The sequence below is a fragment of the Stegodyphus dumicola genome, chromosome 3, assembly GCF_044657685.1.
Source record: "Stegodyphus dumicola isolate Sdum_Otavi_A_Nest chromosome 3, ASM4465768v1".
Taxonomy (NCBI): Eukaryota; Metazoa; Arthropoda; class Arachnida; order Araneae; family Eresidae; genus Stegodyphus; species Stegodyphus dumicola.
The window spans coordinates 275,812,175-275,876,039 of record NC_140770.1 but is presented as its reverse complement, the minus strand read 5'-3'; the positions used below and the strand labels follow the sequence as shown (position 1 = coordinate 275,876,039).

General features: G+C 34.2%; 2 protein-coding genes across 2 annotated transcripts; both read left to right on the top strand.

Annotated features, from left to right (window-relative positions):
* Positions 1-3,370: 3,370 nt before the first annotated feature.
* On the top strand, positions 3,371-16,503 carry LOC118202863 (uncharacterized). The gene is made up of 5 exons (XM_035375072.2): positions 3,371-3,522; positions 8,937-9,042; positions 12,898-13,028; positions 13,249-13,399; positions 16,150-16,503. The coding sequence occupies exons 1-5, from the start codon at positions 3,480-3,482 to the stop codon at positions 16,370-16,372; spliced, it is 654 nt and encodes a 217-aa protein (XP_035230963.1). The 5' UTR covers positions 3,371-3,479; the 3' UTR covers positions 16,373-16,503.
* Positions 16,504-36,563: 20,060 nt separating this feature from the next.
* On the top strand, positions 36,564-57,048 carry LOC118202864 (uncharacterized). Its single transcript, XM_035375073.2, has 5 exons — positions 36,564-36,662; positions 43,982-44,087; positions 50,678-50,808; positions 52,967-53,105; positions 56,720-57,048. Exons 1-5 carry the CDS (start codon positions 36,620-36,622, stop codon positions 56,940-56,942), a joined length of 642 nt encoding a protein of 213 aa, XP_035230964.2. The 5' UTR covers positions 36,564-36,619; the 3' UTR covers positions 56,943-57,048.
* Positions 57,049-63,865: the final 6,817 nt, after the last annotated feature.

Below are 63,865 nucleotides of genomic sequence, written 5' to 3'. Positions count from 1 at the left end.
CCTTTAAAAAGGGGAGTATATAAGGTATTTCTCCCACTTCCCTAGCGTAACTTCGTGGTGTAACGGTAGCATGGTGGGCTGGTATTCTAGAGGTCCGTGGTTCGATTCCCGGCGAAGGCGGTTGCATATTTTACATCTTTTCTGCTTCCGATTAACCTAATGACTCTACAGTGTCAGCATGCTTTCTTTTTCCGGTAGTATATGAGCAACAAATATATTTTTCTCTTCTTATAAGCAGTATCAATAAAAAATACTGAAGAACTGATTACTGATCTTTTACAATTAGACGGCAGGATTGCATCTGAGGAGAGTTTCTCAAATAATATTAATTTTTGCTTGCTAATCAATAACATTCTTTACAACAATATATCTTTGTTACATACCGTTATATGCAGTTTAATAACATTAAAGCTGCAAAATCAAATAGTTCTACACCAATTAAATTGAATATTATATCAAATAATTTTAAACACAATGTGATTGGCATTCAAAATGAAATCAAAACTAAATATTTTCACTTATTTCTAAGCAATACATCAAATTATATTTTCGTTATCTCATGTAAAAAATATTATCCAGAAATTCGAAAGTTGCAATTATTAATACGTCATGTTTAGTCAAAGGAATTGACAGACAGATGAAGTTATGCTTCTCAGACAAAATTTATTATAATTTGCATATTTAATTGTTTACGCTAAAAATATGTGACTTTTAAATTAATCTGGGAATACAGCAATTCAAATGCATTCTAAATTTTTTTTAATTTGATTTACAGGTTTTTCAGTCATATGAAACGAATACAAAATCTGAGGCTAGTTTTTATATGTAACTTCATAACATACAATGCGTATTATTCTAATTTCTTATTTTGGAATTCACAAATGCATGCAGAAACACCGCTCCCTGTACATATAATGTTTTCCAGAATAGTAAATACACTTATATTATTAAACAAATTAAAATCTAATATACATATTACTTCAGACTGCATATCAAAACAGAAACAATAATCTCCAGTTATTCATCATTGAATATTATAAAATTTTAAAGCTTATTTACAGGCGGTGCTCAATAAATATACAAAACATATCGATTCTTTTGCATTTGATATTCATATACACATATAGAAAGATATATAATGTAATATGCAGTAATTTAAGAAGTGCTCATTTCCATAACCAAACATTTGTTTCATAAATTTCAGAAATTACATTTAACGGTATAAGTACTTCTCCCGCTTTCCTAGCGTGCCTTCGTGGTATAGTGGTTCTGCACGCTGGGCCGGTATTCCAGAAGTCCGCAGTTCGATTCCCGGCGAAGGCTTTGCTAATTTTCAATCTCTCTTGCTTCCCAAAATCATAATATCTCCAAAACGGAAGTTAATATAAAGGAATAATAATTTGCCTAACATAACTAATATATTTGTAACACGCTATGAACGAACGTTCTAACTACAGGTAGTAGATTTTTAACCTTATTAATATATACTCAGTGAAACATCTTGAACAGCAGCCTCCAGATTACTAATACTAAATTAGAGTGTTAATAAGGATTGATTTTTTTTCCGATCATTAAGAACTTTAGTATAATTATTCAATGAAATGTTTGAAATTGATGATAAATAAAACCTTCGTAATTCCACGTGGCAAGAAGCGGAAGATACGCCTGCGGTTGGCAACAACGGCCTTGAACATCTTACGGGTGATAGTGCGATTTAGCTCAGTTCCGAGTGTCTCCCTCCCCTTTTTTCCCTACCACCAACCTCTGGAGCGGACTTTCGGCATGCCGCATAGAGTGCCCCCATTCCGCTCGGAAGCTCTACATTTATAAACATCCATGCCTTATCCAAGATTCGGACCCGAGCTCTTCGACATGGCAATAAGCGACGCTAACCACTATAACGGTCAGGAGGCTGCTGGGTCATCTCAATACGAAAAACAAAATACATAATCAGAGGCTTTCGTTATTGCCCATGCATTTGATAATTTATTACTGTAAAGTTTAAAAATTCTGAAAAGGAGGCAATGTGGTCTGCAGTACACAGTTCTTTTAAATTACTTTCACACCGTTCCTTTATTTCTCTTGTCCTGTCTTCTGGTGGTTTTCGCTTTTCTGGCAAAAGACAAGATAACTATTTAGAGTGACCATAAAAAAATAGTCGGATATGCATCTTTTGATACACTTGGCACTATTCTTTGAAGTGTTAATGCTGTACCATTAGGTCGTGTTGTCAGGACTACTGTTCCTTCTAACAGTCTTCGTAAACATCTGCAAATCCTAAATGGGAGCAGATAACTTACTGGAACTAGGCTCATGTGTGTGTAGAAGGTAGGACAAAGATGAGAAGGCTTAAATTACCCTTTATTTCTCACAGAGTACAGCCGATCCCACACTTCGGGATACAAAGACCAGCACTTATGGTCTCAAACGTATAAAATAAGAAATAAAAGTAAACTAAATAAGAACTAAACTTAGATACTTTACAAAGACTAGTACCGCGAAGACTGGCCTTTTTACAAAGACTATAAGCGCGAAGACTGGCCTTTTTAACTCTACATATGTAGTGAGCAGAATGCAAGAAAATACAATACGTCTTCCAGTATCAAAGATAGTTCTGGCCTTAAAGGCAGACAGGAACTGACTGAAAAGCACGGGCGGAGTAAGGCAGCGAGAAGTCTCTCTCTAACTCTCTCCTTTGCCTAAAAGCCATAACCATATAAATACTTAACAGTTTTCAAGCTCAATTTTCTTAATCAAATCTGTTCGCGTTTATTCAGGCCAGAAGTGGAAACTAAGAGAGGACAGCAAAGTTTTAAAATAAAATAAATGTTAGTAAAACTTAAAATCCTTACAGTGTTTCTTTACCGTCTCTTATGACAAAACGCTCATCAAAATGCAAAATGAACACATAGGTACAGGATTCTGGCACAGTCTTTCCTATTAATTTTACTAATCCGTGTTTTACACAGTGGTTCATCTTCAGGGACCTTAAAAGTTCTAATATACTCTGCATTTGGATAGTAAGTTGACTTGCATGCCAGAATGCTACATTTTTCTCGCCATCTCTAAAAATTCAAAGCTTTAAATAATGCACACCGGACAAAAATATTTTCTCTTTTAGTGCACTTTTAAATCGAAATTTTCTTTTTCAGAAGAAGAAGTTAAAAATACAACATATTTCATTAAATTACGTTTACAAATAGCTGGCCTGTACTATGAGATGGAAGAAAAACAAAGACAAAACCTTAGTCTCATCCAAACGATAATTATGGTACCAAGAGTTACTACAGAACGGATAGCTGAACGTGGGATATTATCTGAATATCCGGAAATCAAGGAGGCCTTGGAGGAAATAGATTACTTCTATCAGCAACTTAATTGCATATGCGTAAAAAACTAATCATCTTAATGTTACTCAAACATAAAGCTCTCAGGCTCTTTTCGGGTTATTTTACTCTCTCATCGACTTTGAAACCCAAATGTGGATTTTTATTGTATCGGCTTTCGTCATCGCTTCTGCAGGTAAGGCATACGTTATTTGCTAAACCTATATTATTATGTGGGAGGTTTTTGTGTCTGTTTTTATAAAAATGGTAACATAGAAAATCTAAAACAAAAATTGCATTGTGTAACTGAAGAGCCTGTGCAACTAAACTAAGGAAGAATTAGCGAAATGTCAATAAAAGTCTAGTGTTCTCTGAATTAGAACGAGCAATTAAAACATGAAAAGTTTAAAAAGTTTGTAGAGCCATTAGGTTAATTGGAAGCAGAAAAGATGAAAAATATGCAACCGCCTTCGCCGGGATTCAAACCACGGACCTCTGGAATACCAGCCCAGCGTGCTACCGTTACACCACGAAGGCACGCTAGGGAAGTGGGAGAAATACCTTATAAGTTTTAAAAGTCTCTAGATCACTTCAGTCGCATACTTTATTATAAAGCATGTATTATGCATTTCTTCTCTTGCTATCGAATAATTACTGAATAATGTTCAGTAGTTTTATAAATTACTGAACATTATTCTAGAGAATATCTGACATACAACAATACTTTTGGATCTATCTTCCAACTTGGATAAGGTATATCACTCATTTCGAAAATTGATTACTGCAATACTCTTCTACGGTAAGTTGTTTTATATGGAGCTAATGCCTGATTATAGTTTTTCAATTTAAAATATTTTTAAAACTTCCAGGATTTGAGAATTCGAATGTCCATTCCTCTTAAAAAGGCCTAACACAAATGAATTCGATTTCTTGGTTCTCTTAAAATTATTACTACTTGACTAGAATATACAGATCTTTTACATCACTAAAATTTGTAATAAGCAAGGAAAATATTATTAAATGCCCAAGAGTGAAAGTAGTGAAAAAAATTTAAATAGCCAAGATATATTCACATTACTGATATGGATAATAGTATATTTTGCGCATTCATTTGTTCGTCATTTACTGCTTTCATATAAGACAGTAACAGATAAAAAATTCAGTTTACAATAATAAAAATTTTCGTAAAGTTCATAAAGCTAAATACGTTTTTCTCCTCAAAAACGTTAAAGAAAATTATAATCTCCCATTAGTTATTATTTCTGAAAAAATTTAATTAAAAATTTGTATCTCCTGAATAATTCTTAATTTTGTGCTAAATTATAATTCATAAAGTTGAGAGAATTGTAATGGATATTGTGTCCACTGTGATTGTCGAACTGATAATGGATAGAATATTTGTTTAAAAAATAATATGTATATCTTTAACTGAAGTGCTTCTGTACCTAGAATAAAAAAGAAACAGCGAAACCTCTTGCAGATTTCCCACTGCATTCTCAAGCAAAAAGGGCAATTTTTAAATCTGCATGTTTAAATATCCCTAATTTCTATTTAAAGGTAATATTAAATAAATAGAATGCATACTTGATGTTCTACTTCTCATTTTGTAAACTTTTAATGAGTAAATCATATAACTCATTATCAGTCTATCTCACATCATACAAGTTACCTTCTAACTTCAGTTTGGTTCAATAACCCTTGTGAGGAAGTATTATGCAACAGCGTTATACAGTAAAATCCTTCCTATAAATTAGAAAACATCTAAAGTGTTATAGATAGGAAAACATTTTTTTTAATACAGAAGAGTAAAAGGTTTATTTTTTATCTCTAATGGGAAGGCAAAATATAACAAGAAGTTTAAACACAGAAAATAACAGAAGTGGCCTAAACTCATTGCTAAGATAGTCTCTGGCACGCCAATATCGGATAGTCTCGAAGTCATAACCAAGAAATGCCCAACAGCGATGAAGATAGGCTCATGTCGCCTGCTTTGAAATAACCTAATATCTCTACAAGCACTACATCGTGGATATTCTGGCAGGCATGCGAAATCTTCAGCCTTCTACTGTTTTGTATTCATGCTGTCCAACAATTTCGACCGATGGTTTCGTTTCATAGACTGTTTTATGTTTAGCTTTGATATGACACATTTGAGTTTGTTGGTTGCAATCGTGATGCACATTTTCGTGAACGGATATCTGCCTGTTCATTTCCATAGATGCCGCTGTGTCCGGAGATCTAATGTATTTTAATTTTCTTACTTTTTTGCAAAAGTCTTCGGATTAATTATAGACACTGAAGAATTTCTCTTGATAGAAACGTCTGCTGGAGAATTTCCGTTGACCTCTGCAGTTCCTGAAGAGCCAATAGTCTGAACTGCTGCTCTTGAATAGCAGGACAGACGTCTCGAACTTTTAAAGTAAGACCAATAATTGTTTCAGAGCAATTCTAAGAGCTCCCACTTCAACATCAAATGCACTTCGGTTTTCTCCAGTAGAGGCATAGAAGGAAAAAGGGTTAGAATAAACAACCGAACATGCATATATTAAATCATCACAAATGACCCGTCCGTAAAACCACGCACTCAGTTATGGTTCGGGTATTTAGAATTAACGGTTTCCAGGACAAGGCATTTCAAGACCTCTACAGATATTTCATTCTTGTTGACTGAATCAATCAAGTCAAGGTAAGTCACGATTTGGAACATAGGAAAAGAGTTTGCTGTCTGCATAGTCTCTTGTTTTCGATCGATTAGACCACATCCATCCCTAATTTCCGTAATTTTTGTAGGAAGCCCCACTGGAACCTGATTTTTCTCATTGCGTCCTGATAATTCATCCAGACAGGATCTCCTGTGCAGAGGAACTCTTTATATAAGATATCAGCTTTCTCTTCAATAATAGTTCTTACTGACAGATGTTTTGTTAGGATAGCTTTAGTAGGGGTAGATTTAAAGCCTCAAGTAATAAATCTCATTGCTTGATTTTCAAGAATTTCCAATTTCTTGAGAACTTGCTCATTTACAGTTACGCGTGGTTCACAACAAAGGTAACACGAATACGAATCAACGGTAATACGAATGTCCTATAAGTAATATTTAGAGTTGCTCCTGCGCTTCCCCACAAGAGCCAACCAAGCGTTTCAATGTATTCAACCTTCGATAACAGCATTCTATAAGTGAAACTACATGCAGTCTCCAAGTCAACTTGTTCTCAAAGATAATGCCTGAGTATTTAATTTTAGCAGTATTTACAATGCAAGCATTTTTAAACTTCATTTCACGGCAGAGTACTTGAAGGCTCAGTGAGAAGCATGTTTGATATAAATTTACCATCGTATTAATTTCAGTGCACCAATTTGAAAGCACTGTCAGCTTGATTCAACCGCTTTAAGTCAACTTGTTATCAAAGATAATGCCTCAGTATTTAACAGTATTTACAATCCAAACATTTTCAAACTTCATTTCAGGGAAGAGTACCTGAAGGGTCATTGAGAAGCACGTTTGATCCAAATTTACCATCATATTTTTTTAAGCGCATCAATTTGAAAGCACTGTCATAGCATGATTCAGTCGCTTCTCTGTCACGAGCTTTGCATAAAAATTTGGTACCTGAGCCCAGGTGACTCAGTCATCAGCAATATCAAGCAGTAGAAACCTACAGTGTTCTTTAGGGCAGCAACTACATTATTAATATCCATGTGAACTAGAGTGCTGCTGCTTACTGATTCCTGTGGAATTCCAGTTTGTAAGTCATAGTATTTAGAATAGCAGTTACCATATTTAACTTTACAGATTCTTTGTTCTGTAAAGGACCTTATCCATGTTATCATCTTTGAGTTAATTCCCATATCAAGATTCTTACAAAGCTTTTCTCACCGTACCGTATCACATGCCCGTATAAAATCCATATACACTACTGTTAGAATATTCCTTTCATCTAGGGCAACTTTAGTGATATGGCTAAACATGGTAACTGAATCACTAGTTGAGCGAATTTTGCAATATCCAGCCTGTTCTGGCGCCATTAGTCCATTTTCTTCAAGGTACCAGTTCAATCTCTTGACTATGACTCTTTCCATCATTTTGTCCAAAATATTTGTAAGAGAGATCGGGTCATACCTGAATGTTTGAATAATGATGAATAACTCTCTCAGTATAAAGTTTCATCTTTTCTTTAATATTGGTATAACAACAGCTCTTTTCCACTGTGACGTTGCTAATCGCGTCTCCCAAATACATTGAAGGCGAGTAAAATAATTTTTTTTGCGATTTCGCTTAAATACCTGAGGAAAATGGCGTTTATCGGCGAAATGTTTTATACCTGCGGCATCATTCATAGAAGTCTTTTTCGCCCACGAGATATCGGGAAAACTGCAGTAGAGTTTCCTTGAACCCTCTACAGCGTAATGAGGGTGGGATGTCTGAGCCAAAGAGAACTGAAGACTGATAGCAATATGAAGAAAACTAATTCTTAGCTTATATAAAAATATTTAAACCTTACGCATGTTACAAGTCATAATCGTTTTCAAAATTAACTTTGATTATCTTACTGATACAGTTGTCAAAGATTTTATACTCAATAACTATATAGAGTCATTAGGGTTTTTTTATGCTGAAAGACATGAAAAATATGCAATATCCTCGTCTGGACTCCTCGAGTACGCGCCGAATGTGCCACCTTTACACCACGAAGGCATGCTTGAAAGAAGGAGAAAATACCTTATATACTCCCACTTTTAAACGGCGACTGAGGATTAGGGGATCCAATCGCCAAATTCTGGTGGTGAAGAATCATCATCCACCACCTGTTTAGTTCCGGCACCACTCTAGAGTCATTAGGTAATTTTATGCTGGAGACGTGAAAAATGAGCAATGCCCTCGCCGGGGCATGAATCTGGACCTCTCGGATACGTGCCAAGTGTGCCATCTTTACACCAAGAAGGCATGCAGAAAAGAGGGAGAAAATACTCCCCCTTTTAAAGGGTGACTAGAGATTATCGCCAAACCAATTATCACCCAATCGCCAAATCTTGGTGGCGAAGAATCATCATCCATCACATTTTAGTTCGGCGCCATTGTATAATCATTAGACTGTTTCGAAGCAGGAAATGTGAAAACGAGCAATGCCCTCGCTGGAACTGAAACCTGGATCTCTTGAATACGCCTCTAATGTTCTAAACACCGAGAAGGCATGCTGGAAGGAGGAAAAAATTGAATTTTTTTTTTTTGAAAAATCATCTCAAGACCAAGAACCTAGCACTTGAACATCAACTCACATGAAAGAAGGAATTAATGTAATGCAGGTTTTGAGATAAATTGCATCGTATAATAAATTTATCCGTTATTTTATATGATTTCTGTAATAGTATATAATTTACAGAAATATGTAGACATCAGGTTTTTTTTAAATGTTTATGAACTTCGTCTGTAAATGGAAAGCTATTTTACTAGCTAAGAGTATTTGAGTTTTGAAGCCAAATATAAGAAAATTAGAATAGTTGCCCTGACTAGACCTGCAAGCTAGAATAGTTTATTGAAGACTAGAATAGTTTCAACCCACACATGATACAAATCACTTTTTTTTTGTTTCATTCTCTCCCATCCGGTAGCTCTAGAAGAGGACGATTATTGCAAGAAGAGTGCTTATAGAACATGTGAAGTTGATAAGACTTCTGGTTTACCAGGAAACGAGAAGGAGTTCGACGAAAGATGTCCGTAAGTATGCAAATTTATTTCTCAGCATTTTTTCCACTGCAGTGAAATCACATTTAAATTTCAATAACAGTGTTATTTTATTGTACTTCTGGACAGTTTTAATATATACTTTGCTTAATGCAGACGAAAAGGGTAACATAGCAATAGTATCTAAAATTTTCAACAGACCCAGTAACAGACATTTCTACTTACCAAAATATCTCGTTTTAATTACAATCCTCTTAAAATCTCAAAGATAATTTAAACTTAAGCATTATATAAAATACTTTTCTGAAAAATCATCTCAAGATCTAAGATCCTAACACTTGAACATCAACTCACATAAAAAAAGGAATTAATGTATGGCAGGTTTGGAGATAAATTGCATCATATAATAAATTTATCCGTTATTTTATATGATTTCTGTAATAGTATATACATTTACAGAAATCACATAAAATCACACACACACGCATAGAAATATATATATATATATAGTAAGAAATTTTAAATCAATTTTTTACAAAGACCAAAAATTGAAATTCATAAGTAATAAATTTCAAGTAATCCTATAAACGCATAAAAGAATATAATACATGTTAAAACCAAAACTCTCCAAACAAGCAATACCTCACTTCAAAAAATCAATGAAATTTAAAGAAAAAAGAACAAAATAGCAAGGGATTTCAATCAACTTCAATGCTAATTCGTCAGGAGGAAAAATGCAGAAATCAATTGAAATCTCTCTTCCACAAAAATCTTTACTTTTATGTATCCAGAATCAGCTGATGAACCATTTCAATGTATTTTAAATATAATAGTTCATCCGAAAATTCTGGCCCCTCCCCAAATCAAGAAAAGAACAAAGCAAATTCTAATTAAAATTTTGTACCTTAAATAAAGACAATTCTATTCAAAGGATTGAAAACGTGAGTGAAATGATATAACTTTAGTGAAAAATTCAAATCCAAATTTTACTTTTAAACAAAGAGCACATAATCCAAAGAATTGAAAACTTAAGTGAAATAATAAAACTTTAGTGCAATGATTGTATTTTGTCCATATATAGATATATGAAAGTAATTCAATAACTTTAGTTTGGCATAAGGATATAACAACGTTCTACAGGTAGCTTAACTCAATGGTCTTTAAAATTATCTATGTGTGATTTTAATATAAAATGTAAGGTTCTACCAGAACTGATTGATTATCAGGTAGAACATTCAGATATGTTAACAAGGATTTCTAGCTGCATGGACAAAATTGTTGCTTCATGTTACTGAAGAATATAGTACGCCACATTCTGTATTAATTTTCACACCATCTTATGTAATATACGTAAAATTGCAATATGATCTATTTATCAAAACTCTCCTTCAAGTTCTTATTATTACTGTAATCTAAACAAAGAAAGCTACGACACCCATTTCAAAGCAAGTAATTTCAAACCTGTTGATTTAGTAATGTACGAGGAATTTCAATCCTAAAACTAGAAAACTTTCTGGCTCTTTTTCCCGCTCTTATAATGTTTTAAAGTAATATTCTGAAGTTACGTTTGAAATAGATAAACCAAATCCTTTACTAAAAGGAATTCTGAAATTCTTCAAGGCTTAGATATTTTAATGCAGCAAACGAATTTAAATTAACCATTAGAAGAGTAAAATACCTGCTGATACTAAAATTTAATTAATTAATTAATTTTTATTTTTCAAATTATGTATTAAAATAACTTTAAAACGTTTAAAAATATCTGTAATCCGCATGAGACTTTTTAACCTGATCAAGCCTCCAAACGTGATTGTGATAATTTACTGACGATTTTGAATCTATCTCAGCGTTTTTTCCTTCTCGTCTTCCCCCTTTATTCTGCCTTTTCTTCTTCCCTTTCGAAAATTGTTGTTAACTTTTTCCAAAGCCCGGAGATGAGGATAGGAAAAATTCTAAACCAATATGAATTGGCTGAATGTTTCATAAGTCAAAATCCCCTAGTCGTAGTTTAGCACAGAGTAACATTAAATGTGTTTAGTTAGCTAAACTAAACACATTTAAAGTTTTTTTATATTATTATTGTAAGGTAACGTGAAATTTTTTTTACTAAATTTGTAAGACCTATATTGAATCTATTTGCCTTAATTTAAATTTAAATGTTTATATGTTTATGTTAATATTTCAATTATGTAATATTAAAGAATATTTCTGACCATAATTCAGAATTAATAACTTTGATATATTCATACAGTGCTTAAATCCAGTTACCTTGTCATTAGGAACGAAGGTTTTTACTTGCTGCTGTATTCAAGCGTCCCAGAGCCTTCAGCAAGATGTTAGGCTGACCTGCCATTTTTTATCAAAGTTTATTTTATTATTCTATTGTATTCTGTTGTTTTTTTCTCTCTTTAGTAATGTCTAAAGCTCATATTACATAGCTCTACATTAAGAAGTGTGAATAATTTCATAATGAGCAATATAACACAAATGTAGAATTTCACGGATACGAACTACAAATATAGAATTTTATGGATACGTAAAAGAAATATTTTAGGTTTTGCATTAAATACAACAGTCTGTAAACGACTTTCAAGAGACTTGTGAATATCACAGAAGGAAACGATGATTTTCAGAAGCTGAGAAACTTTATCATTATTTCTAGAAAAATTTAGGATAATTTTTATGGTATTTGGAGAGAACATTTGAACAATTTTTCAGCGTGTATATACTGAGAGAAATCAAACTTACAATCTTTTAAAATTGAAGCGTACATTTAGTTTAAATATTACATAGAACTGTGTTTTTGTTATACTACTAAATTACATTTTTATGCGTCATTTTGTATGTTTTAGATATAAGGGATTTGATAAACAAAATGACCAGAGCCTTTTTCTCTTTCAAGAAGGGGAAATATGCAAGATATAAAAAAGATATATTTATATTTTGTTACAGATAGTTGATGGTTGAATTTTAATCACGACAAAGCACTCGAGAAATCATTGCCAAGGAAGGAATATTTTCGTGGGGAACTTTTAGAAAAGAACTGGCTTTACTCACGTTATACCTGGGCAAAATCCTGAAAATGCTGGTGCATTCAGCCCGTTCTCGCATTTGCACCAGGGGTTCAGCTGATATTATTGAATTTTCTACTCAGTCTTATAGTAAAAGATAACAATTGCCCCCTCAGTGAAACTTCAATAGCCAGTTTGTCGTAAAATCTCTAAGACGTCGTGTCTCCTATTGTGCACAGCCCACCAGAGGCCAAGCGGTAAAGTCGCTGAATACTGGTAGTTCGGACCGAGATTCGAAACCCGCGAACGGGCTGGCTGTATGAGCGTTTTCATGCTTTTACCCATGAGTAACGTCTAACACGACCCGGTTTCCCTTAGAAATTCCTCTAGGAAAGCATCTCTCCCTTTAGGCAGAAAGCCTCGAGTCTTTTGCCATAATTAAATAAACTAAAAATCTTGAGATAATAAAACGATAAAAAGATAACTCTTGTAACCTTAATTGGCAGGGCACTTGCGTATAACGGCATAGGTCACTACTAAGGACAGAAGTGGTGGTAATGTTATTGTGGAGGCTCCTAATAGGCGGCCACGGCTACCTCCTATGAAGGGGCAGACAATTTTACATCCATGCCTTCTCCGGGATTCGAACCCGGGTCCTTCGGTACCGCAGTCTGTTTCCCCTAATCACTATATCGTCTGTGCGGCCTTTTGAACTTTGTTAATGATCCAGATAACCCTAATCCTAATCCTTAACTATCACACAAATAAAGGTATTATTAAATACAATAACTTTCAAATATGCTAATCGTTCTTCATAAACATTTCGCGAAATATTTATGAAGTCAAATTTAAATTATGAGTACTTTTTTGTTTTCAGTGCTCTGCTCGACCAGTTTCGTTGCAATCAGGAACATGCCTCAAAATGTCACCCAGAGAGCGTTCAATGGTATACTACCCGTTATGAGCTTCTACAAGATCTCTGCCGCAAAGATTCTCACCTTCATGAAGGTAACGTCTTTATTTACAATTATTTATTTTCCGACACTGAAATGAAGGCAGTTTTCATTTCTCGTCTTTAATTTACCGCTGTCTTATCATACAATTTAAAAGTTACGCGATTTGGCAATTCCATTCCTCTTAAAATGTGTTATGAGTTTTTGAAATTTTTATCGATTAATTTTTCTTCGTATTAGTGACTGTACATTGATCGCACTTCTTTATTAAACAGCTATTGTAAAGAATATAGGATGCATCAAAGAAAACGTGACGGAAGAATGTTCAGAAAAAATAATCGCAGTCGTTCTTGCTTACATAGATTTCTTAGATAAAACAGGCGATGAGGACTCTGCTGAAGAAGATTTTAGGAAATTCTCTTGCATGTAAGTATTTGCAAACCACACTTTTTTACATTTTTCATGTTACCGAATTTGGAGATGCTTTGTCCACAATATGGAAAATCCCTTCAGCTAAATTTATTTAAAATCACTTTGGAAAGGACTTATTACAAGTGTTTTCCGCTCCTGCCTATTTTTTTTTAAATCTATACTATTAAAATCTATACCCGTCTGTCTGTCTGTTTCTTTGTTTGTTTGTGGCGGGGATTTCAGCCGAGATATTAAATAAAATCCTTGAAAACATTAATTTTCGCACTCATTTTTCCGAGTGGCAACAGTCTCGAAAACTGAATACAAAAATCTGCTTATTTCGAAAACTATTACCATTGTTCGCTCTCAAATAGTACAATATGTTAATAAAAAATTTTAAGTGATACAAAATATGAAATAAAAATAGCATTGCCAAACATTAAATATATTATTTCTGATTCTAAAAACTCGCGGAAAGCCATTTCGACCATTATCATCTTCGAATGACATTAGTCAGTCGAGATATTAGTTAAAAACTCTGAAAGCGCTAATTTTCGGACTCAGATTTTCGGAGTTGCAACAGTCTTGCGCTTTGGAGATAAAAATGCTTTATTTTTTGCTACTCTTCGCTTTCAAATCGTAGACTATATTAATAAAAAATTTGTAAGTTTTACAAAATATGAAATAACATTGCCAAACATTAAACATATTATTATTATTATATAAGGTCATATTTTGACACTGAAAAACAGCAGGTGATTGCATGTGACGTCGCAGTATGTCGAAATGTGTTCATCTTAAATAGCTGCTGTTGACATCGTTTTGGTTTCAGGTTAGTATTACTGACGCGATGCATTATTGCCACGTTGATTCTTTTATTGATATTGAGAAAATGTTATTATACTACATCAAATCAAAATCATGACCTCACACGTATTAACCTGAAGTGTCAAAAGTTTTCGTTTCCTGATTCGGCAATAAAAAAGAAATATTTACGATTGGTGGGTTGCTTGGAAAGAATGAACTGATTTCATTCGTACTGAAATGTTTTCATAAATTTGCGTTTCAGGGATACATAGAACTTAGAAATTTTGCTTTGGCTGCAATCCGCTCATGGGCGGGCTTGCCCGTTAGCATACGTCCCATGTGCACATCTGTGTAGCAACCGAGGGAGTGGCTTCTAGGATGGACCAATGGGAATCCAGTAATATTTGTATCATGTCACATGACCTTTCGCGTGCTTTAAGATTCAAGAAAGATGGTTGAAAATATTTTGTCACGCAATCTTATTTACAAAACCATCGTCGATTTCTTCTGAAAGTGTTCATTGCGAAGTTAGATCAAATATAAGCAATTGTGAAGATTTCACTACCTGGTTGAAAACATTTGAAATAAATACAAACACATGTTGGATACTTCGCAAAAGTATCCATGAGAAATATTATAAGTGGTAAATAAAATAAGGAAAGAAATATGTCATAAACATCTGAGCCAGCCCAAATGCTATCTTTACATAACCGTATGCATGTGAGAAAATATTTACATCAATTATATATGTAAATAAAAGTCAGCACTTTTTATTGCAGTCTATATGAAAACGATGTTCTATAACAATAGCCAATGCAGAATTTTATTCAAAGTGAACTTTACTAATTTGCATTCGTATTCATTTAGTGAGATAAATTTCACATTTAATAACTGAGAGCTCACAAGAAATACTCATCAAACAGAATGAATTTATCTTATTCACAATGAATATATTCAATTTATTCACATATAACTTTTAATGTTACCAATGGATATAATCAGATCAAACACAATATGTATTCTGAATCTTACACTTTAAAAACCAAAGAATGCAAGCACTGAAATAAAAAAAAAACCACTAGATTCATTGTAACACTTCCAGTCCTTCTCAGCTCAATTAAAAATATGTATATATAAGCTTGAATTCTTTTAATCCACAGGTGTTAGTAAGTGCATAACATTCGAGGCTAATTGTAGCTTAAGTCATTTTTTCGATGTAAGGAGCGATAATATGCTATAAACATCAATCCAAAGATTAATGAGTCATAAAAATCGCGAAAGTGAAATGTCAGCGATTAATTAAACTCAGAAAACAAAAGCACTACGAGATTTTCATCTATTACGCCATACATTTATAACTGCGAAACAAATGCAAATTAAAACGTAAATTTACGCTCACATGCATGAAAAGATAGCGTCACAAGAAAGATAGAAGGTCATTGGTCTATTTTCCAAACCCCTCCCTCAGTGGGCACGCTGATGTGACTTGTGAAATATGCTGTCCGTTAGTACTTTTTAATTCTGGCGGGTTTCTTTTAATCCCTTGAAGGAAGCCTCTCGAAGACCTTCCTTCAGAAGATTGATGTTTGAAACACGTAAAAAAATTAAATATGTGATGCTTTATTGATGTCCCTTATTTTCATATATCTATATTGTATATGACCTTAATATCTGTGTATGCCTTTAATGCCTTTATTCATTTTGAAGTTTTAATCTAAATATCTTATGATTTACCTTTCATGTCTTGAAAGAGATGGAAAATTCGCAAAATACATAAAACCCGCACAACCTTTGTCCCAGGCATTTCGGATTTCTGGTCCGCTACTGTAATAGCAAATTACTTAAGACATACACAGGAAATATTCCTCCAGTAAAATCCATCTGAATTACCTGTAGAGAGAAATATAATTAAAGAATATATTTGATTATGTTTTGATTAATATGCTATTCTTTCTCAGGAACGAAGCCTACACAGTTACCTGTGCCGCTGATAGTGCTTCACGACAATGCGGCAGTATTGTCAAGACGTCCATTCTAGAAATGGCCCGTCGCGTTGATTTTCTCGATAAGACGGAAGCATGCCCCAGACAGGTGAGACAAGCGATGGTTAAAGATATCCCGAGCATGGAGATTAGCATGGCGCAAAAACTGCTGCTCGAAGAGGTACTTTTGGAATCCTGAAAGAACTAATGGATGACGTAGATACCGGAAGAAACTCATTTTATGTGCACACGAGTATTGAATTGAATGCATTGAGCATGTTTTGTAAACAATTTTGATTGCTGTACACTAAATAGGTTTTCCTTTTCCAATACAGCGTAAATGTCTTCTTGAATCCATCATCACTCAAAAGTGTGTAGATACATTAAGGTATTTCGAGGCAGGAGAGATTAAAAATGAACAATGCCATTGCCGGGACTAGAACTACGGACCTCTCCAATACGTGCCGAGCGTACTGACCATTACACCACGAAGGCATGCTAAGAAGGCGGGAGAAATGCCTTATAAATGAAACTTGGGCAAAATGATCGACTCCTTTTATTGGCAGCTAATTCGAGGCAAAGCTGTAAATAAATGAAAGAGAGTTTAGATTTCTCGACACAAAGAGAACATAGAACCTTGTTAAACTGGGCGATGCTCTGGAAACAAAGCATTGTTCTTAGAGAAAGCGCAACAGAGCGCTACTGCGGGGACCATGCGACTTCTCACTGTCTCGTCCTTACGTAACGGAACATTTTATTTTTGACCAATTCTAGAGCCGCCGAACAGGAAGAATGTTTGGTGACATTGGCTGCCGCAGCGAAAGGTCTCTGTTTCGGATCCCGGGCAATGCATGGATGTTTGTAAATGTGCAGTATCTCTGCAGCATGAGGGCAATCTAAATCTTCGGCCAGCCAAAAGTGCTCTCGAAAGATTGGTTGTAGGGAAAGAGGGTGTGGAAGACTTTCGGACCTGTCCGGCTGGGGTACTTTCCTCAAAATTGGAGGCGGAACTGAGAAACGTCATACTGTCACCTGTATGGTGCTCAAGGCCAATAACAGGCGTAGTCTTTTACTCCTTGCCACGATGAAATTCGTGGGCTTCTTCTTGTAAATAATAAAACAAATTCTAAATTTCAAATTTGGTCTTCCACATGCCCACATTCGTAGGAGGATTACGTCATTCAAAATTCGATGGCTCTATGTACCGCTGTTTTATCACAACGCGAGAAATAGACATACATTTATGCAGATTTTTCATTATTTAATTTCTTCAAATATAATGTAGGACTTTAAAATTGGGTAGCAGCAGTTTGAAAAGTGAATCGGACATTTACAGTGACTCAACGCAAAATCGCAAAACGAAAACAATAATCCTCCAGTGACAAAGCCCCTATGCACTAAAAACAATTCTTACAATTTAAATTAGAGTTTCTACGCAAAAACAAGCAACACAAGTTCTTGACAAGTCAGAATAAAGTTCTGTCAGACAAGTGAGATAAATCACAATAACATAAGTCACAATGGGTAGGCCACCTTTGCCTTCTATGAAGGAACTGAGAGTTGCTTACAAACATGCATTCTGCGGGATTCAAACCCTGGTGTTTGGTGTTGCAGTTGGCTCCCCTAACTACTGTCCTAATTTTATAACAGTTATTTTAAGTTTATATGACTTTCCCATCTCTGATATCTTCAGCTGACCAGAATCAGTTTTTAGAATTGCTTTAAATGCAAATGAGAAGGAGTCGTATTTAAGTCGAAGTTCCACTGACTTCTACAGAGAGAATTATGATTCCTGAATAGCGCGCGTTTGCCTTTGGGCTACGTGTCTCTAAGTTGTTACTACGCTCGACCATATTACGTGCCCTTGATAGCTTCGCTAATTTCATATTACGGTCGGACTAGTTTAGAATTTGGATCAGCTTCGGCTAAATCTCTTTAGTTATTCTGTTAGTCTTTAGCTAATTTCTTATTTCTTACATTTTTAAGCCCCAGTTGAGGCTTTGTTGTACGTCCTGAAAAAAGGGCAATCTGTTAATCTCTATTTTGAAGAATAAAGGGTAATTAACCCTTCTTGAGTCTACGTTTCTATTTTTGGACTCAAACGAATAATCACTTAGTAGTTCACTAGGTTCCGAAACACCTAGTTAATAGATAAAAGTGAGGATCCCTACACCACTATACCGTCTGGGTGGTTGTTCCTTTGAATATCTATTAAATTTTTTATAGGAATATTCATAATATTATTGCTTATAGTAAAATTTACGATAATAGTGTCAATAAATATGTTACCGTAACCAATGCATTCCTGTGTAAAAAACTGTTTTGTATTAAAAATTAGATTAAATACAATTAAAAATATTTTATAGAATAGACTTTTATTTAAAATGAATATGACAACGGAAAGCAGAAACTAATTTATCATATAATATAAAAGGAATAATAGATTACAATTCTGTGTGCAGGATTTGTCAACAGTTTTATGTCGCGAACAATAAAAGCTTGGAATAATCCATGAATATTATAAAAGATAATAGTTTATATATTTGCAAAATGAATTAAATTAATACAAAACTTGAAAAAAACCATGGCATTTGCGATGCAGTTAAATTTATAAATTCCGTTATTTAGGCGCCCTACGTTTTAAATGTTCGCGATACAGTATTGTAGATGAATTCTATGAATAGAATTATTCGATCCCATTAAACTACAAGAAAAAAATATTTTTCTCGTTTTAGTACATTAATTAAAATAGCCAGTTTAAATAAAAGAATACTAAATAAAATACTAAATAAATACTAAATAAAAGCCTTTTGTTTTAATTGTAATTTCGTTTTCCCGCTTTTCGGTACACACTATGAATGATAAAATTTTTAGTAAACACCAATTTACAAGCAGAAAATTCTAAAAAAAAAAAAAATTAGGAAATTAAAACAAAATAGCTGAACGTTAATCACAGAATGAAGAAATCACTTGAAAGATTTAGTTTCCGAAATTGGATATTTCAACAATGTTCCAGCAAGCATTTTACTAAAAGGTAAAATGAAAAAAAGCTGATGTAAATACCACATGGCTTCCTTGTACGAAATATTAAATTATACGCATTTTTTCTTACATTTCATTTAAACTTATTGGATTGAATTAAATCTACTTCACCGACAGCGAATAAACCAGAATAGAATAAATGCATTCTTTAAAATTCACTCTATTTGTTTACCATAGCGACACTCTGGCGCTAGGTTCACTTAACAGTATTATATTTCGTTCACACTATAAGTTATGGCTCATGACTTAAGTTTTTCAGGTCATTAACTACTAAAGAGTTTTCGCCAGTAGATCGCATTAAAGTGCACTAGGCAAAGATATTTCCAAATAAATGGTACTAGGGAAGTACCAACGCCTGTGGGCGAAGAAAATTCAGCTGCGTGAGCAGGCATATCTTAATACTTACGAAAGTAGACGTTCATCCATATTATAACTCAGAATGCACAAAATTTATATCAATTAAAGAATTATCTAATCGTAGCCACATGTTCTATTTAAATACTATAATAAAGCTAGAACGATGTATAAAAGAAATTAAGCAAACAAAACAAAAAAGAAGCACTTTTTCACAGACGATTGAGTATTTCTCATTCAATTAATTCAGGTCTCACTTTGCGATAAGGCAAAAATACACAAAAACTCAAAATATCTGCATTAAAATGTATGAAGTAAATCTTAAATACTTATTTCCTCGAAAAAATTCCAGAAAGGATTAAGCATGATTTAATTCGCAATAATAAATGAAGGCGTTATCATTGTTGTTGCGAAGCTAAGTTTCTCTAAATTGGCAACACATCCACTATCCTGCTGTTTCAAATGTAAACAAGCAATGGCCGCCATCAAAAAAATTATTAGGCTTAGCGGCACTTAAACAACTTTCAAATTAAGACACTAATTCAGAAGTCAAACAACAAAAATCAGCGTTATATTTTCAAAATTTTCGCAGGACTAGTTTCGATGGTCTTTCCGAACCACCATCCTCAGCTGCAAAACCGCAAATGAACAAGATAGGAAATAATGACTAGATAAGATAAGAAATCCTGGACAGGAATAAGCAAGTGGCGCCATCTGTTGATGAAACCATTACTAAAACATAATTTATTTAAAGGCCGAAGGCAAAGATGGATTGGAATTACGATCGTTAACTAGAACAGAAAGATTTCTTTGAATGTGAAATGCCTCTAGAAAATCCAATTCTCCAATAAAAGATGTTTTTTGAATAATTTTGGCAGCAGAAAAATTGAAAATGTGACTTTCGGACCAACAACGTTGAGCAACAGAAGACTTACGTGTTTCTTTTTTTCTAACATATGCCTCCTGTTCATTGACGCGAAATTTTAAGGTTCTCTTAGTTTAGACAATGTAAATTAAACCACACTGGCAAGGAATCTTATAAATACCCCAGGAATTCTTATCCGGAATGGGGTCCTTGAGTATGGGACTCGGAATTTTATTGATGGGAGAACACACAACCCGAAAGTTAAATTTATTGATAATTCTAAACATATTGCATACAGATTTACTAAAGGCATAAAAACCTTAACCGGAAGATAAGAACAACATAATTTAACCATTATTAAAGCAAAAAATGCACAATTCACAAAACATATAAGAATAAAGAAACTCAGATCACTGAGCCGAGTAACAGAATAGATATATTTATACATATTTATATACTTTTGGTGGGGTCGATTGCAACCAAAATACGAGGTGCACATCTACATGTAATAGCAGTCCTATATACCAAATTTCAACGTTCTGAGGCTACTCGTTTTTGAGATATACGAGATACGTACATACGTTCGTACAGACGCCACGAAAAATTCTCTTCAGAATTCATTTTAAAGCAGTTTTATATATATATATATATATATATATATTTTTTTTTTTTTTTTTTTTTTTTTTTTTTTGAGGAAAAGAGTTTTTTATTCTGTCCTTACGTACAGATGTCAAGCAAAAACACCGTTAAATTGCATTCGATAGCGGTCAAAATGGATATTTTCGTTAAAATATGCTGCCTGAAACTTTTCGCGAGTACAATACTTCCTTTTTTCTTCGGACAAGGAAGTAAGAAGGTGATGTAAACACCACATGGCTTCCTTGTACGGAATATTAAATTACAAGCATTTTTTCTTGCATTTCATTTAAACTTATCGAATTGAAGTCTGCTTCGTCGATACCACATAAACCACAGTAAAATAAATGCACTCTTTAAAATTCTTTACCATAGCGACACTTTGACTACAGGTTCACATTACTAGTCACGTCTCATTCATTTTATAACTCTGAATGCACAAAAACTATATCATCTGAAAAATTATTTAATAGTTGCCACATGTTCTATTCAAATACTATACTAAATCTGAAACGATGTCTGAAAGAAATTAAACAAATTTGAAAGAAAGGCTTTTCACAGACGATTTAGCGCCGCTTATCTAATGCGCATGCATTACTCGTAAACATTCTCCTCTGTTCGAGACAGACTGGTAACAATATTTGTTGCTAATACGATACACTTATTTCCTCAAATTTCATTAGAAATATATTTCTCATTCAATTAATTCAGTTCTCACTTCGCGGCAAGGCAAAACTAGATAAAAACTCAAAATACTTTCATTAAAAATTGAAAAATATAGAAACACATAACACCAAGTACAGTTAAAAAAAAAATTTAAAAAAAAAAACAGTATTTACAATTAAAATTACACTTTCTGCGCAAAAACAAGCAATTCAGCCAGCGGGCAAAAAGGCAAATTTTCGAGTGCACAGAACTAAAAGTTTCCTCTTGGTCCCATTCAACAAAAAGACTCTCAAGATGCAAAAATAATTAATTCACTATTCTGTTAAGTTTCAAACGTAAACCAATATGGCTGCTTTGGTAAAAACAAAATTAGATTTAGCCGCACTTAAACAAATTTTAAATTGTTGATATTTCTACAAATATTGCATGCAGATTAACTAAAGGGATAAAAATCAGTTTCATAATTCATTTGAGGAAAATGAACCCTTTATTCTGTCATCACATACAGAGGTCACGCAAAAACATCGTTGAATTCCCTTTCATAGCGGTCAAAATGGAGATTTTCGTTGATATATGGTGCCCGGAATTTTTCGTGATTACAATATTTCCTTTAATTCGTTAAAGAAAGTAAAAACGAAAATCATCAATCACTTTTAACAAACGTGCCAAGATTGCAAATTCAAAAGTACTTTTTCTGCAGGAAACATTTTTTGTTTATATCCGATACATTTATAGGCGGAAACTTTAATATCAGTTACGTCAAAAAACTCCAGCAAATCGGGAAATTCATAGAGTTGTGCTACCATTTCAGAAGATACAATTTTCATTAAAGGCTCCCTCAATGGGTTATTTTTCCCAGTGTATTCGATGGTGCAAACACTAAAATCCTCGTCTGCTCAGTTCTTTCGTTAACCGAAGATACATGCGAAAAAATGTTTGTAGAGACATTAGGTAATTTTGAAGCAGAATTCGTGAAAAATGAGCAATGCCTTCGCCGGGACCTGGACCTCTCGAATATGCGTCGCGTATGCTACCATTACACCATGAAAGCATGTTGAAAAGAGAAAGAAAATACATTACATACTCCCCCTTTCAAAGGGCGACTGGAGATTAGTGGACCCAGTCTCCGAATACTGGTGGTGAAAAAACATCATGCACCACCTTATAGTTCGGGCCCCACTGTAAAGACATTAGGGATTTTAATGCTGAAGGTGTGAAAAACTGTGCAGTGCCCTCGCCGGGACACGAACCCTCGACCTCTCGATAACACGTGTGTGCTACCGTTACGCCACGAAGGTATGCTACCGTTACACCACGAAGGTATGCTGAAAGGAGGAAGGAAATACCTTATATATTTAAATATAAAATAAGATAAAGCTAAATCAATCAGCTTACAAAATCTACTCAAGATGTTTCGAAATAAGCAATTCCAGACATAGATCAAAATATGCACTTCCCACAGTCATAAGACAAGACCTACAGGATTTACTTACAGCCTCTGTATCAAATGACTTTTTCTACAGCTAGTGACTCTTCAACCCCACAAAAACTTCACCAGAATTTCCGCTCAGCAAGTTGCATGATACCTGCCCCACAAGAAAGACAGCAAATATCTTCGGTTCTAATTATATTATTTTGCACAGATAATGCAGAATTGCAAAAATCACATTATTTATCAAAACCTTGCCACAAACATATTGTTTTGCTATTTTTATTAATAGGCTTTTGTTAACTTTATTTATATATGAGATATTTCACATGAAATTGGATGATTCGAAAATTTATAATTCAAATTAAAAATTTTTATATCATTCAAATTAATGCGGAAATATATGTTATCTAATCTAAGTTCAATTTCCATCCACTTCCCGAACTACAGAAATATATGAATTTTCGCACATGTGATAAAAATCATTAAAATACATACATTAACAAAATTTAACCAATTTTGGCGCTATTTCAGTTTTCCTGCCCCCCTCAAATATTTATAAACAACTAAAAAAGAGTACGCATTTAAACAAACCTATTGATTTATTTAAACAAAGTATCAGTGGCCATAAAAAACTTTTCCTATGTACTTAATTAGCATTATAAATAAAGTTAGGTTATTGGGTTAGGTGTCTTACTTATTAGGTTATGGTTAGTACCTCCACTTGCGAGGTATAGTTGCTTAAACTACAATCATACATTTATAAATATATTAGTGTGTATTCTAGATAGAGTAACAAAATCATGCTATAATTTATTAATTCTCACTACTGCTGAGTATAAAGGAACCCATCAAACACAACGTTAAACTGAGTATAACTCTTTATTGTTACAAAACAATTAATTGTTTCTACCCTTCTTTCAACTACTACAACTTTTACTACAACCTCCACTAACTACGAAAAATAATATTAAACAATTCCAAATTTGCAAGCTCGTCCAACATTTCCATTTTTTGGGGGGTAAAAGAAAGCAAAAAGAATTAATTGACCTTTAATTCACTTTTCCTAACACCCTCGACTAAACTACATATGTTTTTATATAATTTATAGGGGGTAGGAAAGTTGAACTAACGCCCCAATATTAAAGTTTGCTTTAGTTAGTACATGATAAGCATGTTTTTTTTTTTTTTTTTTTTTTTTTTGTCTTTTTTTTTAGACAATATTTTTTAAATCTGCCAACACACCTCCATGCAATCTCAACGCCTCCTAATTTTCTCTAGGTCTTCTACTGCACCCCTGAAAGTCTCAAGCGCCAACAAGGGGGCGTTATCGCCCACGTTGAGAATCTGGGATTTAAACTTATTAGCTCAAATTATTCTAACTTCAGGCACGTTGTAAATGTAATCACTCAAGGCATGTTGTAAATGACATCAAAAACTGCAAATTTTTAAATTAAATACGCCACTTAGTTTTTGTCGTACATGAGTCAAATATTTTGCATTTTAGTTTTATTTGCCGAGCATAAAACTCACTCAAATCATCTAGAATCTAGAAGTAAGTGCAGGCAAAAGCTATATCTACTAAAATATATTCCTGGGCAACATTGAATAGGAGACCTTCCCATTCTGGAACCAACATATGCTTTATAAGGTATCCGCCTTCTTAGCATGCCTTCGAGGTGTAGTGGTCAGCATGCTCGGCGCGTATTCGAGAGGTCCGTAGTTCGAGTTCCGGCTAGGGCATTGCTCATTTTTAATCTTCGCTCATTCAAAATAATCTAATGTCTCTACAACTTCCCTTATTAGACCTATCTTGGAATATCGTCCCCCTATTTATTTCTGTGTTGAAGATTCCAATCTCGTACTTGTTTGACTTGTCTTTGAAATCTTGACTTGTTAAATATCACAGTAAACATCTCATTTGGGATAACCAGAACAGAACCTCTTCCTATCTGAAGATTTTGATCAGAAACTAAAGACTAAAGAAAAACAGTCCCTTTTCTCAGGCAATTTTGCAAAGTTTTTGTAATTTGCTGCCACGCTCGCCGGATTGAACGTCAGTCTCTGACGCCATGCTTTAGTCCTATGACTTCAGTGGCATCCACTTGCATACCAAGCTTTTGAACCAAGTTCCAAGCAGGCCCTCAAGGAGATGCAATGTCCAATAAACCTGTACCTTATGATTACGGACTATTTCAAGAACAGACAAAGAGTAGTAATCAACGACAATACCATAATCGCCAGTAAACAAAGTAGAGGATGTTCCCAAGGGTCGTGTATGAGCACGGACCTCTAGAACGTCACCTTTGATAATATTATCGATCGTCAGTGGCCAAATCACACACGGATTCCTGCTTTCAGCCGACGACGTTGCCTTTGTAATCCAAGGATTTGCACGAAGAGGTTGTTGATATTAAGAGAACTAAAAACTGCAACTCTTGCAGTTTTCCTCTAGTCTTGTCTTAATATATTCAATTACCTCCGTCATAGAATCTAGTTGTCTACTTAATATATTCAACAACCTCTGACATAGAATAAAACTCCAAATATCACACATAAAATCACGCGCACATATAATATACAAGCCAGGACAAACAATCACCAGGAATCCCACGCGGCGAATTGGAAACAATAAAGTAAAATGTGTGAAGACCATTACGTACTTAAGACTCACCATAGACCAGAAATTCAATTGGATACCACATATCCAGGAAAAGAAGCTAACCACCGCCAATATCTTAAAAGCATTAAGGGCGATGAAAGGATATTCCTGGGGCCTTAATCATCGCATTATGAAAATTCTATTAAACACAGTAGTCAATAAAATAATCACCTACGGAGCTGCTATTTGGGGTTTTCCCATGAGAGCCAGAAAAATTCGGGTTCTTAACTCAGTTCAAAGGCCTTGCTTGATAAACATTACCCGAGTAACCCTTATTGAATTCCGAATCTTTATAAATGTAAATGATACAACATTAAAATTAATATATACATTCAAAGTAATCTATAATCATTAAATGAAGTGCAGAATCATTAGTTCAGAGTCGGCTTCACTGAAACTTGGGAGACAGCTCTAAAGCTAGTTCTCTGTATCCAAGCCAAAAAACATAAACTTCTAAATGAGAAACAGTTATGAGAAAGTATATAATTTTTTTTTTTTTTTTTTTTTTTTTTTTTTTTTTTTTTTGCTTATTACGTGCTTCGCCCTTGAGCACTACACGGAAAGGGAGAGTTGCCCCGTTGAGGTCTTTTTAAGGGAAACTGGCTTGTCTCCAAGTTACACACGGGAAAAACCACGAAAACGCCCATGCAGCTAGTCCGTTCGCCGGGACTCGAACTCCGGATCGAATTACCAGTGTTCAGCGGTTAACCGCTCGGCCTCTGGTGGGCCTCAACTATATAAATTTGACATTTATTTATCTCCTTTGAAGCTGGTCAAATAAGGAAAAACGACAGAAAATTACAGTCATTTTTGCTATTGTATGTTGTTTGAATTTTGCAAGGTAAACTGCACAACGGTCGTTAATAGATTTTAAACAAGTAGACACTGTAATGTAATCTGTGCACATAAACTACATTTATTTATTTACTTACTTAAGTTTTTAAAACTTTATCAATAACCTCTTCTACGAGATGTGAGACTGTATTTTGAGGTATACTTATTGCAATTTTTTACATGTTTGAATTCATGTGTTTCTAATAGCATTTCTCTATTAAATTGTTATTGCGAAGAATATCGGATGTATCAAAGAGAGTGAAACGAGAGAATGTAGATATTACAAAGGAAGAGATGTTGCTCGTGCGTACAGAAATTTCCTGAACACTACAGGTGACGAGCACCTTACTGAAGAGCAGTCGTCAAAATTCTACTGCATGTAAATATAAGTTTCTTATTTTCCAATCATACATTTTTACTTCTTTTCCTTCACCGAAACTAAAACTTATCCGTTCACATTACGAAAATCTTTTTCAAGTTCTATCTTCAAAATCATTCCGAAGACGACTTTATTACCCGTAAATTTGTGCTGTTTTTCACATCTCAGCTTCACATGAAGGAAGAGACAGTTAAGTGGAATAATAGAATGATGACAGTTTGAATTATTCGGGAACAGTCGATGAAAATTTGAATTCCTTAAAATCGAAAGGGAATGAAATATTTCTTTAATTTTATCATCTAACGTTTTATCCAAAGGTCGTTAATAGATTGCTCGCAGTGTAGCGAAGGGTTTTGAGTTGCATCCTAGTACGAAACATATATGTAGCTAGAATGCTCTTTTAGGAATACACAATGTTAAATAAAAATTAACTGCTGAATCGCTGCAAAAAAATCAAATAAAATATGCAAAATAAAATGATATTCGATGACGGAGAGCTACTTCCAAAATTAAAAAATATTATTATCCGAATCGAATGAAAATATGAAAAATGGAACATAATGCAGTATCTTAATTTGCATTCATGCCTGAGTTTTACTCATATTTTATTTATTACTTTGTCTTTATTTATTACGAAAAGAGTCTATGCATTTTTTTTTAGAGCATTCACAGTAGACTCACGGTAATAGTAGTAGACGAAAGACTGCGTAGCGAATTCTCTGTCTTGAAGAACAGATACTACAGAAAACGGTTTAAGAAACCATTTTCTTTGAACTCACGAAGCAAGATACACGCAATCGGTGATCATAATTCACCATCCTTTGCGGCTAAACGCAATTGGACAGAAAATAAAAAATGTAAAACTAACAATAAATTAGGATGGCTAAACAACTGACTCTATAGTTATCTAAACCGCTAAATCGGCTGCACACAGCAAACTCGAGCCTAAAATATCACTATAATCTGAAATGTGTCTATCACCAATGAGAGAGCTATTTCAAACACGCAGCATAAACTCGGAACCAACTCCCCTACTACTCTTTACGAACTCTTAAAACCGCAGCTTAAATACTGCTTCTTAAAACACTTAAATTTTGCATATTACGTCAGTAAAATTTACATTTCGGCAGGAAATAGAAATGAGGAGCAAACGAAAAGCTGCACTAAAAATAATTGGTCACTAAATATAAGGTCTTTACAACTAAACAGGGTGACTTGCTTTGAATTAAGAGTTTACCACACTTTTAAAACAGGTCATTCATCAAAATATATATTATATTACTTTTATCAAACGGATAGGATTTAGTGTGACCAAAACAGGGGCTCTCGACCAGGGCACAATGTGGTTAATTTTTTATTTACCTTCCAAAGATATAGGTTTGGTATATGAAAATAAAAAACTACTTTATTACAGGTTTTGGTACTTATCAACATTTTCTATACATTTCTTGTTTAATTTCTAAGGTATTTTCTCCCTCTTTTCTGCATGACTTCGTGGCGTAACGCTAGCACCCTCGGGGAGTATTCGAGAGATCCAGGGTCCAGTCACGGCTACGACATTGCTTCATTTTTCACATCTTCTTTTTAAAAAAAAATCTAATGACTCTACAGTGGTGCTCGAACTAAACAAAGGTGTTGGAGCATAATTCTCCACCACCAGGATTTTACGACTGGGTCCCCTAATCCCCAGTCGCCCTTTAATTGAGGAAAAATCGAATGTATTCTCTCCCTCCTTTCTGCATGCCTTCGATTTGTGACAGCACAGTCGGTGCATATTCAAAAGGTCCAGGTTCGAGTCCCGGTAAAGGCATTACAAATTTTTCACGTCTCCTGCTTTAAAACTAACCTAATGTTCCTACAAATGTTATAAAGCACATTAAAATATAATCTAAATTTAGATAAAATTTATATGTGTTTTACCACTCACTGGACTGGAAGAAAAAGAAGAAACATTTTGGATTTAAAAAATGCAAGTTTAATTGAGAGGAATTTTGAAAATTACCTTTTTGTAGAAGGAATCTTTCTACTGCAAATTTTTAAGCTAGTATCCTTGTTGCTGCTGCGTAATCCGTTACTGACACAAGCACGAAATGCATTCCTTCTATTGGTATGGTGTGACAAAGCTGATAGGATTACTCTCTTTCTAAAAAATAACATACGTTCTCTATAGAAATCAATATATTGTTTAGAGATTAAATGTATTTTATAGATAAGATTGAATGAAGAAATTATTAAAGAAGGTTTCAATTTTACAATGGCTACACATACTCAACCGAATAAAAATACAAATTTGATAACTGAAGAAAACTAAAAATTGCGTATCAAGTGCAAATCAGGCGTAGAAGTATTTTGTTGTCATGCATTTATATATATACTTAAGAATATAGAAAATAGCTCAAGAAGAAGGGAGCATCGGACTATCATGAAATTTAATACACATATTTATACAGATGACAGATTATCTTGGCCTCAAAATCAAGATAATTAAGCAAATACAACTGGACTAATACAGTGCACAGTTAGACAAATACAGTGCAACTTCAATAGCGTGTCGTCTCCTGCTGCAATATATGCCGCAACGCGGTCTGGCACTGAGATGATTAGAAGAGTGATGATGTCTTGAGGTAGGTGGACACACAAATCTTGAACACCCACCTGTCTGTCATATACAGAGTGAAACGGCGGCATCTGACAGAAATATTATTGGAAGCTCATTGGCTCATTTTAGAAGTACTCTACTGTGGCGATACAGACGTGCACTTACGAAATATGCGAGCGGGAACACCTGATGTCTAACATAGGTCAACAAGTGTATGTCTATGCCCTCTCCAGTCCAGAGCAACACCAGGGGACCATAAGAGAGCAGCCCGGGAGTTACGGATTTTAAGCACAAGATCTTGCATGGTCATTGGTTTATACATTCGTCATAATGGCGCTCGTATTACAGAGAGGCATTAACAGCATTCACATAGCATATAAACGTACACCATAACTTATACATAACTTACAATATACACTCACAACATAGATTTACAATGCATATACGTAAAAAAAATTAAGCAAAACGTAGAGCTTATTATTGCTTTTTCATAACGGCACTGTTATTCTATAATATACTGTGATGAGGTCGGATAGAGATTCTTCGTCTTGGATGAATTATTTCACAATGCAATGGTAGCTCTTTCAGACCAGAAGAGAAATCCCTGTGCAATGAGGTGCCTTTGATAATGATTCCGGTTGCAGCCTCGAAGGTCACTCCAAGGGACAGAGAGATAAAAGAAGTCTTTTCATCAGGGTCAGAATATGGATACCTTTGTTATGTACGAGTAAAGGAGTCCCTCCCCAGAAGTTCACTAGTGCACATATACCATAAAACCCAGTATACACATACAACATAAAACTATACATAACATCAACATGTTTAAATGAAATTCAGAAAAACTGCGTATAATTTAAAGAATTTGTGCAAGGAAGTCATGTAGTGTGCACACCAGTTTGTTTTTAATTCCCTATCGAAGTCGTTCTAAAGATACGTAAACACGCCCCGTAGATTAGAGTTCAATGATAGCCATATGCAAATTAACCGTGATTCTTTTATTAATACCTCGCTATCGAATAACAGTATTTAATCTTTGTTCAGAGCCATGCAGTTATGTCTTTTACGTAGTATAAAGCTGCTGTCGTATATACAAAACTATGAAAAAGAAATTTCTGGGAAAGTTTGCGCTTTGTAACATGATGTAAAATTACTATCCACCAGGGTCTGCTAGCGAAATGTATTGCACAATATCAGCACAGACAGAGTTTTGAAACTATTAGCTAATTGGCTAAAAGAACAACAACCGGCAACTTTCTGAGGAAGTGGGAAAAGTCTCTCTTATTTCGTTCAACGGTAACTTTGTTCGAACATTGTTCAAATTATGGTGGTAGTCTAAGATAGGAGACGTGTGATAATGCTTAGAAACAACGGTACCAAACATCAGCTACTTTGAATGGGCAGGTGTTGTAGAATATATCATTATCAATCCGTGTATATATTATTTTGTCTGAAAGTGAAAATCATCATTGTTTTCATTCCCTTGGGTTGCCAGCCAACTTTCTAATATATTTAAGTCAATCTTGTCGACTAGGTCTGCTGACCAAGGAATGAGGAAATATACTGCTGTGTTTGTGACATATGCGCAAAAATCTTATAAATTATTTTCTCACTCCTTCCAGCATGCCTTAGTGACGTAAAGGTATCCCGCTGGACGCATATTCGAGAGCTCCGGATTCGAGACCCGGTGAGGACATTGCACATTTTTCTCCTCTCCTGCTTCAAAAAAAATAAATAAAAACTTAATAATTTCGCTTGGCATTCAATGTAATGAAATTCAATATCGACAGCATGGTGATAGTTTTAAATGCTTCATGCACCTAACAGTAAACAGGTGTGCATGTACAGATAAAGAGGGTATGTCTGTATTATGTACAAATAGGTAAATGAGTTAGAAATAAATTTAAAAAAAGAGGAGGGAATAGAATCAATAATTCTCCAAGAAGGAGGGGAGGAATGAAATAATAATTCATTAAAAACCGAGCCTGTTGTTTTATTTCTTTGATTATTATGCTCTTTACGTTTTTGTTTCAATACGTATTTACAAAGGAATTTTATCCAGTTCAGTGAGTAAATATGTGATTTTTAAAGGAATTCGGACAGCACGATGAGCTAGATTAAAATGCATTCATTTTTTTATTTCACTGTGTCTCCGCATTCTTAATTTGAAATGTTAAATACTCGTATTACATTTGGTTCTTATTTTAGAGTAAGTTAAAAAAAGCTTTGCTATGAGAAAACTTTTCTTACAAATAAGTATTTTGGGTTTACATAGAGAGATAGATTCGACTTTGCTATAAATAGTAGAGCAAAATTGTTTAGTAATATATAAATTTCCCTTGAAATGATTTAGTTAAGAACAATGCATTAAAATGCTTGAAAATTGAACGCTTGACATTAAAAGTCAGAAAAAAATATTAATAAAGGTTAAATGTGTAAAGACATTGGGTATTTTTTAAAGCAGAAAAGGTGAAAAATAAGCAAAAATAATAATAAAAAAAATAATAATAAATAAATAAATAAATAAAAATAAAAATAAAGATGGTGGATAATTGTCATAAACCAGCATTTTTAATTCGGGCGCCAATGTAGAGACGTTACGTATTTTCTGAAAGCAGGAGAGATGCAAAATGAGCAAGGCCCTCTCCAGTACTCGGACCTCTCGAATACGCGCCGAGCGTGCTGAATGTTTACACCCCGAAGGCATGCTAAGAAGGTGGGTGAAATACCTTGTAAATATGAGTAAAATAGTAATGATAAAAATGCTTGTTAAACAAGCAAATTGTAAAGATAATTTTGACGTAAGTTATTAACAAAAGACATAGAGATAGGATTCTAATTAGGCGCAAATGCTGAGATTAATGCATTCAAGAGCAGGGCGATATTCCTTTAATGAGTAATGGCAACAGGATTTAATTATACGTTCGCCAGTTCGTCAGCTTTCTCCGACTTCTTCCTTATTACAGTGTTATCAAATCGGAAAAAAATTACGTAGAATTTATGTGAAACTAATTAATTTTAATTGATAATAATCTGAAACACAAAATAAAAAGATAAAACGTGTAATTTGAAATCAGCTGCCAGTGCATTTTATCAAAAATCGTTTTTCTGAAATAGAAACTGTTACTTACTTTCACTAAATTTACAACTACTTAAAGGTATCATTGGTTTCAAAATTAATATTTACATGGTTGTATTATGCAATCAATACGGACGTTATACAAAATTAATGTATCATATTTTAGATTTTATAAATATCTTGCGTTACGTTAGTTATACCAAAAAAATTATTGTTTTTTGTATAGACTAATCTGATTAGTTTATACACTGTAGTTAAGTTTTTGTACTACTATAGTTATGCTACTGTAGTTAAGTTTTTGTATAAACTAATCTGATTAGTTTATACAAAAACTTAACTACAGTAGCATTCCTATTTATATCGAAGTGTTAGAAATTGATGGTTGTTAAGCTTAGAAGGTATTTTCTTGCTTCTTTTCACATTCTTCGGGGTGTAATTGGAAGCAATTACATCACGAAGTTAGGACTCTTAAAGTTAGGAAATAAATCAGCATATTTCAGCCACTAAAAAAGCTCTTAGTTCTGTTCGAGCCGGATAAAATGAAAAAAATGTCCATCCGGCCATACGGCAGGCACCGAGATCGTGAAGGACGTAGATTATTTATATCCGCAAATTAATGTGCATAAAAAGGGAAGTTTTAGTTTATGTTATGTGAATAGCATTAAATGTAGAAAACACTGAGGCTTGTTCCAAGTTATTTTATCCAGTCAAGATCTCTAAATTCAAAATGTGGTTTCTCATTGTAAGCACTTTGGTCATCGGTTCTACAGGCAAGAATAAAACATGCTTTAATAAATCAGTAATCACAGTTATAAAGCAAATTAGGGAGCTGCCGTTTTTAGTGAAAATGCTAATGCACGCACATTTTTAAAAAATGCATTGCTTTAACTGTTGTCCTCTACAAATAAAAGCAAAAGTATTGACGAATTCTAGTAATTTCACCATTAAGGGAAGAATTTAATACTTAATTACGTTTTAAAAGTACTTCACTCTTTTCTAATTGTTATACTAAATATGTACATTGTATTTTTTATGTCTTTCTTCTGCTGTCGCATGATTACAGCTGACACTTTATAAGGTGTTTGCCCCGCTTTCCTAGCGTGCCTTCGTGGTGTAGTGGTCTGCACGCTGGGCAGGTATTCCAGAGGTCCGTGGTTCGATTCCCGACGGTTGCTAATTTTTCATCTTGCCTGCTTCCAAAAAATATCCTAATGTCTCTATAACTTTAACAAATATCATGTTCTTTCCACTTGAACCGAAAAATTCAGTTCAACAGCAGTATCGCAAAATAATTTTAAAATCAGCCTACTTTTAGAATTTCCGATACACAGCCTCGCGTGCTGGAGATAAAAATGTTTTTTTTTAATCGTACAGTGTTGCCATTATTCGCTTTAAAATTGTTGAGTTTGTTCAAAAATGCTTTAATATCTGACAAAATCTTAACTAGATAATGAAGCAAATTCCAAATTAAGGCTTCCAGATGCCCATATTCGGTGGATGATTACGTCATTTAAAATTTGATGGCCCTAGGTACCGTTGCTTCATCACAATGCGAGAAACATACACATATTTATGTAGATTCTTCATTGTTTGACCTCTTTAAATATGATACAGGGCTGTAATAACATTTGGTAGCAACAGTTTGAAAAATAAATCAACGCAGAAAGTGAATCAACGCGAAATGCCAAAACGAAATGAATAGCCCTTCCGGGTTAACGCCATTTGGGCTAATGAAGAATCAAGTGATTTATATTCAAACTTGGGTTTATTTTTTATCTTGAAAATGCCTAATACTAATTTTCAAATTTCATATCCTTTTCAAGACTTACAAAATTCGAGGATTTGAATACTCATCCTTGTTAAAAAGAGTCTGACGTAATTGAGTTCGTTTCCTTTGATCCCTTGCATTTAGGAGCGGTTGAGAAACACAAATGTAAAACATGAATCAAAAAATTCACCCGAAATTGTGATAAGTGTTGAAAATAATATTAAATGCCAAAGATGAAGGTAATGAAAAAATTTTAAATATATAAGTAAAATACAAATTATTCGTACAGCTAACAAGATATTTCGGGCACCTATTTGTTTGGCAGTTATGGCTTTGACATAAAATAATTACATTTAAAATTCATCGGTTTTAACAAAAGAATTCAAAATATTTGAGTTAAAAAATCTTGCAACTAAATTTGCTTATTTAAAAAAATTTTTAATTTTTCAATAAGTACTGCCCAAAGAGCAGTATTCGTTTAAAAATCTGTGTGTCTCCGAATTATTTTCTATTTTGTGTTCAACATGATGCTTTTATTCAATCCCATTATCCTAATATGTACCCATACTGTAAATTGATTCATGTTTTAAGTGTTAAAAGAAAACAGGGAAGAAAATTCATACGAATTTACTGCAATTTTAAATCTAATAAAAACAATAACTGAAGATAATTTGTGAGAAGGGTGCATATGCTATTTCTAAAACGTTCTGAAATTCGACTAATAATGATCTGAGTAATAAATCTTCATTGCAAGAGCATTGGTTTGATTACGAATATGTTATCAGAAATGAAATGAATGCATAGTTTTAATTTCATTTTAATATTTGCTCATCAACAGTGTAGGGATTTATATTTATTTTTAACTAACAAGTTAAGGTTTAATTTTAAACTTTCCTATAAGCCTTCATTCCCTTAATTGTCAAAGACAGAATATTTAAATTTGGTAGCGCGCGTAAAGAAATGCATATTCTACCTTGTGAAGAAAGTTTAAAAACCCAAGGTTCAGTAGGAAAGAGAGAGAGTTAGGCTATTGCCGTCACCTCCGTGTCGTGAGCTTCTGCTCCCGGAGTTATTGCTCATATCACATATAAAATTGCCATTTGAGCACAAATTACGATTCATAGTCATACATTTTTTACTCGATGCAATATGGAATCCACATAAAAACTTCGATAGAAAAATAAACTAATTATATCAGCAACAGTGGCTGCGTGCTAATTAAATTTTTGTGTAGATGCGCAGTAAAATCGAAAGAAGCATTATATTTTTTTTTTAACTTCTGTCTTAGACATGATGATTTCCATTTATTTGGGATCATGAACATGCACACGGAATACTTTTGAAAAGTTTAGGTAAGTAATCATCTGTGAGACCTGAACGAATTAATCCATTTCACATCAATTTCTATTGGGAAACTTGTTTTGGGGTACTAACAATCTTCAAGAACGATTTAAATTCGTATGGTTTGTTTTCGTTTATTTGATAATGTCAAAGCATTCGAGAGCTGTCTGCTTAAGAGGAGAAATCCTTCTTTAAAGAATTTCGAAGGGAAACTACATCGTATCCACGCTATGCACGTGTTAAACTAAGAAAACACCCATGCAGTCAGTCCATTAATCGGGATTCGAACGGCGGACCAAACTACCAATGGTCATGACTTCACCGCTTGTCCGCTCGTGGGCCATGCAGCCAGCCTATTAATCGGGATTCGAACGTAAGACCCAACTACCAGTGTTCACAACTGGTGTAACAGGTATCATGTCTAATGACGAGATAGAAAGTATAATAATTTTCATGTCATTCAGAAACTATAATGAATTTCGCATTTCAATCATTTTGAACCCACTCTAAGCAAGTGATTAAAAGCTGTAAATTTCCATTCTGTTCCAAATTATTTTGAAAATGTAAAAAGGATTTATTTTACATTATAATTTTGCGGTACTTTTCTAGTTAAGATGGATGTGTAATATCGAGTGGGTATCCGGCAAACACAGTAATGGCGAAGGAAGTAGATTACATATATCCGCAACTTAATGAGATATGTATAAAAAAGCAATTTACTTTAATGTTATCTAAATATATAAAGCTTCCAGGCTCTCTCTATCCTTATTCCTCTTCACCGGCTGCACAGTCAACATGTGGGTTCTCTTTGCAATCGTTTCGGTCCTCGCTTCTGCTGGTAAGGTATACCTTGTTTAATAAACCAATATTCGAAGTTACGAAGCAGGCTTGGTATCTAGTTTTTGTACAACTGGTAATGGAGAAAAGAGGTTTAAATGTAGATTACTTTAACTCAAGTATCAATATGTTTAGAATAAGAAAGAGATATTATAATTTCTTAACAACTGGTAGTATTTGCTCAAGTATGAGAAGCAATTTATAAATTTGCAGGCTTGACTATTTTAAAATCATTTTTAAAAATTAAATTAAACAAATACAACATGCGTTCGAAGCATGCATTTTTTCTTGTTCCTGAATAATAAATGAATTCTCTTCCGTATTTAAAGTATCTCTTAAATCGCGTATAAAGTTATCTATCTTCCCAGTTGAATTAGGTTTAAATGTAAATTTCGCTCAGAAAGAAAAAGGGGACACTTCTGTATCAGCCGTTGTCGACCGATTCACGAAATTCAAATTGCGTTTTTCATGTCTCGAAATCGCGATTTAGGATATATATTACATTTATATCTAACTTCTAACATAGGTATTTTGTAAGAAAATCCGATGTTTTCTGAAATAACATATCAATTTTTTCCATATTTCGATTCTACGACTGAACTAATGCCGAACTACCACGTTTTGTAAAAATAGAACGAGTATTTTTAAAAAAAATAGCTCTCAAAATTGTAGCTCCTCAATGTTAATTGAATTTGTTATATATATCTATTAATATCTCTTTTCTATTAAACTTATTTGATCCCTTTTTCAAATATAATTCGAAATCTAGGCTTAATCCAAATACAATTCGCATATATTTTATGATTTACTTTTAAAATTTGTATTTTAAAATATTTTTATTAATTTTATTATAACTCAGAATGCACGAAATTTATATCACTTAAAAAAATATCTAATCGGTGCCACATGTTCTATTCAAATACTATTATAAATCTAGAACGATGTATAAAAGAAATTAAGCAAACAAAACAAAAAAGAAACAGTTTTTCATAGACGATTGAGTATTTCTCATTCACTTAATTCAGTTCTCTCTTTGCGACAAGGCAAAAATACATAAAAACTCAAAATATCTGTATTAAAAATTACGAAGTAAATCTTAAAAACTTATTTCCTCGAAAAAATTCCAGAAAAGATTAAGCATGATTTAATTCGCAATAATAAATGAAGGCGTTGTCTTTGTTGTTGCGAAGCTACGTTTCTCTAGATTGGCAACAAATCCACTACTCTGTGCTGTTTCAAATGCAAACAAGCAATGGCCGCCATCAAAAAAATTATTAGGCTTAGCGGCACTTAAACAAAACTTAAAGTATTGCATACAGATTTACTAAAGGCATAAAAACCTTAACCGAAAGATAAGAACTACATAAGTCAATCATTTTTAAAGCAAAAAATGTACAATTTACAAACATATAAACTGAGATCACTGAGCCGGGTAACAAAGTGGATATATATATACTATAAATATATTTATATACGTTTGGTGCGGCCGACTGCAACCAAAATACGAGGTGCACATCTACATGTTATAGCAGTCCTATATACAAAATTTCAACGTTCTGAGGCAACTCGTTTTTGAGTTATGCGGGATACGTACGTAGGTACGTACATAAGTTCTTACAGACGCCACGAAAAATTCTCTTCAGAATTCATTTTAAAGCACTTTTATAATTTTTTTTGGAGGAAACGAGTCTTTTATTCTGTCCTTACGTACAGATGTCACGCAAACACATCGTTAAATTGCATTCGATAGCGGTCGAAATGGATATTTTCGTTGAAATATGCTGCCTGAAACTTTTCGCGATTACAATACTTCCTTTATACTTCGTACAAGGAAGTAAAAAGGAATGGAAAATAGGTTGCTTTAAATTAAGAAGTTCGTTATGTTATTTATTGTTGGCGTAACATGAAAAAAGGGATCAAGATAAATTTTTAAATTTCTCCATATATTTTGCACCATGTTTTACAAAATTTAATATTTACGCATAATTTGAGTCGTAGAAAATGTCCGGTTTTGTGTCAAAATGCCTATGTTATAAGCATGCTATATATAAATCTAATATATATCCTAAGTCACGCTTTCGAGACGCATACAAAGGAAATCTAGATCGCTATGTTGATATCGGCACTAAATATTTAATGTTTCTTTTAATTTATCAAAGGTTGCTAGATTGCACATTATGAAAAAAATCTTATATGATACACTATCTACATTATATTATATTCATTAGGAGCAATCATACAATTTTTCTTTCATTTTTAAAATTATCGTTTTGCGTATAAAGAAGCGGCAAAACTTTAGTTGCGTTTAATGTTAAGTATCAAATACTTCAACGGATATAATTGAGTTCTTTCAAAGGTGGTTTTTCGTATTCTGTCTTTGTCTACAACTTAAAATTACAACTTAATAAAAGTTAGAATAAAGTAATATTTCCCAAGTTTTGAAAACTCACATATCAGTAAATAATTTTATTCTCTTCCATGGCATGCATTTTAATTACATCTCTTGGCTTGAAGTTTTCTTGAAGCAGTTTGAAAAATATTTTTTGCACTTATTATTTCACATTCTGAGTTATATATTATCTTTATACATAAAGAAGATGTTCGTAGATTACTTAGACCGATTTTGCTTTGCTATTAATAATTATGCTTTGAAAATATTTTTAACTGTAACTATATTTTTGAAAATATCTTTTATAGTCTGCTATGTTACATTATAATTTTTATGCAAAACAGCCTTTTTAGGGTTTTCGAAGAAATGTTTCGTATCCAGTTATTAATAATTGCTGAGAAATCCATGGATTTTTTATATCTGAAACTACGATAGATAATATTGTCAACAAAAAAAGAAAAAAAGTCTAAGTTTGGCTTCAAAGTGGAACAATTATTCCAAATACATATCGAAAGAAAAAACGAATGTTGCAAAGGAAAGATCTTTAATGTTAAAATAAATTCCTCCAAGTCCAAAGGACAATCGCGAAATCATTAAAATACTCAGTTACAACTGTAAGCAAATTGATCAACGCTGATTTGAATCTTAAAAAGACAAAAACACACATCGTCTTTCTCCACGCCATACGCGCTGCAGAACTCTTTATAAAAAATATTTATTAGGTCAAAAATGGGAAAATGTTGGTATATTAGATGAATATTGGGTGTATTTGAATGACTGTGATAAAAAGAGATCTATTTATTATCATCAAAGAGGAGGAAAAAAATATTAAAACATGATTCAAAGGATGTGAAGAAGGTTTTTCAAAGGTATTTATGATTTTTGCTGGTTTTTCAGACAACGCCAAATTGAAAATAAAGAGGCTACAGAAAATGGATGGATCAACTCCACATATTATCTGTAACATATTTTATACTCAATTTTCAAATATAAAATATTTTCTCTTTACGCACAGTGCCATCAATCAGTGGACCTGAACCAAGACAAAGCAATCAGACACACACCAAAATCCATTGTTAATTTCTGGGGAAAATAGAACAAGAAACCAAGCAAGACTTCACATATATCCCTACTAAATCCCCTGATCAATATTTGCACTTTCGGATTTTTAAAGAGCGCTTTGTCCAAACTTCGACCTCAGCCCTCTTTGGATTTTGGAAAGCTGTTCAAGAATGATTGAAAGAAAGTACCTCTTCCGATACTATAAAAAGCTTTATTGTCTTGGGAAATTATGGTGCAGAAAGTGAACATATCAAATAGAACATTTAAAACACAAATATTTCAGGTAGAATATTATTACGAAACGCCCAAGCACGGTAGCTTCCCCGCAGAGCAGTTTTAGGGTTGCTATAAAATGGCAAGGTAAGGGAGGGTTGTCGCATTTGGCGAGAAAATTGGCGATATGCCATGGACGGATGGAGAACCTTCTGAAACGAATTCTTACCAATTTAGCCCAGAATGTTCTCGAACACAAACCGAAAGCTATATAAACCCTGCTGGTCCGCAGTCAGAGTGTGTGCCTCGTCGAGGGGGAGAGTGAGAATGTCTCGTAAAGTGCAAGATAGTTAGTATCGAGTTGGTGTCTCCTCTAGCAAGTCAATCCCTACGGAATCGATCGAGTTGAAAGACGGGCAGCGAGTGCCGAGTGGGTCGTCGAGTGCACCGAAAGAGTCTCGTAGTGTATCGCAGTTAGTGCATCGTCAAGAGAGCATGTTGAGCTCCGGGAACGACTTAACCAAGAGTCGGGAGCTGTGCTCTGTGTGTCGTCGAGTGCACAGTCAAGAGAGCGTGTTGAGCTCCGGGAACAACTGAATCAAGAGTCGGGAGCTGTGCTTTGTGTGTCGTCGAGTGCATCGCGAGTTGTAGCGTGGAGTATCTCCAGAGTACGGGGAGTTCCGAGAGCGACCAAGCAGAGTCGGGAGCTTTTACTCTAGTGCCTTTCCTTGAAGCTCTCTCCACCGTGATAACCTGATACCCTGGAGGCTGTGTCGCTGATTGTGTCAGCGTGTTTATAGTAGATCTTCGACGACTGTAAAATTATTTTGGAGCTGCCTTGATAAATATTGGTAAATAAAGTGTGTTTCGATATTTCATCAAGTGTCGTCGTTATTTACTCCAAATCCATACGAACCCCGTACGAACGTGAAGGAAGAGAAAAACGCAACAACTGGTGTCATAAGAAAAAAAACGCAACAATATTTCTTCAAATATAATGAAAATCGTCTAAAAATGTGCGACAATCCTCTGCATGAATGATAAAACTCTAATTGTAGTACGTATAGTCAAGAAAATATCTAAACATTAAATGAAATGACCTCTCTATTTTGCTGTCCATAACACTGAAAACTGAGGAAATCCTCAAAACCTAGTTCTACAAATCAGCACCTGTAAACGCATTTATATGAACAACAAAATTAGTAAAAGACATGCATGTTAAATTTAAGAAATCATGTTGTAATGTTGCGCGCTTCCAACCTGCACGCAACAATAGTGGTGACTGCTATGAACTGGAAAGTCTTGAGAAGACTTTCCAGAAGACTTTCTAGAAGTCTTGAGAAGGGTTTAAATCCCTTTTTATTCAACTTTAGAAATTACAGATACGTGCTCTTGACGCTCACAAACTACGCCGACCCTGCGGTTAAAATAAAAATAAGAAATTAAAAAAAGAATAATAACAAGTGACTAACTACGAGGCTCTCTAAACGTAACTAACCTAACCGCATTCTAAGATACCGCTGACAATTCAGCAAACTTCTCAATATTACGTTGAAATATTTAACTATCTACTGAGGCAAGCACACAGGCGAAACGCGTGGTTCTTCAATTTCTAACTAGCCACTTCGTGAAGCAAGAAAGCACACTTTCGAACTGGTTTCCCTTCTATTTAACTAAGAATACTTCCGCTGACAATTTGAATCCTTTCGCGTTCTACTAAAATTTACATACTCTGGCATTGGCAATTCTAGGGGAAAGTAAGGCTTGACAGAAAAGATAGTTTAAACTTAAAATAAATGTTAGTTAAAATAAATATAAACCCTACAATGTGTTTTCATGATTGCATATATTTTCATTGATGCACTTACTTTTTAATACCGTTATTTATATAAAGATATTACCGTATTCATATTCTTTACCAATATTGAAAAATATAAAATTTATAGCTCTTGTAAACCATTTTCCTTTCCAGAAATGAACTCAATTTTCAGTTCAGGTGTCGTATACGGCCCGGGATACATGTGGTCGCCAAAAGTTGCGATATTTTGTGTTGGATGGTTTAGTTGAGATTATGGTGAGATTTTGTTTGTATGCAACCTTTTTTAAGTGGAAACTTTTGTGTCGAATCGTGGTTTCATTTCGTCCTGTCCTGCTAGTTTTTTGATTACGTGGTTGAATAATGACGTGTAGTTCCATGAAGGAAGTTGTGGAGAGATACCAGCCACGGAGAGAGATACAATATTCAACTATATTTACTTCGAGAAGATATGTTATTGGAGTTATTAATGAACCATTTGTTCATAGTTGTCTCCATGTTGACAGACAGAAGTGTATTTTTGTAGTTTTTATGGGTTGCAGGATTTTTGAAACCGAACTTGATATGTGAAAAGTGCTGCTGATTTGAAAATTTGTAAGATAAATTGTGTTTCTGATGGATTTGTGTGGATTTGCAGAAAAAATGTTGAGGGTAACGAATGTGGTTCTTAACTCTTTCGCATCGAAGTCGCCCCAAACGCCCAAACATTCAGACATCGGCTGGACGCCCGAAACGCCTGAATAATTTCCCACCCAGTGCTTTCCCCCATCACATTACTGCATTACTCATTGCTTTCAGGTGTTGTTAAATCACGTGTCAATCATTCTTTTGAATTCGTTGTTTCCTTTGTTCCTTCCTTTCCTTTGTTTACTGTCAGTGTTTAGCTTTTGATGCCCGAAGTTGCAATCCCGTCCCAAGGGGGAACTTCACACAGTGTCAAAGCGTCGAAGAAAGAAGTTCTCGCTTTACTTAAGTAAGGCTATTGTTAGCGCTATAGTATTCAACTTGTCATGGGGAAAAGCATTCCAGGAGAAATTCTTAGATACGGGCGTTTTCGATGTTTGGGGAATTGAGATTTTGCCCTCTCTCGATGCGAAAGAGTTAATGAAGTTTGGATTTGATTTTAAGTCCAAAGGGGCTTTGTCCCTGAAGGACTATTATTTTCGTTTTGCGATTTTGCGTCGGCAACTTACAAACAGAGTATCACATTTCAAATCGTTGCCACCAAATACTATCGCCCTGCGTTATATTTGAAGAAATTAAATAATGAAGAATCTGCATAAATGTGTGTATGTTTCTCGCATTGTGATAAAACAACGGTACCTAAAGCCATCCAATTTTGAATGATGTAATCCTAAAGCGAAAATGGGCATCTGAATACCCAAATATTTGAAATTTGGAATTTGCTTAATTATCGATTTCATATTTTGTAAAACTTTAACGAATTTCTGATTAAAAAACTCAACGATTTAAAAGCGAGCAATGGTAACACTCTACGGGGGGGGGAACCCTTTTTATCTCCAGGCCGTCGAACTGTGTATCGGAAATTCTAAAGATAGGCTCATTTTAAAATTATTTTGCCACATTAATATTGAATTGAATTTTATGGTTTAAGTGCAAAGAACATGATATTTATTAAATAAAGGATATATTCTCCAATGTTTGACAGCCACCAATTGTTTTAGCCTCTTTGATAAATTTATCTCATTAGCTTTTTTGCCAACTTCTCTATATGGAAATCTTAATTTGAAAGTAAAATATAAGTAAAGCAAATTACAACAGTTGTCATTCGTGCATAATAGAAGAAATTTACTTTTTAAAATTATTTCTGATATCTCAGCTCTAGGAAAGGACGACATCTGCCAGAAGAGGATTTATGAAGCATGTGATTATGATCACGATTTTGTGTTTCCAAACAACGAGAAACAGTTCGATGAGGAATGTTCGTAAGTTATTTATATTATAATTGTTTTTGTTTTCTTTCAACTTTTTAAGCACACGATATTAAAATTTATTGTACCAGTAGAAAATTTGGAACTACTCTTATACACGTCCTCGGTTGGTCAGAAACTCCACGGCGACATATTACTATCTAAAGCTTTTGTCGACATTTTTAAGCCTAAAATGTCTGCAAAAACGTGGTTTTCGCACGTGCAAAAGCCACGTTTTTAACTCACAGTTTACGCAGAAACAAAACGACAAATTTATATGGCAAAACGGTAAAGTTTCCAACCAAAAAGGTTTGATAAGAATCCCTGTACAGAGCGATCTGTTTTAACTTAAAAAAATCAGAGAATTGCACAATCTATGCAGCGTAGGAATCACGCACACCTCGCTAAAATAAACTAATATAATAACAATAAATTTCAAACAATACCATTTATACAGCGTTCTGTTTTAACTTAAAAAACATCAGTGAATTGCACAATCTAGCAATTAATTACGAACAATTCAAAAAAACAACAATAATTCATAGCCAAAAACCAATGAACATAACATTCTACAAAATAAGAACAACAGTAAAATAAAATGCACTTACCATTGCGAATGCTTCTTCAAACAGCAGAAATATCAATTTCAAACATCAACAAAACTCATCAATTTTCACCACTTCATCCTTCCACCTTATCTTCTGAGACACAGAACATACAAAGTCTAGCATATATTCGTGAATAAAATCCACATAAACACACCCGTGAACAAAAGACTTGTTAACAACTCCAACATCGTACCTTTTAGTACTGAATTTAACTTGCACAAAATCTAAAATATGCGACAGAAATTTTGCCACCACGTCTTTCATTGCAACATAAGCCATTTCAAAAAACCCACCAACACAACCAACCACTCCAGCAAAATTAAGTTTCAAAGTCAAAAGTGTTGCCAAACAAACAATATCGGGCCACAAACCATCGCAGAACACACAATTGTGACAAAAACCAGCGCACAATACATATCGCCACATTTGGCGATGCTATACATCTGGGGGCGAATATAAGACTAGTACCGAAAATTTTAATGTAAGTTTCCTTAATGCAAAAGGTATGCGTAACAATGCAGTGTTAATGGAAAATAAAGTATTAAGAATTATCTGTAAACCTAAAAATGTAATAACGAATAAAGGAAAGACTTAGAAATAAAATCATCATTTCAACTCTAAAATTATCTGAAAGTAATGATCGAGAGATTATCTAATCTCTCTGCTAAGCTAGCAAAGCCAAAGATCCGGTTTGGAATTCAAAGCCAAAGGCCCAGTTTTTGGCAATTCAATGGCTCTTACGTTTTCCCTTGGAATCAATTAGGAGTATAGAGTTGGAATTAAAATATAATTCGAACATTTTTGCAATTATTATATCCAAAAGAGAATATGCGTACCTTTTATTTAACACTAGCTGTCAGCCTTTGTCTGGCTTTTAAATGTACCGGAAAAATGGCTAAAGGGAACATCAAACGTTAAATTTAAAAACTGCGTAGAATTTTACTATGCAGAACAACTTCATAAAAAAAAGTTATTATGTATAACAAAATTACAATGAAATAAGGAATATTCCTTAATACAAATATTAATTATCCTAATAAATAAATTAACCAACTTCCCTCTGGAAAATCTAAGGAACTCAAATAGTATAAAGGAGCTTAAGAACTTTGTTTCTTAAAAAAATCACTCAAAACTTTTCAATATCTTAAAGACAGTGAAGTGAGCAATACATAACATAAAAGAATACAAAAAACAAAAAATTCTGAAAAACAAAGTATAATTAATGATATTTTATCTTATATTTTCAAGAGAAAAAAAATGACAATGAAATAAGCTATATCCCTTAATACAAATATTAATTATCCTAATAAAAACAATTAACCAACTTTACATTGAAGGAAAAAAATCATGCAAAACTTTTCAATTATCAAAAATTTCAGTATCTTACAAATAGTGAAATTAGCAAAAAATAACATGAAAGTAACTCAAAACAAATAATGTCGCCCAGAATTTTACTCTGCAGAACAACTTTATCATTAACTTATGACAATGAAATATGCCACTCTCTTAAAAACAGTGACATAAGAAATACGATGAAACATTGTTGCCAAACCCATATTTGTAAAAGAATGAAACTATTCAAAATGATGCGATTTCATCAAAAATCTATCAACATCAATAAGACAGGAAAATTGTTGCCAAAATCACATTTTTAAAGATGTGAGATGTGAGAATTGTACTCAGACGCTTCATTAAAAAAAATTTTTTTAAATACAAAATATTATGATTTTTTCAAAATTCATTTTGTAAAAGCAGTCGCAAGGATAAAAGTTTAACGTGTCCAAAAATCAAAGAAAAATAAACTGTACATTTTTGAAAATAAACATTTTTAGAAAAAATCCAGTTGAAAAGTGTTAATCTCCTTTTGTTAAATAAATTCGTATTTAATCGATTGATTGAAACACGAAATTTATTTTGAGTTCGTAAAATAACCAAGTGTCTACGTTTCATGACGATGTGAAAATGCAGTGTGTAGAGTAAAATCTCGCTTTCCTATAGCCCATTATGTCACAAAATGACGCGATTTTGTCACAAAACATAAAAAAAGTCGAATTCGAATTTCGAAAAAATAGCTTCGAGGTGCTCTGGCTCTTGTCTAGATGCACCTATGTACCAAATTTCATAGCCGTGGGTCTATTAGCTTACGCGCAACGCGAACGAAAGACACACACACACACAGAGACAGACTCTTTCTTTTATTATATGTAGAGAAGATGATGAGTGCCAAAACGAATTTTGGACATCTCACCTACAAATTGCACTTTGCTTTCATAATAATAAACCGCAATTTTTAATGATAAAATATAACGTGTCATGACTATATGAAACTGGGCTTTTTAAGAGCTCACTCACATCCTTAATAAAATAAATGATCTCTGAAGCTCTATGATCCATTTAATGAATCTTCTGCAATTTAAGAAGACAAAATGAAAGCATTCTCTCGAGAATTCTTGTTTCATAAATGTGTAGTAAAGAAGGCGGAATACTCCCCTCCCAAAATAAAGACATGAAGGGATGCAGAATTTTAACGTCATGCCAAGGGAATTTTTGAGGTTTTTATTCTCTAGCTTACTAGCTCGCAGTTATTTTGTCTGATCTAGACTTACTTCTAGTGATAGAATGTTTTTTTTATTTCTTATTAGACATCACTTTCTTCGTATATATGCCACATATAATTCAAAAACGCTACTTTAAATAACTGTTTATGCTTTTGCCTAGCATACCGTATTCATAAGCAAATTCATAAATTTTTAAAGAAATCATTTTTAGAACTTTCGCTACAATATTAAGTGCTGCCACACATTTTTTAGCCCGGAAAAACTATTATTGTCGAACTTCACTTTTTCGTCGAATTATTTTTGTTGTCGGTTTCACTTTTCAAATAACTAAAGGCTATCGTGAATGACAGCCGAAAATAAGTACTACAAAAAAGAAAAATATCATGAAGCTTTCCATAAATTCAGCTAGTGTCATTTCACGAGTCCAGCTCGTAATAAATAACAGCGATAAAGAACTGCATTTATTGCTTTTAAATCGCTTAATTTAATTAATAATAGGCAGATTAAATTTAAAAGAAAAATTAAATATCTTATTCGTCAAATAGCAACAAAATGTCACATTGAAGTTAAAAATATTTTATATTGTGTATCTTTGGAATTCCCCATTAAATGTTAAATTTTGCCATATATATATTTTGTAGTCGCTATATTATTTCTTTAAAAATAATATATTTGCTAACATTTGATGGAAACATTTTAAATGTGGTACTGATAGAAAAGTTACGTTTGAACCTGAAAGAAAATTACGTAAAATAGTAGAGGATTGTGAAGGCTGCTTTAAATAAGATGGATTTTTTACGCACAATTTCAGCAAAGTACCGTCTCTGTCAGTGTAGTCCAACCTTTAGTTACTCGAGCGCCAATCAAACCTTAGTATACGAAAGTGAGGGCCAGAGCCATTAAAGAAAGAAAATGAATTACGTATAAATCAGCAGTTTAATGTATCACTTTATTTTGCAGTCTAGAACTCAATGTGATGATTGGCACTGCTATTTGGTACAAGTTTATCAATGTCCACTCTGTAATGTCAATAAGTCTCAGGCTCAGGCTCGATTCCAGTGAAGCACTTTCAATGCGATTTCTCGTTTTTGATTTAATTTGTTTGACAGCAGAAAAAGCACTTTCACACATATATATACTGCCAAACAGCGATAACATTTGCAAAGAGAATTTATGCAGTTTGGGAAAAGGTTCTTTAGAAATCAGTTTCCAGAACGGTTTAGTGACATCCCACTTTTTAATCTCGTACAATGCATCTGCCTGCAGATCACAAATTTCCATCTGAAAGTCGCACTTACTTCAATCTCCATGTTGTTGTTTAACAATGAAAGTTTTTTTTTAGGGAGTCAAAATCCTGGAACTCTTTACTGATATCAGTAATTACTTCATGAAACATACTAAAATTTGTATCATTTTCTTTTTTCAGCTGCTGATAAAATCGGCAATAAACCGTTTTATTTGCCTTTAATACAATTACATTACGTTTTTTTACGAAAGCCTTCAATATGTCCATAAAAGCTGGTCAGAAAAAAACAAGATTATTTAAAAACTGGATTTCCTCCAATTTTTCTTGGTACTCATGTCAGATGTTTTCTTTTTTGATGAAAGCAAGAATTTCATTTCTCAACCCAAAACAGTGTTGCAGACAACTTCCAGCACTTAGTCAGGCACTTGACATTGTAATGAAATGCCATCATACTTCAGCATCCAAATTGTCCACAAATGCAATAAATGCTCTTTGTCTCTGGGCTTTGCCTTCCCTTATTAACCCTTAGCGCTCCGTTGGCTCCGCTACGTCCGTCATTTGTTCCGTAACTCCGTAGGCTCGGCTGCGGAGCCCAATGATTTTAGCATGATTAGGAATAAGATGTTACGAAATTGTCGGCGTTGGCAATTGTTATATGTAGTTAAAATGGGCTCAGTCTCGCTACTGTTACGATTGAAACATTATTTGACCCATTTTATGGTTAGCAACATGGAGAAAAATAATTCTTGTGATGAGAATATAGAGTTGAGTGATAGTGATTTGATTTTTTCATTGTTAGAAGATATTGTAGAAGACAATGTTGATTATAATTCTGACACTTTAAAGTAGTGGCTCCGAAATTATACTAACAAAGAGACGACGAATGGTAGTTAATGAACGTGAAAGCGAAGAGTCGCCGGAAGACTTAGATGAATGGCGCGATGTCACGGAAGAAGTAGATATTCCGGGTAGAATACATTTTAGTACTCTAACATTGGGTGGCAACAGTTTGAAAAGTGAAAAGGACACTTATAGTAAACCAACGCAAAATCGCAAAACAAAAAACAATAGTCCTTCAGGGAAAAAGCCCCTTTGGACTAATAATTTCAATATTCACAGCTTAATCGTTATCTTCGTCATCGAAAGAAGCAAGGATAATTGTTAATCTTCGAAAAGGTCAGTCTTTATTTGTTTTTGCTGTCGTTGTCGTTTTCTTGCTAACTACTTACGATGGTCATTTTTATGACATTTCTTACATCGCAGCCATTTTATAAAATATTATTCAATAGAATGTTGGCAAGTACATTGGTAACCAGCATTTTAATTACTGAGTGCTATTTCAGCAATATTCGAATATTGACTACAACATTCATCCGCAGCTAAGCGGAACGATCCTCAAACACTGTTAGTTTGACCCGGGTTAAGTTTCATGTGAGACCATAGCGGCTGAGCGATAAAGTCGATGAATACCGACAGTTCGGTCTGGGGTTTGGATCACGGCGAACGGAGTTTTCGTGGTTTTCCGCATTTATAACTGTTTACGAGCCAGTTTTCTTTAGAAAGGCCTCCACGAAGACATACTTTAGCTTAAGTAGATAAGTGCCTTGCCATAGTTAAATAAATCAACCCAACCGACCCGGATAAAATCTCGCTGAAAGAGTTGGCTGCATAGGAGACTTTGAGATTTCTGTTCATATGTGAAAAGCTGTACCTAAGTACTCCTTGTGTCATACTTGAGATAATCATCAATCTTAACCTTAATCATCATCGAAATATATTACCATTATATGCACGGGTACAAATGGAAGCTAGACCAACACCTCTGTATTCCCACAGGTGACTACAGCATAGCTGAACTTAGTTAACTATTAGGGTTTCACTCAAATTTCCGGGGTCCGAGGGTCAGCTATCTCTCTTTCCCTACCACTAACCTCTCGACAGAACTTCTGGCTTGCCATGTATTTTAAGTGCCTTCCCACGCACATATACTATACGCTTAAAAAGATCCGAACATTTTCGGGATTCGAGCACGGGCCATCCATACGGCAGTCAGCGTTAGAAATCTTTATATCGGGAAGGCGGCAAGATTTTGTAGAATAAATTTAAATGCATGCTATTAGAGTTGATTCTATCTATAAAAATTTCGCAACATTCTGAAATATCTGTGCATTTTAAATCATGTCTATTTTCCAGTATTCTATTGGACGAGAGTAACTGTAGACTGGAGTATGCAATCAAATGCGAATCTGATCGGCTTGAAGAGATTACTGAAATTAATGAATTTCTAGAAGATGTCTGCCGCAAAGGCTCAAGCCTTAATGAAGGTAAAATGTTCACTTATTCTTTTCCAACTTGTAACACCTTTAGTTCTCGTTCTTCAGCTATACTTTACTATTACGGTATATATTATCAGACCATTTAAATGCAAACGGTCTTTCTGTGAGGCATAACATCTGCAACTTAACTTTCTTGTAAAGATTGGTTTCTTACGTCTGTCGATCGTGATAGTGGGTCGTCATCAGACCGTGGAAGTTTTGGGCCAATCGTAAGTGCGGAACTGACACCCATTTATAAATATATTATAAATATAAATATATTTGAAATATAAAACCAATATTTCAACGCTTCGTTTCTGCACTTGTTAAAAACGATTTTATCGATTTCTATTATATTTTACGCGCTCGGATTTTATCGGAAAGTCTGCTTAGAGAGCTTTGAATGCGAACTCCTTTCGGATAAGTGTTTCAATCTGTAATTGTTTAATTGACCGTATTAATGGGCAAGACCTTAATCTTGCCCTTTAATACATGGTTATTTTGATAGTATAATCCCGTAGTTTTGAAAATAATCCATTACTTTCTGCTCTGTAGAACGCGAATAGTAAAAGTTTAAGCAATGAGTTAATATCGAGAGATAATGAAATGCATCAAATGAAAGTCAAATGTTATGTGTGTGCTATCACTTCATGGGCTCATATCACTTCATAACTGGCTGCTTCTGATTCCGTTGCTTGGCGAGAGTTTAATGGTCGACGAGATAATACGTAAGAACCAAAAATTCTATTGGTTAATTAATTACCAATTTACAAGCAATGTACTCGTTTGATTTTTGCGCTTATTTTGTTTCGTAATAATGCCTCTATGTAGGCTTACCAAACGTTCTAATAAACGTCAACGAACGTTCTAATCACAATCAATAGATAAGCCTAATCGAATAATTCCATCAGGCGCATTAAATAATTCGATGCAAATCCTACGTTTTAAAAATTACTCTGGGAATAATAATCAAACTAATTAACGAAAGACACATGATGATAACATTAAGTATTTAGAAGAAAAAGTAGTTTTTTGTAGAATAGCACATCATAGTTCTTTATAGAAGCGGCACTTCTGCTTCTCTATTCCTCTATCGTCAGCGTCTAAAAACTGCTACTCCTAATTTATGGCTTTCGGAGCTCGCAATAGAAAAGATGATTTCACTTCTGGATGACGTCACGGCTGCTGGATTACATCACGGATTCAAGCGACCGGCACCACATGAAAAAGGATATAAATTAACTGTTATTGGTGCAATTTTTCCCTTGCATTTTACGAAACACTTGCCTTTTTAAGAAGAGTAAATAGTAAATTATTTTGAAAATTATAGGCTTCTACCTTCAAAAGAATTATATATTAGCAAACGCGATATGATCCACCGTTTATGACCGACCAAATAATAATAGATTGGAACAAAACCGCAAGAAGTTTGTTCTCGTTTAATAAAGCAGTAGAAAGTGATGAAAGCCTTTTTTTTTACGAAGCGCAAAAACGAAGCTGGTCGAACAACAAATAAAGAGGTGATTTTACCCTCATAATTCAATAAAAACAACTGACGTGGTTTTGGCGAGGAAATGTTCGACAACTTTTATATTTCAACAATAGCGAACATTCACTTTGATACTTTGATACTTCCGTGCGTGTACTGGCACTCAGCACATGAAAGGGTCCTCAGCAGTTCACGTTTGAGTCCCGCATTGGACCTTGCGAGTGTTGAAATCCGCGCAGAGAGAGAGTTCTCGAGATGAGACAAATATCACGGGAGAAAAATACAGATGCGTTTTGCATCTGGGCTGAACACGTGGACGACGTGGACGAATTAAGGGAAGTGGGGAACTTTCACAGTCGACGGGATAATATGTAAGTAATGTAAGTACCACGATGCTCAGAATTGAAAATGATTGGCGCATCTGCCAATTTCCATGGTTCGATGGTAGCCATCCTTCGCGTTCGACGCAGGTACAAAAATATTATATTTATTTCAAATTGCGATTTTTCAATTTTTTTTTAATATTTTTGATGCTTTTAAAATTTTATTGGTGAATTCTTCTGCAGAATGTTAAACTGTACTTTGAGATCTATAAATTATTTAACATATTTGAACATTTAAAAGTATTTTACATGTTTAAAACTGATTTATATTCACTAGCATTTTTCTCTTCAACAGCTATTGCGCCCAATGTTGGATGCATCAAAGAAAGCATAATGAACGAATGTTCCGAAAGCACCAGGAGAGTGCATAGAAATTACAGAGAATACCTGAACACTAACGGTGGAGAATTTTCTGACAAGAAACTCATGTGCATGTAAATATACTGCATATTCTCCAGTCATATCCTTTAATTTTTCTAATTTTAACTAAACAAAAAAATCGGGCGTTCATGTTAAAACATAAGTTCAGTTATATCTGCTATTCTAAGACGACTTTACTTTTAAATTACTACACATTTCATCTAAAACACTAGTGTGCAATGTTTCTCACTGAAACATTTTATAATTTAAAAGTGCTTTTGATTTAAAGATATATTATTTAAGAAAAAATACAAACACTTCCCCCTTTAATTTGTGTGCGGTTCCTAATAAGATTTCCAACTTTAAAATTAAAAATATCTTGCTAATTTTTTTGTATGACAATTACATATTTTATACCGTGATTTCTATAGAATTTACCTGAGTAAATGAACCGAAGGAATTATAAAAAGTGTGACGTAAGGATTTACATAACTGGAAGTATATCTCTGCTGCCAGCGGGTTTGAAAATAAAGGCAGGATCTTATGAATAAAGTTTATAAACCAGGGATGCCCCACCTATAGTGCATGAGCCACACATGTTTCTTGCGACCTTTTGATGTGACTCCCATTCGCACATCTGGACCCTTCTCAGTCTAATAAAGTTATATGGTATTTCTCCCGTCTTCTTAGCATGCTTTCGTGATATAATGGCCAGCACACTCCGTGCGTATTGGACAAGTCCGTTGTTCGAGTTCCGGCGAGGGCATTGCTCATTTTTCATGTCTCCTGCTTCGAAATAACTTAATGTCTCTACAGTGGTGCCCGAACTAAAAAGGGTGGTGGATGATGACTCTTCACCACCAGGATTTGGCGATTGGGTCCGCTAATCGCCAGTCGCTAGAAAAGGGGGAGTGCAAAATATTTATTCCGCTTTCTTAGCATGCTTTCGTGGTACAATGGTCAGCACACTCGGCGCTTATTCGAGAGGTCCGATGTTGGAATCCCGGAGAGGGCATTGCTCATTTTCCATCTTCCCTGCTTCAGAAATGCACGGGAACCTTTCTGGTCAACTTTGCTCGGTGTAATCTTTACAATGAAATGAATTAACAACAGATATCTGCAATGCTACTCAAGTAAATACTTTTATAAGGACTATCTTTAACGGTTACTTTGTATAAGAAGATACACTGGCATTTTATTTTTAAAGAACTAATGGAATTAACATGTGCCAAGGTACTAAAAACCATACAACCGAAATTAATCTTCCTCTTCCAAAACTTATGTTCGTAGCAACAGACTTCTCATCTGCCATGATTGATTCTGCTTGTTTGTTTCATCACATTATGTAAGAATGAAGCAGATTTTCCAAACCTTTTTAACTGTCACTGGATCAGACATCATTAGACATTATGAGCAAAAGATTTACTTTTCGGACATGGGAGGAAAGTTCTTTTAAATTTTTATTTACCTCGGACCATTTTAGAATAAATTGTTCAAAGTGCTCTTTGATGAAAGCGATGCTGAATTTGGAACTTTAATTATGAAATTAGAAGCCTTAGTAGGTGAAAGTCCTAGGTTAATTTTCAGAGCATCTTCCAGAGATAAAACAATTTTTAGAAATCAGAAATGAAACTTTGATCATATTTGGTTATCTAATTTAGTCTTCCCTACAGACAGGACAGCGAAAATGAATAAAATGGATCTTGAACTGCAAGGGCAAACAAAAGAATATTATTAATTGGAATCATACACAACTTTATATCGAAGTTGAATTTGTGAATATCCAAAATAAAGCAATGTATATTTTTCCAGTTTACAAATTTGGTTGCTTGGTTGGCTTTTAATAGCACAAAACCTTGAAGGTTATTATGCGCCAGACGAATGGTGAATAAAATCCAAAATGCACAAACACACTATATCAGATGCATTGTTGAAATGAACCTGTAATGCTAATGAAGGCATGTAGAAATGACTTTGAGAGATGCTCTAGCAACAGGTAGAGCAGGATGAAAGGAAAAAAACTTCAAATCATATGATAAAAAGATATGTCTTTTAAAAAACTTATGAAGGTTGATCTGAGGGTTTCTTCCAATAAGATATGTTAATAAGATATGTTCGTAGAGTTAAAATGACATTCACGTTTCTGACTAAAAGCAGGGCAGCAGGTTAAAATGTGATTTACTGAAATGATAGCGTTGCAAGTGCCACAAATAGGTTCATTACCTTCTTTCAAAAGATACTGATATGTCAGTCTGCAGTGACCAATTCGTAGGCGAGTCAGCAGTACATCCTCCTTTCGATTCCCTCTCGACTTCCAAAACCCCAAATTGGGTTTTACCTGCCTTAATTTGTTCCGAGTCTGGCATTCCCAGAGTTCTTGCCATCTGGGCAAGATCTTTGTTCTGATGTACTTCCGTATGTCTGTAAAAGGAACATCATTTTCAGAGGTAATATCAACAGATTTTGCTGCGAGATCGGCGAGTTCGTTGCCTTTGATACCAGCACGTCCAAGCACCCAGCAGTACGCAATAGAATAACCTGCGTTTCTCAAACGGAGGTATGCCTTTAAAATTTCTAAAACCAAAGGGTGGCTAGTATTTTTATTTATTGATTCAAGACTTTACAAATTTGGAAAGCTACACAAAGAAAGAAAAGAAAATTAAAACAATCAAATGTTCTGAAAATACCGTCGACGTAAAAATAATTTCGAAATTAGAGTTTCTAATTTTAAAATTTCACAAAATTCAGACCATTAATTTATTCATTTCAAACCATTTGTTGGTATTAATATTTTCGATATATCACAAAAACTGCAAATACGTTCAATGAACGTTCTACTGATCTAGAGATGGAAGAAACTCATTTTCAGTCTGATCTGCTATTAAAAACGAGTATATCACCAACAGATTTTTGGATACTCGTAGATGAGATGAACTTCCACTGTTAAAGCAAACTTTTTGAAGATTAAATTCCTGCGTTGGATCAATTTGGTTTTCCGAAATAGGGTTCTCATACATGGTTCTGCAAATTGTTCTGCATCGAGCAAATTGCCTAGACAAAAACTAGAAGCGTTATGCTTTTAGACCGTTTTAAGTTCTAAATCTTCGTTCGCTATTTTATTTTTTGTTCCTATATAAGCATTTAAAGACTTTGCCATTTGCTTGAGTTGCGTTTTCTGTTATTTTAGTTTTTCTTCTTATAGAAGCATTTAAAGACGTTGCATCTGCTTCAGTTGCGTTTCCTGAAATTACCATGTCGGCCCAAAACTTAAACGATTTTTTTTCGCGAACTTATTGAATGCCCATCAGGGGCCGAGTGGTTAATACCGTTCTGTAATGATAGTTTGACCTGGCTTGGCTTCAAACCCAGGAAACGGGCTGTATGGTTGCTTTTCGCAGGTTTCCCCATGTGTAACGTGAATACAAGCCAGTTTCTCTCAAAAGGCCCTCCACGAAGGCATCCCTACTTTTAGGAAATAGCCCTCGAGCCTTTTCCATATCAAATATCCTAATCCAACCATTAAATTTATCTTTCATTGCTAAAAACAACGTAGCACTTAAAGGCGAAGACACTGAGGAGGAATGTTTCTATAGTGATATGCATCTGCGCTATGTACAGACAGAAGTATAATTTATGCAGAAAAAATATTCATTTCTAGTTAATATGTAGAGTTTTTTTCCCTCGACAGGAGCCTTGCCAGCGATGCTGCTTGCGCCGTTAATGCTGTTTCAGTACCCTGTGGCAATACGGTGAGGAATGCCGTTAAACAAAGTATCCGTCGCATTGACTGGATGGAACAGAAGAATGTGTGTACAAGAAAATTGAGAGAAGAAATTGCTAACGATATCCCAACTATTCAAATCAGCCTTTCCGAAAAGGTGATACTCGAAGAATTACTCTTGGACATCTGAAATGGATGAGACACATGCAGGAAGAAACTCATTTTGAGTACATTGATTAATGTTTGATTACTAATGCGTACAGAATTAAATGCAATAAATATATTTTGCAAGCACATTCCATTACTTTAAAATATTTCTTCCTCTTATTATGAAATAGTTCTTCTTGTTTTAATAAAGCAATCATGTCTTTTGAATTAAAACCTCGATCAAAAGGGAAACTTGACACAAAATGGCTAACATCTAGTCCATGAGACTAGATGTTACCATAAACTTTCCGTTTATGGGTAGCTAACATCTAGTCCATGAGAGAAAACCATGTTTTCCTGAAAATTACTTCCTCGATCAAAAGCTAAGGAAAACAATGCTAAAGCATCCCAGCACATTGCTCATACAATAACACGCTAGAGGGCGCTGCTACGAAAACATGTGGTATTGCATTAATATTTTGTGAAATGTTTGTCGCTATTTTGTGAAACACTAGCAAGCCCCCCCCCCCGATTCTCCAGTGACTCGAATAAGCGAACACGTGAAGCTCGTTACTGTATAAAATGCACGGAAATGCGACCGGCAGTATTAGTAAAATATACAGAATCAAATTCAAATTTTGTAGCATTGAATTTCTGAGACTTAGGCGATAAGCTTGAACAATTGTTAAATCCAATGGTACAAAAATAATATTAAATAAAGATTAAACGAATCTGGATCAGTTAAAATGTAACTCAAACAATGAACAATCAAGTTAACACAACAACTCAACTCCTGAAATTAATCAGAAACTTCACTATACACAATGTCTTTGTTAAAAACATTGTTAAAAACATAATGTACAATGCGCAAAAAAAAGGGGGACAGTTCTGTATCTCCCGTTCTACAGGGCCGATTGACAAAATTAAAATTGCGTTTTTCATGCCTGTAAAGCGCGACTTAGGATATGTATTAGATTTATATATAACATTGCTCTAACATAGGTATTTTGACACACGGGCGTTTTCTGAAATAACATACCAATTGTTTTCCATATTTCGAGTCTGCTATTCAAATTATGCCTAAATATTAATTTTTTTTAAAATTTGCTGCGAAATTTATGCAGAAATTCAAAAATTTATCTTGGCGCATTTTTTCTATTCGTGCCAAGAATATTTCACTTGGCGAACTTCTTAATTTATAGCCCCCTACTTCCTTTCCTTTTGTCATTGTAAACGAGCGGGGAAAAAGTCATCGTTTGTTATTTCAAATAATTTTAACAAAGTGCGTAAACCACATTTGGCCTTATTATCGCTTATAACAAATGTGGCAAATTTCGAAATGCGCCAAAATGTAAATTCACGTATATCTTAGGAAATTATGAATAAAAAACTCACATTTTTTGCAGGTATAGTTAGAAATACACCTACCTTAATTTGATAGCAAAGCTTTTATAGGTTATAATTCAAAATCATTTTCTTAAAATTTATAAAAATTATTTTAAAATAAATCATAAAAAATGGGCAAATTGTATTTATAATGAAGCTAAATTTCGAATTCTGGATAAAGAATCAAGTAAGTTAAATAAAAAAAAGAGATATTTATATATAGAGATTAAATTCAATTAGCATTGAGAAGCTAAAAGTTTTAGAGCTATTTTTTTTTAAAACTACTCATGCGAATTTTACTCATTCTGGCTGAATTTAAGTCGTAGAATCGAAATATGGCAAAAAAATTGGCACGTAATTTCAGAAAAAGCCCGATTTTGTGTTAAAATACCTATAATAGAACAATGATGTATATAAATCTAATAAATATCCTAAGTCGCGCTTTCGAGACATGAAAAACGCAATTTGAATGTCGTCAATCGGCCCAGTAGAACGGGAGATATAAAACTGTCCCCCGGCCCAGCAGTGTATATGTAATGCATGTAAATAAAAACAGCAAACAAAGAGTTACGGACGCCTTTTAAATCACTCAAATAAAATACAAGCTGTCCAATAATGAATACGATACTTTCATAAATTAACAACTCTTCATTCAGTTAAAATTCATCCTTAATTTTTCCTTAATTTCTTAATTTTTCCTTAATTTCTCATCCTTAATTTCTGTCTAAAAGCGATTATTCCATTCACCAGTAAAACTAATTGAGCCTGCTTATAGCATATTTGACTCTGTAATCTTAGACCACTTTATCAACGTTTAAATTTATTTGACTGTTAATTTATAATTTACACTCTTTTGCAAAAACTCGAAGCACCATGAAGGAAGTGGTTATTTTTGATGAAATTGAATATGTGTATATCACATACACAGATAAAAATATGATTAAAAAATCAAGGTCATAGCACCTGTTCCCGGCTCACAAACACACATTCAGTGTTCAAATTAGTAGCTCGTCGCATGTTTGAATTCTTCGAGGCAAGGAGTGGTAGAGGTTCCTAATGTCATCCTGTGACACATTCTGTCAGGCATTCATCAGTTGTCGCTCCAGATATGTGATATTTTGTGGTGCCCGAATCTGGTGGCCTACCATGCCCCAGACATGCTGGATTGGTGAAAGGTCTGGTGACCTTGCTGGCCAAGGAAGTGTATCAACCGCACGGAGACAGTCCAGAGATATGCGAGCAATATGTGGCCTGGCATTATCTTGGTGGAAAATGGCTCCAGGATGACGTACCATAAAGGGTAATGCAACCGCCCACAGAATGGTATCAGCATATCATTGAGCTGTTAAAGATGTACAGAGGATGACTAAAGATGACCTACTCTCATAGGAAATAGCGCCCCACACCATCACACCAGGGGTTATTGTTGTATGCCTTTGTAAAATAAAGGCTGATTGGGATCGCTGGCCCCGCCCTCTCCAGACAGGAACACGGTGGTCATCTGCTTCATCTGAGTGAAGCGAGATTCATCGCTGAACACTATACGATGCCAGTCTGATGGCAGCGATGATGATCGGCTGCAACACCATTCTAGGCGACTCCGCCGATGTTGTGGGGTCAAAGGCAAACGTCTTAAAGGCCTCTGTGAGCGTAACCCCGACTCCGACAAGCGCCGTGAGATGGTAGACGGTACCACGGGAGGTACAGACATGGCTGTAGTACGTTGAATAATCGACAATGATACCGTTGGGGTGTTTCGGGAATGGCGAACAATGATCCTATCTTGCCTCGGATTTGTCTTCTTGGCCTTCCAGAGCTTTCATTTCGTCAGCAGTTTCCTTGTAGCAACCATTGCTGCCAACATCTTTGCACAGCAGTGTTTGTACGCTGCAGGTGGCGGCCTATTGATCGATATGACCACCCAGATTCATGCAGCTCTACAATGCGTCCTGTTCGAAGTAGTTTAGTTGTCTGTAAGGTCTTCAATAACGTCGTAATGGTATCTTTAGTTGCTTCTTTATGGAATTATAATGGCAGCAACAAAAAAAAAAAAAGATAAATTATCCGCCTTTGTTACTGGTTTTATACTTTGCGAATTGCGCACTAGAAATTGCCGCTATGATCGCAATTCCTGTTTATTTGCTTTGAAAATTTGATCACCTGCATGTTCGATCAAGATGTTTTTGCATACTAAATTTCGTCACGATCTCAAAAGTCCTTCTTGCTGCTTCGATTTTTTTTTTTTTTTTTTGCAAAAGAGTGTATATTGTCAGATGGTTCCGTTAAACTGAAAATAAAGGTTTATATAAAAAGCATAAAAAAATACATCCTTTGTTAGAAAAGTTCCTTTTATTTATTTTTGTGTTTGGAGTACTAAAAAGAAACAAATGCTGTTTTTATGTTACCTGGTATATATTCTTACTTGACATGACGTTGGCCATGTATCTAGGCAAACTTACTAGGCGATAAGGCCGTGCCTACGCCACCTACAGTACAAAGCCGGAATACTGGTACGAGAATGAAGCTATGAGTCATCACACTTTGGCTTAGTGCTGAATGAAGTTGCAGGTGTGAATTCGTCAATGTGTGGTATGATCGTTGCACTTCCACGTGTTTTATAATCATCGTCACTTATTTTTATAGTATTACTATGTTTTAAGGCAGGTATACAATTTCGCTATGGTGTTTAAATGTAGTGTACTCCTATGTAAGCGAAATTATAATGGTGGATCCCGTGTCCATGTATTTTCTTTTCCAAGAGATTTTCTTTCCAAAAGATCGAAAAATGGATATATTCAATAACCCGAGACAATTTTCAGCCAACCCAAAATTCCAAGGTCAGTTAATTTATATTTATTATTACTATTGTTAATATTTTAATAGTTCTTACTTAAGATACGATATTCTTTTGTAAAATTATATACTGCTGTAATAACTACCTTTGTCACATTATTAACTTGAATTTCTTATATTACCCAATTTTCTTGTATGTTTTTAAAAATGTGATCTGAGGTATTTCTAAAGGGGTATCTTGCTATTAATTGTATTACAAGATGTGCAAATCATAATATGTAGCCAAAGCATGATATAGAATAATCAAAAATAACAAATTTGTAACTTACTAGCGAAATTTCGCATTTTGTTTTATTTTTATTTACGCAGACATTGCAAATTGCGTTATAATGTACTTGGATTCTTAGTTAAGTGAGGTTATTTTTTGCTTCTGAAAGGAGAAATTGTGATGCATTACAAACTCATTTCTTGAATTCATAAACATTTTATCACCTTAATTCTTTGCAAAAAAAATTAAATGTCTTTGGTGAAAAAACTAGATTCTCTGGCTTTATAACTATAATTGTATCTGGTTGTTTTGTGCATAACAGGTTAAATTTAGATACTGAATGAGTATTGACATCCAAATCAAACAAAAATATTCTGAAAGTTCAGTTTCTATAAGTTTTAAATTCCATTATGAATTTGTTTAAAACCGATTTCTATCTTGTAAAATGTATATTTATGTAGAACAGATTCTTAAGTGAACATTTCTCTATAGGTGTGAGTTTTTCATTTTAGACCGTGTGATATTGAAAAGGAAACGTATATCTATATCTCGAAGGAAACCGGTTAAACATTATAAGCTCCATTAAAATTCCGAAGACTAAGGAAAGATGCAGTTCCAACAAAACTTTCTGGTGCCCCATCATATTTAGCCACTGATGTATCGATAAGGAAAGTACTATTAGCAGAAGTATTTAATGCATCTTTAAGCGCCAAGGCCATCTTAATATATACGGCCTAGAATATTTTTTGTGACATCTGTAAGAACGTATATATACGTGCATATTAAAATATGTCAAAGAAATTAAGGTATTATATCAAAAGTACACAAATCCAGGTATTAAATACCAGGAGAGTTTTTTAAACTAAAATTTAAAAAAAAATTGTTCTCATAGTAGTTTTGGGAAATTTGTGCTTTCTTACGGAAATCCCGCTCAGAGGGTTAATACATCAAGAAAATACATGATCTTGAATTTGATAGTTTAATTAAATATGGGTATGGTATTTTTATTTACGCAGACATTGCAAATTGCGTTACAATGTACTTTGGATTCTTAGTTAAGTTAGGTTATTTTTCCTTCTAAAGGCAGAAATTATGATGCATTACAAACTCATTTCTTGAATTCATAAACATTTTATCACCTTTATTCTTTGCCAATAAAACTAAATGTCTTTGGGGAAAAAACTAGATTCTCTGGCTTTATAACTATAATTAACTTTATAACTATAACTCTTAAAGCTTTATAGCCTTCAAATCTTGAAAGGCAGAATTTTAAATTAGTTTTACAAGTGTTTAATAATTGGGCAATCACAGCCTTACCAGAACTAGGCAACAAACATAATTTGGACAGTTATGAATCAACAGCTAATTATATAGATATTATTTTATAAACGGTAGTGAATAGTAAATACCAAAACACCTCTTAAAAATAAACGACTGAAATGTTTTTTTTTTTTTTTTTCAAAAACCACTAACTTTTCAAATGCGGACTCAAATGTTGAGTATTTAAATAAGTTTGTAAACTGGTTGGACAAATGGAAAGATGCAAAATACACTACTGCTTGCTACTGCTTACTTAAAGAAACTCATGTTACCATGATTCACACAACATATGCACTTATTGAATTGGGCAAGTTGCTAGGCAAGAATTATTAACATCAAAAAGCTAGGCATGAATTATTTACTTCCTTTTACGAAGTAAAAAGGAAGTATTGTAATCTCGAAAAATTTCGGGTATCATATTTCAACGAAAATATCCATTTTGACTGCAATCGAATGCAATTTAACGATGTTTTTGAGTAACATCTGCACGTAAAGACAGAATAAAGGACCCTTTTTTCCCCAAAAAACAATTATAAAACTATTTCAAAATGGATTCTAAAGACATTTTTTCGTGGCGTACATACGTACGTACGTATATATGTATGTATCTCGCTTAACTCAAAAACGAGTAGCCTCAGAAAGTTGAAATATTGTATACTGGACTGCCTTAACATGTGGATGTGCACCTCCTACTTCGACTTTTAAAAATTTGTATACACATATGTATCTATACCCTCTTAGAACAAAAAAAAAAATCCATGCGCCACGACGCACCGAGAAGATACAAAGCAAATTGGACACAATTTGATATGCATACAGGTTTCGACGGAAAATGCAAAATTTTACGTTTTGGCTGCCAATGAATAAACGGTTGTCGCTACAGCGCATCTCTGATCTGCGCAACTGGCAGAATATTTAAGAGAAATTACGATTCCAGGTCATAAATTCTTCATGAATTTGTATTCACGAATTCATTCCGTGTACTCTGGTAGACAGTAACTATGCCTCGCATACAGGTGCGCGAACGATATGCACAGATGTCAGAATTTGAGAGAAGTCGTGTACTTGCGCTCAAAGAAGCCGGTTGCTCTTATCGGCAATTAGCTCGACATTTCAGCAGGAGCGATGCTACTATTGACGATGTTGGCAGGAATGGGTGAACCATGGCCGCACACAGCGTCAAGAAGGAAGCGGTAGGC

Bases quoted from the DNA above. Each gene is read 5' to 3' on its own strand.
- LOC118202864 (XM_035375073.2), top strand. From the start codon at position 36,620: ATGTGGGTTCTCTTTGCAATCGTTTCGGTCCTCGCTTCTGCTG. The intron at 44,088-50,677 runs GTAAGTTATTTA...TCTATTTTCCAG, and splicing joins CAGTTCGATGAGGAATGTTC to TATTCTATTGGACGAGAGTA. The intron at 53,106-56,719 runs GTAAATATACTG...TTCCCTCGACAG, and splicing joins GACAAGAAACTCATGTGCAT to GAGCCTTGCCAGCGATGCTG.
- LOC118202863 (XM_035375072.2), top strand. From the start codon at position 3,480: ATGTGGATTTTTATTGTATCGGCTTTCGTCATCGCTTCTGCAG. The intron at 3,523-8,936 runs GTAAGGCATACG...CCCATCCGGTAG, and splicing joins TTTCGTCATCGCTTCTGCAG to CTCTAGAAGAGGACGATTAT. The intron at 9,043-12,897 runs GTAAGTATGCAA...TTTTGTTTTCAG, and splicing joins GAGTTCGACGAAAGATGTCC to TGCTCTGCTCGACCAGTTTC.